Here is a 72,089-nt window from a genome sequence, read left to right as displayed (position 1 = left end):
AGACAAATGTTTAGGATTTGTAAAAAAGCAACCGGACAGACTCATATGAAATTTGCCATAGAAACAGAACAACTGCATGATAGGTAGTGATCAGCAAGAATGTTGGTCACGACCACGATAACCTCAAACGACTAGTATAGTTGAAAAATTCAACAAGTGGGACCACAGTGACGCTAAAATCTACCTTGATGAGCAAAAGGTCAAAATTTGAAGATGCTGCTCGTACAGTTCACGATTATGCCTTTACTCATAAAGTTTCATTTATCATTAAATCCTCTTCTCAGAATTTTGTGATATTAAAAGCCATCTCATTCTCATAAGAGCAATTCCAAATCTCACTCTGGCACAAGATTTAGAAATCAAATTTCTGATAAGCCTGATTAGAAATCCGTATTTCTTCCTATGTATACATAATTGCAATAAGAAATGGCATGTCATTTTTGATTGCTACAGATTGAAAGATAAGCAACAGAAAAAAGAAAGAGTTATTCAAAATATTCCTATTTCTAGGAGGTCATGGTCACGGTCATGTATTTAAATCAGTACATTTGTTGGGTCAAACAAACCCCAGTCTGAATTTGTTATGGAGTATTAAGAACCATTCGTGTCGACAGATTTTATATCACTTATGAATGATTCTGCCAATCCTACCCTTAAAGAAGTGCTAAGGGCCACAGGAGCTTCTCAGTCTTTTTTTTATCATGTACGTTGCTTTGTTCTGAGAAGTCTTGTAGTGAAGGTGTCCTTATTCAGGGAGTAGAGTCCGACTTTGAAAATATTCTTCTCCATTGTGTAAATTTGTCAACAATTCTAGTTTCAGGAACCATGCCAGTTGAAAGAGTGACGTCATTGCCAAGAGAGCAATGACTTAGCTGATGATAAAATTGTCGTTACTCCACTTGTAACTGGCAAGCTTTATTTGGATCAGAAAGCTGATCTTACTGTAAATGAAATCCCGGATTTATACCCACCTTGTGCCGTTACTAAAGCTATAGCAAGAAGAGCTCTTGACATCGATATTATCAGATAGTCATTAATTTAGCTGACATATATATTGGTCGGGATTTTGATGAGGTCGCAGTTGCTCCTCGTATTGATCATTCAAGATGTATTGATCACAGGTATCCACTTTTTACCACTCATTCTCTTTATTCTAAAAAGGGTGCCAAAAGAATATCACTTGTTATCAAACAGGAACAAGATCCTAAAATCTTATGACTATTTCAGAGGGCTATTAGCGACCTCGAAGCTACATAGGTACCATTTTGATATTTTCTTAAAAATGGGGTCCTTATGAGAAAATGGAGTACACCCTGATGTACTCGTTGGTGAACAATGGTCAGCGAGCTACCAAATTCTTGTTCCTAAATCGTATAGAAAGAAAGTTTTTAGCCTAGCTCATGAAACTACTTTGGCTGGTCATTTAGTGGTCAGTAAGGCTTATAAGATCTTGAACCATTTGTATTGGCCAAGAACTAAAACGGATGTTTGTATATAGTTTAGATCTTGTAAAAGATCAAGTCAGATGGTAGGAAAACCCAAATCCGAAGTTACCTAATGCTCATCTGCAACCTATTTCTGCATTTGATGAACCACTTGGCAGAAAAATGTAAGATTGTTGGTCTCTTATCTTAGACCATGTCAAAAATTAAATTTTAAGGCAGGACAGAAATACAAGGGAAAGGAGTTTTCAACCTGGTGATACAGTTATGGGTCTCATTCCCGTACTAAACGTCCTCTTCAGGCTAAATATCATAGTCCTTATAAAGTTAGAAAGAAAGCACGTCATTTAGAAAAAGAAATTCAGTATTTGCTGGAGATGGATTTCATTAGAACAGAGTAAAACTGACTGGAGTTCACCATATATACTTGTTCCGAACCTAGATAATGCTTTCCGCATGTGTATCGATTATGCAAAAGTGAACAGTATAACCAAAAACAGATTCAATTCCATTGCCAAAGAATCGATGACTGCATCGACAAAACTGGATCTGGAAATTCCAAATATGTCACCAAGCTCCAAATTGCAATCAGTTATTTAAAATGTCAGTTGATGTCAGTGACGTTTGGGTTGGCGGAGTACTGATTCAAGAAGATAAAAATGGTGTGGATCATCCAAGCCTCAGAGAAATGATTTCACAATCGAGGAGGATTGTTTGAGTTTGATATTGGCTTTGCAACACAGTTCAGCTCCTTCTCCGATTGTTGTTTTCAGTGATCACAACCCCTTTAGTTTCATTACCAAAATAAAAAACATATGTATGTATGTATGTATGTATGTATGTATGTATGTATGTATATATATATATATATATATATATATATATATATATATATATATATATATATATATATATATATATATATATATATATATATATCTGACAATAACCATTCATTGTAATATTTTGTACATTTACAGTCACTCTAAGCGCAATATTTTCTACATTAAAATTTAAAGCAACACCTTTTTGAACAGAGAAATTTCTGGCCTGTCTCTATTAATCTATTTTCATTGTTTTGCATTGTTAATTAACAGATTTAGGATATGATCAGCCTGAGTGTTTCTTTAATGCCAGAGATAATATTTATACTACATTTATCTTTATCCAAAAAAAGTTGATTAAAGAAATCTTAGTTATTTGACAAACCTAAAAGATCTGAGAAATTGACTCTACGTACAACCTTCACAACGAGCAGATTTCGTTTCGACAATTTTGATTGTTTTGAAAAATATATTTTTAGCTGCAACCGTCTAAATTTCCGACATTTTGAAGTTTGATTCGGCAACAAGAAAGACGGTGCCAAACATAGTTTGAAAGCTTAAACAGTTACAGCATTATTCATTGTTATTGCATTGTTAGTACTAATATTGACTCATATCATCCTCACACTAGTGTCCATATATCGTCCTCACACTTCTGTCCAGATATCAGCTTCAACATCCCCACACTAGTGTCTAGATATTATCTTTACTCTAGTGTCCAGATTTCATCCGCACACTAGTGCCTATATATCATACTCACACTGAGTAATTTGGTTTTCTCTTTGCCGGTTAGATTCTAACATATTATCTGTTTTAAATGTGTGTTTCTTGCTTGTCTTTGGTTGACATGCTACTCACGACAATTTTCCGACATGCGGTGGCTAAGATTTCCAAAGAATTTACTTTCCATATTTATGTGTGGGCTAAAGATTCATCATCATACGTAGTTGTGGTTACAGAAAAAACAGCAATGGTTAAGTTAAAATTAGCAGTTTGACTGTGAACGTCATTGTTTGGTCATACTAAGGCAATGTTACCATGGTATGCTTGGTTTCTAGTGCGTGTTAGATTGGTGGTAGTATTTTTGCAATATTGTTACTTCGCTTGAGTTTCTATGGACTGAGCATCTGTCACAAAAGTATTCCCATGCCTGAATTATTAGTCATTGTAGACAGTGTATCTGCGTCTGTGTCTGTGTCTATGTATGTGTTGTGTTTATGTGTGTCTGTTTAAGAGAGAGAGAGAGAGAGAGAGAGAGAGAGAGAGCAATACAACAGATCAGTGCCGAGCATGAAATATATGAGATTGATTGTTATTTACTTTCATCGTTTGTCGTGAAAATATATTTTTGATATTCAGATAATTCATTCTGCATCATTCAATGATTCTGTACAAGAGAAATATTAAATTAGTTTGAAAGCATATTGCATCGATCAGGATTCTGATGCAAAAGTGTTTGACATAATAAAGGATGAGCATAATTTATATCCTGTTGAATATTGTTCAACTGACCTCCATAACAGAGGACTGATATCCATAATGATATTAAATGTGATTCCCTGTTTCTTAACTAACTTCTTTCGCATTGTTATCAGCGTGACCATGTGCTTTCTTACTCTTATCAACGTGTCCATGTGCTTTCACGGGATATCAGGTTGGGCACGTATTTGTGACATCAAAACTCTCTCTTGTTATGTATATATTTTGTTCGGTAGAAATAGAACATATTGATTCTTCATTCGATATCAATGTATGGTCAATTTCACATTATCATGATATCGTGTGTGTGTGTGTCATTGTATTCCATGTATAGTCTACTGTTAAAATCTTGTTTGATGCTGATTATTCCTTTATTATGTTAAAGTTCCATAAATTTTGTATTGGTAAAGTATCTTTCATTCATCTATTGACAAAGCCTTTCGGTGGTCATTTATTCAACGTATTTATTAAGATATTAGTCGTATATTTAATTCAAAGTTAATGACCTGCTTTTTTAGACATAAGATATTCACGGACGACTTGCTTTTTGTAGACATAACATATTCACTGATGACTTGTTTTTTGTAGACAACATGTTCACTGACGACCTGCTTTTTGTATACATAACATATTAACTGACGAGATGCTTTTTGTAGAAATAATATATTCACTGAAGACTTGCTTTTTGTAGACATAACATATTCATTGACGACGTGCTTTTTGTAGACATAACATATTCATCGACAACGTGCTTTGTGTAGACATAACATATTCACTGACAACTTGCTTTTTGTAGACATAACATATTCACTGACGAAGTGCTTTTTGTAAACATAACATATTCACTGACGACATCCTTTTTGCAGACATAACATATTCTTTGACCATTCGAAAGATCAACCTTTCTCGGTGATGTACCAAAGATATTTTTTAAAATAATTTAGATATCAAATTATAAACTGTTATCTTGACAATAAATCATTTAAATTTGTTGTAATGTTTAGTGTTTCTAGTTCAGGACAACACAGTGTATCATCGTTAAAATGAAGAAGAAAAAAAATATTTATGATTGATGCTGATTGTTTCAAGGCTGAGTAGAGGATATAACTGCTGAGTGGTACCGACTTTTGGGCATAATGAAACCCGACATTGATCTCGACTGTCATCTCGGGGTGTAATAAACTGCCAAGGAAAAACTATTACCGTGCTTATTTTGGTGAAGTATATCGGAGTACTTGAAAAAGTCTTAGGCTGAACATTACTGTTTAGCCTACCTGGGCTTTCCGTTTATAGTTAGTGCATAATTTGGTTTAATTTTCTCACATTTATTGCGAATTATTTTGTCTGTAAGTGTAGATACCGCCCAATTAACACTATATTTTTGTTGATGTTGATTTAGCGCTTTAAGGCACAGCAACATAAGTAGGTTATTAGTGAAGGCAACTGAAGTAAAGTGCCTTGTCCAAGGATACAACATGGTAGCAGAACCTGGCAAATCCGATGGTAGGATTTGAATCCGCACCCTTTCGGTCGTGAGTCATGCACGGTAACCAATATGCCACGGTTTCTTCTTAATACTCTGTATTTTTCCCTTTTATCAACATTGTGAGTAATAGAGGGTATCCATGAAACATTTTAAATCATTAATCTTTCTTGATTTAGGGTTACATAGGCGTTCACCTCTGCATGCAGTTTCTTTTATTTTTCAAATTGACATTTAAACATAAAATATTTGTATGCGTTAAGAAGACCTAATTGTCAGTTTACTTCAAATTAATCAAACCAACATAACATTTATTTTTGCGTCTCTTTTCAGCAATGCATACATTTGGCAATGTTGTCACGGATATAAGTAAATATCCTTGAATTTCAACCACTAAAAAGACTAATCGATATTTTTTTATTTCAGTTTTATTTATATCTTGTTTGTTTTATAGCCGTGTCTTTTTATATCCAGGTCAGTATTACTACTGGGTTTTGTGTTTTTTTGTGGGTTTTTGTTGCAATAATACAATGCATGTTATTTAAGTTTCCAGTAGAATTTTTTCTGAAGCTCATTTTGCCCCTTAAATGAAGAATAACAGATAAAATAAATAATAATTATTCTATAGCATCTATGTACGCCCTTTTTAATAACAGGAAATAAAACACAGAAGAATTTCTCTTTGGATTGGCTGCAGTGGTGATGCGCGAGAAATTACGTAAGTAACTGGTACTTATTGTTCACATTTTCATTTTACTCAGACTTTAAAAACAATCCATTCTTGTGAAGAAAAAATAAACGGTATTATACGTGATTGATGTCGCTATGCAAACAAGGAAACAATCAAGGGAGCAAAAAAGAAACAAATAAATAAACCGTAAGAACTCTGGAGACATTTTTAAAAAATCTGTGTGCGGCCAATGTAACTGTATACATGTGGACCAGAGCACAACTGGAACCTTTGATTGTCGAGTCACTAATCGTTGTAGTTGATATCAAATCAATTGAAAAGCTTTCAATCCCAGATTTTGTAACTGATCCGAAGCGGCGATTTTAACGCTGTGAAAGGACTCGCATTGTAACTTAATTAACGATCTGTGTAGCGCTCGATGTCAGGGCCACGAGAACCTTTGGGGCTCCCGTGAACAATCCCTGGATGACATCGCCGAAACCATTTCCGAAACATGTCTCAAAACTGGTTTTCTTGCTTTGGCAAAACACGCACTAGTCTCACAGGTACATGAACGACCGTCGTTGTATATATTAAATGTTAGGTCAATCTCGACTATGTAGTTGCATAATCAGAATCCCCCAGCGGAGGTCAAACGATTACCGGTCCTGTTCCACAAGAGAAAAATATACGTGCTTGAGCTGATTATTGTTATATGGAAGACAACAGGCTGACGGCATCACAGTTAGTTTGATCTGCATTATCGATGTTTATTTTCACTATATCTGGATCGATATTATGTCAGGACTTTCTGGGTCCTGCACGCAGAATTCGTTGATCCCCGGGAATTTCATTAATATCTTCGGGCGAACCAAGAACCGTTTTCAACCACAATTCAGCGATATCAATGCGTACTGTGCAGATTCGATCGCGATCGAAGATCCTAGTGTAGGTTAATGCACGTGTATGCTGATTTTGGAATCGCGTTAGGTCACCAACGAAATTCTCCGTCGGATCTTATCAAAATGACTTTCCTAGTTGTATTTGCAAAGATACGTTGCATCGCAGCATTAATTTCACAAATCATTCATCATAGCAGTTGTACGCACGTTCATCATATACATCATCCATGTCTTCAACGAGTTCACACATTAACGCGCGAAAGACCAGTGTGTCAGTTAGAAGAAAAAAACCTGGCCTTAAATCAACGTGAAATTGAGTATTAGGGTAAAATACCGTGCATACCGTGCGTTTAGTGTTTCTCTCAGCAAGCGATCTACGACGAGATAGATACTAGTTCAGTTGCTTACCAAGACAAACAATTATCCACCCTAGGTAACGTTGTACGCAGGTACGACGAAAATGATCTAATCGTTCTAAGGCGAAACCAAGTTATTTCTTGCCTTATTCTGTGACAATGAGAAATCACATGCATATGAGTATTAATTAATAAATTATTTCTTTAAATTTTGTACCCATCTACCAATGTGTATATATCAAACCTAACCACACACACACACACACACACAGAGCTATGTATATACTAAACTTGTTTAGTTTTACTCTTTCTTGTTACCAATTGTAAAACCAGAGAGTCGTAACAATCATTATCATAGGTAGTTTTAATTTCATCAGTCATTTCTAATTGCTGCAACTCTTCTCTGGCTAATCAAATATCTCTTCTTTCTTTTCGGATAATTAATTTAATTGCATGACCCTCCTTTGGATTTTCATACATTCTTTGTATTGTGCTTATTATTGTTCTATTTTCAAAAACATTTGCTTTATATATGTGAAATATTTTTTTCAGACACCTGTGTTATTCAATTAAAATGAGTTACACTATATTTGCATATGGATCGCATCATGGCTCCAGTGAAATGCATCAGATTTTATATATAAATAGCATTAAAAATGTTAATTAAAGGAAATATTTAACAGTCATATAGATGGTCCACACACCATTCTAATAGTGGATAGAAATATGCATTTGTTGCCGCATAAGACTTTGATTGAAATCAGAGGTAAATTAGAAACCATCGCCACTCCACGTGCAATTATGGTATAAATGATGCGATGTCCTTAGTGAATAATGCAAGTGTCTCTTTCATACTTATCTAAATATGTACGATGATAATGCGATCGAGAAAATCTCCTCTAATTAGCCTCAAGCTTGTACTGTTACATCACAATTATTACGAATGCAATCAATATGCTCTGATTATTAAAAGCTTTAAAGAGTGGGGTTGAATTAATACCAGCAGCAACAGTTGCAGATGTTGCGACTGGTGGTGTAGTGGCTAACAATTCCTGTCACATATATATCAATGCAGGGAAGAGCAACTGTCATTATTTTTACCACTAGGAAGTACATTTGTTGTATGCCTCGATACAGAGACAATATTCTGTAGTGTTGAACCCGCCATAATGTTAGATCGGAATCCACTTGAACAATATATTATCAAGGTTGTGTAGTGGAACCTGCTGATGGTAAGTTAAGTTAAATTAGGGCGGTTTCGCTCATGGAAGTCTTATACCATTATTAAAATCAGCTGCAATATAACTATAGAAATAGTTATAGCTGCTGCCAAATGTTAACTATCAGATGAAAAAGTTACAGCAACATCTGGTTCCACAAGGGATCAAAAATTTATTAACATTATGTAAGTATACAATACGTATGACACGAAGACAAAAAGTGAATGAAAGTGAATAATTGTATTTGTTTTGTGCTAAGCAGTGAATTACTTGATTTTCTAATTAAAATAATATTGATATTTCACTGTAGTGAAAATATAACAATATTTTTTCACTACAGGAACTACTTTTTGGGGTCAGAAGATACTTACCTCCCTTTGATTTTATGTCAGTGAACTACATTTTCTTATGTAGTGGTTGTTTTCTTATTAATAACCCGTGTCTATTATCCTTGAAACTTGTAGTTTGTTATTCTGGAAATATCAGTTAATTTTTATCAATCTGATGTGGAATTAATTTTGTGCGCAGGTACACATAGCACAGCATAACATGTACGGCAAACAGCTGACATTACCGTAAGAAATCTGCTAATTCACTATGTCACAAACTTTAGGTAGCCAACGTATGTGAGCATAAAATAAAAAGAATATTTGCTTGAAACGAGTGAATAACGGATACATTTCATCTCGTGGGTGAAAAACTCTAGTATTTTTACTCGTGGATTGGCCACTCGTGAAAATACTGAGTTTTTCATCCACTCGATGAAATATATCCGTTATTCACTCGTTTAAAGCAAATATCCTCTATTTCTTCCAAGCTAGCATGGCTGAGCTGGTCGTTTTGCTTTTAGAATAAAACTGTTAATCTTGTAACTAATTTTAAAAACAGAAGAAAAAAATTATGGAAAAATTTAGAGGATGTTTTGGTAAAAATATGTTGCATAAAATGTTGCTTTAAAATAAAAGTATTATCATAAGTATTGCAGACTTTTATGTTGGAGATTGAAGTCACTGGATTTGTTGTTTTAATGATCAAAAGAATAATGATGTTGAATATTTTCAGAGTTACGAGTACCCTTTAGTGATATTATGAATATATATTTGTCAAGTAGTAAATAAGAGATTATCTTCAAGTCATCCCAAATAAAATAATTCTAATAGTATTTTGTGTGATCATTATTGTATTTATAATATCATACTCATATACCGTTGGGAATCGCAATAGGTCTTATTAGATTTTAAATAACAGCCAGTTAATATTTAATGTGCACTTGATAAAACAATATACAAGTATAATATAATATAATATATAATATAATATAATATAATATAATATAATATAATAATAATATAATATAATATAATGTAATGTAATGTAATGTAAGGTAAGGTAAGGTAAGGTAAGATAAGGTAAGGTAAGGTAAGGTAAGGTAACATAACATAACATAACATAACATAACATAACATAACATAATACAATATAATATAATATAATATAATATATGATATTATAATATATACTAATATATGATAATATAATATAATTATACAGTGAATAAAATCATATTGTTTAAAGATCAAACAAACAAACCAATACAAAACATTAGATAATTAGTCGCGCAAAAATAATAAAAAAATTATGAAGGGGATATTTTCACAATATTAGAAAAGCAGTACAAAATTATTGTCAGACCAATCATGAAAATTAAATATAAATTAAGAGTAAGAAAAATACAAAGAAACGGAATAAGACGACACATAACAGGCAACATTTTAATCAGTATCATGAAATTACATATAAAATAGATTAAGTATGGTCGGCTGATTTGCCTAACATTCAGTAATTTTGAAAATATAATAAAGTATTTAAATATTTATTAACCCCATTGATACATTCAGTAAATATACATAGACAATACCAGTAAAATCAGGAATTAGTATAACAAATACTTTCAAAGAAATTTTTAAAAGAATATAAAGAAAATCTGTCAAGCTTTAGGCTGATCAGGGAACAGAATTGTGTAATAAAACTTGTAAGAAATGGTTGGATGATATTAAATATATCACACGTTTAGGCAAAGTTGAAATTGTTGAAGGTATTAACAGAACCTTTAAAGGTATAAACTGGATGTGATGTGATGTTATTTGGATTTTTAACGTAGCTTTAACAATTTTTCAGTCATATCGCTACGATGTCTGCAATGTGGCAGTTTATAGTGATGTCTAGCACTGGGGCATCATGCCGCAGACATGTAGCATGATGTCCCACCCAGTCACATTATCCTGACACCGGGCCGACCAGTCCTAACACTAACCTCTTAATGCTGAGCGCCAAGCGAGGCAGCTGTTAGTTCCGTTTTTGTAAGTCTTTGGTATGACTCGGCCGGGGATCGAACCCACGACCTCCCGCATCCGAGGCGGACGCTCTAACCACTAGGCGACCGGAGCGGTCTGCATAAACTGGAAATATTTTACAGCAAACAATGCACATAAATATTTTTGAAAGAAAAAACAAGATTCAAGCACAGCCAATCATGCCTTTGTTTTAAAGTCACCATTACCCTTTTGATATTTGTTGGCATTTGTATATCATTTTCAATTCGAGTAACAGTTCTCAGATTACTTACATTGTGATCTTTGCATTCGCTGCTATTATGTACTCAACAGCTTTGCAAGATATCGTGGATTTAGAAGAAGAAAAAAAAACTTTCAGATTCAAAGATAGGAAATGCAGAGATGATGACTGTACGTTACATAAAAAACACAAGGCGTGTGAACCTAGAACTAAATAAAGCGATATCGCGGTTTCTTTACTCACAACTCAGAATGGTGGCAGGCCTGACCAACGAGAATATGCTAACTGATATATTAGATAGCTATTGATAACAGTGGCCAAAAAAAAAAAAACGTTCGTGTCGTAAAAGACTCTTTCCATGATTAACGTGTATGGTCAATATCAAATGAAGTAAGAATGCGAGCTTACATAAAGTGACGGAATAACTCCAAGACAGGGCACATATTTACAATATGTATGCTTTAGAGTCAAGTACAAACGGCACCAGCGATGAATCAAGTTAGAAAACCTTGAATAAAGCTTAACACATTGAGCCTACCATTGACTGGTGACCGACTGGTGCTTATGGCACATAATCAAATTAATCACTATTTATTGCCGAAACAATGGGAATAAATTAACACACCACGGCAGTAGTTTAGGCTAAGTAGGACATGTTGTGAATCCGGCACGTATCTTTTGAGCTGTCGCGGCTTTGTGAGAGGTAACGAACGGGAATGGAACTTACTTGACCTTGATATCTTACGAAGACACCCCAACCTCTGGAAGGGTCGAAATGACTTCCGTCTTACAAAGGGTGTTTCGTAGGAACCACAAGCATGAATTCCTAAACTCCTTTCTTTAAGATCAGAAAGATTTTAATGGTTTAAAGTTTACTGCTAAAAAGTTATGTTACGCCCTTTCCACTGTCTCTACTCTTTCAAAACTATTGTTTGTTTTTTTTTAAAAAAATATTATAAGCAAGATAACATATATTTCAATTTGAAAAGACATTTTGAGAATTTGAGTGAAACTAGGGACTGGTGCATAAACAAATTAGTATTTCGTCTCAGCTTAATGAATCATACAGCTCGCACACTTCTTGCGAGCAGAGTCGATTTCCTATCTTGATACTTTAGAACCCCTAATATTACTCAAAAATGATGCATTGTTCACGGCCAAAGTTCAGATGATGCAATAGTCCCTGTGTAAAGAAAGTCAGAGATGATTTATTACCACGGCGGTTTCGCATCTATGACAACCAGCGGAAAGATTACTGTCCTCACCCTCCTCGATTTGTCTCCTGCATTTGACACAATAGACCATGATATATCATTTCACCGTCTCCAGCAAGTATTTGGCATTCATGATACAGCCTTACTGTGGTTCAAGTCCTATCTCGTCAACAGGACACAAATTGTGTCCGCAAATGGAATACATTCCAGCCAGGTTGATCTATGTTGTGGTGTTACACAGGGGTCTGTTCTTGGACCCGTTCTCTTCGTTCTATACACTCAGCAGCTCTCAAGTGTCATAGATCATCATCCAATGTCTAACCAGTTATACGCTGATGACACCGAAATATATAAATCTAGTCACCCTATTGAAGCTGATGCTACCATCCAAGGTGTACAGAGATGTATTTATGATGTGAAATCATGGATGACATGTAACAAGCTGCAGATGAATGATGATAAAACTGAAGCCATTCTGATCACATCAAAAAGACATTCTCATTCACATCCTTTACCTCAAACAATAAATATCAGCAACACCAACATTAAATTCACACAGTCCGTGTTATAACTATGTGCTACTCTGGACAGTACTCTCACATTGCACCAACATGTCATGAACACATGCAAGGCTGCATATCTTAAGCTGAGACGCATCAGCTCCATTCGCAAATATCTTTCAGTCGATGCCACTAAAGCACTCGTGTGTTCACTGGTGCTTTCAAGACTGGACTATTGTAACTCATTTCTATCTGGTTTGTCTCAATATTTACTCCAGAAACTTCAAACACACAGCTGCTCGAATAATCCTTAGATTACCACGATCAGAGCACACCTCCCCCTGCTCTGTACCCTATACTGGCTATCCATTCGATCCAGAATCAAACACAAAATTTGTTCTCTGTGCTACATTTCACCGACAGACTATAGTCCAACATACTTATTTGACCTCACCCATGTGTACACACCAGCAAGATACTTACGCTCCTCTTCTGACAATCGTATACTCATTATTCCCACTACGAAAACGAAGTCATATGGAAAACGTTCTTTTGCATACCAGAGCCCAGCAACGTAGAACGAATTGCCTACTGAACTCAGACACAAAGACACAGTGATCTCATTCAAGACTGCTCTTAAAACTCACCTATTTCGACTGCAAGAACAAACTTAAAGACCTAATAATGTTTCCTACCTTAACTATTTTTCAGCATGTTTTATGTTTTCTAATTTCATGGTGTTTGCTTTTGTAATCATATCATTATATATGTTTTTTATGTTTTTATTTTATGTTTTAGGTGTTGTCTAACGTTGTAAAGCGCTTAGAGCTTCTAAAGATTAGGTGTTATTCAAAGTCCTCATTATTATTATTATTATTATTATTATTATTATTATTATTATTATTATATAAAGATTATAAGCTGCCTCTAACTGCAAATAGAGGTAGTCAGTATTATCGAGCTTTTTAAGTCTTTCTTTGCACAATAAGAGTTCATAGACAGCACAATCAGAATTTTATATAAGTAACAAGTTTCCACAGTGCAGAAATTAAACAACGCGGAACTTTCGAAAGCTTCAATACAATTTAGTTTTCCGAGACAAAACGGAACAATTTGTTATTTACTAAACGGTCTTTGCTCTGTAAGTTACTTATAAAATAAAACAAAAAAGAAAAAGAAAATAAACTACAGCGAGCTGATATTTGTTCAGAAAAGGTATTACCTGTCAAGTTGAAATAAAATACCACGTACCATTAGAATAGGCATACATTCGATCTTATAACCAGCTATAATCGGTAAACACATACATACACAAACACAAACCCAAGATTTTATATATATATAGCATTAAATATACCTAAAATTATGGTGGCGGTGTTCATAAATTTGCATAATTGTAATGATGCTATAAATAGCAATAATCAAGGAAAACACCAACGACAAAATGGATGTGACTAAAATTGACGCTAAAATTGTCCCAGAATTTAACGGAGACTAAACATATCCCTAAACATTAGGCTACATTAGTTTAGACAAAGATAAATAAACCTAGTAACTATTTATAGCCTTAACTTGTGTGACGATCCTATTTACAAACCATATTATCTATTTATAGCTACAACCTGTGGAAATTCCTTTAGAAAAACCCAAGTCTATATTAACAGTTTCAAAATTTCTAGCTTCAATGACATCACTGTACTGGACAGTAGGGGAATAATGGCAACAGTGTTGCAAGTGGCTGACCTGAATGCGCGCTAATGTAGGTAGGTAGGTGAAATGAATTTGATAGGGATAAAGGGAGATTGATAGGGATATGAAAGACCAATACACACACACGTACGCGCTCGCACACAAACACACACCACGTACGTGAACGCACACAACCCCAACAAAAATATACACACACTTTCACAAATATTCTTTATTGCCTGGACAAGGGGTGTTGTTATGGAAAAACGACACATGTACGCGCACGCACATAAACACAAAATACACACAAACACGAACACACACACACACATGTATGCGCACGCACACTAACACAAACAAAAATACACGCTCACTTTCACAAATATTCTTTAGTGCAGGGACAAGGGGTTTTGTTACGGAAACAAGACACACAAGCACGTGCATTAACACACAAAATACAAAAAAACAAAACAAACACCCAACGGTCCTGTTCAGGGCCACCCATATCTCTCGAAAAGTGACTACTCAATGTTTGCCAAAATCAAGTAAAACTCAAATCCCCTTTTTCCCCATGATGTAACGTGTGTGAGTGCGTGATTGTAGGTTCTTGTTATTATAAAAAACAAAACCATCAAACACTTACGTTTTTCTTTCTGGCATATTCTGTGTGAAAATTTACAGTCCAATTTCATAACACAACATTTTAAAAAGTTCATAGACTTCTTTGTCGTTTCACTCTCTCCATTTCTTTTAAATTTTCTTCACTCTCACAGGTTTTCCGTTCTTCCCCACTTTCTATTCGTCTTCTTTTCTTCTCTTTCTGGACGTGTCTGGATTCTTCCTTTTCGCATGATACCTCTTCTTCCTGTTCAGAACCCCTCTCTTCCTCCTGCTCCTGTTGTTTCGTAGGACAGTCTGAGGACCAATGTCCTTTCTCTTGACAATGATAACAGGTATCTTGATCTTTGTCTCTTTTGGCACCTGTCTTACTTTGACGTTGTGGACATTCTGAAGACCAATGCCCTTTCTTCTGACAGATATAGCAAGTATCTTGACTTTTATCTCGAAAGTAAGAGGAGTAGTCCGTGGGCTTTTCTGAAGAAAACCTTCGTATGACACCTCAAAAAGCTCTGATTAGAAGTTGGATCTGTGTTGGCTCTTACAACTTTCTGGTAGGATTGAGCGTGAAATGAATACTTTGACAGAAGACACTAACCCATGATCCCATGAAATAGGGAAGACACTCACCTTACATTGATATATAGGGGACCAAGGGAATGTAGTCATTTGATATTTTGCAATCAAGATGTAACAATCATATCATTTCGTGAAGAAAGAAAAAGAAAGTAAGAGGCAGAAACGTGACCTATCGCCGTGCACAGTAGCTGAAGTCGTGGCTCAAATCCATGTCAGCGATTTTGAAGATTACATGAGTGAGCCAGAATCCAGACCTAAAGAGTCTACGTCAAACCAAAGCCTACCACCATTAACACCTTAAAACTACTACTACATTCGAGAGACGGATAAACGCTCCACTAGAAAATTTAGAACTACGGTCTACACGTGCACGGTGAAATTAAAAGATTTCAAGTCAGACGTACCTCTGCAGAAAGCAGAGGGGTTCATCATCGATTTGTGGGGTTCTTTGCTAACCACACTGAAGCGGCAATGTCGAGCCGACTAAGACGATCGCTTGACACTTTTCATTTATCACGACAGCATGAAGCCCCTTGTTTGGATCGCGATTAGCAGGCCATCAGAATTCACACCTTCTAAATGCATCGATAAGATTCAGCACGTACAGCAGTCCAACGACATGTTTCACATCACCGATGGAATGCAACACTGTACGCGGCCATGTTTCTCTTCGCAAAGGGACCCAGTCGCAAAAAGACGTTATTGGTGGACGACCTTCGTAGCACAAAAAAGATCCTCGTCCGAATTAACAACCCTCAGGACCAGATATGTTTAGCCCAGGCTATCGTGATGGGACGAACGTATGCCGACAAGAACGCAACGGCAGAATGGAAAAGAGCCTGAGAAAACGTTTGACAGTCGGACCGAGCCAAACGACGAAGAGGAGAACTCTTGTCACAGCAGACACATCCTGTGGCATTCATGAATGCAAAACTTGCAAGACGTCTTAGCTCCAAGCTACACCTTGAAAGCACACCCTCAGGAAGTGCGCGAACCTCTGTTGTTTCGAGGCAAAACTTTCAAAGACGGAAAATACATTAACGTCTATCATTACGATGAACATTTTGATGCCATTACCACTAGCACCGGATTCCTGGGATACCGTTATTATTTGGAGAAATGTGATTTAGGGTATAACAATCAAGAGAAACACAATCATTGTGGATCGAAATGTGAAGGATGTTTGGCCTCTAAACCCTTTCTTGACACAGGACAAGAACGAGTGCATTGCCCTGCTTGTAAGCGAACTTTCGTCAGCCCTTTTTGTTACCATCAACATCATAAGACGCAAGATTCACAGCGGAAAAGTGCTTGTCAACTCCTGAGATTGTGTCCGACTTGTGGACAAGGCATCCAAACCAATAGCACCAAGGCTCACGTATATTTAGGAAAGAAAAGATGTCACATTTTTCACCAAATCGTGGACTTGGAACACCAATACTACATTCAAAAATACCAAACCCAACACGAGGAGGAAGAAGATGGCCACACAAAGAAAGGCAATTTCATCTTTTCCGATTTCGAATGCATGCAAGAGACCGTCATTCACATTCCTAATTTCTGCGTGGCTCATCGAGCATGCGAAAAGTGCATCCAAGAACCAGTCTTTTGTCATTGCCTCCATTGCAGCAAGATTCCTGAAGAACGTGAAAAAAAATCCTTCGAGGACCGAACACGTTGGCCGATTTTGCCCAATGGATCTTAGACCCTATCGAACGTTACGGAGATTGCTATGGCTATGCCACTGTGACGGCTTACAATTTCTCGGGATACCATGGACAATTTCTTCTCAAATACTATACAGAACAAAGCACCGAACGTACTAAAGTCACCTTGAACGGAGCCGAGCTCATTTCCATACAAGTGGGGCAAGTGCAGTGAAAATATTCGATGAGTTAGTTGGCCATACCTTGCAGACAAATGCTAAAATGTTTCGAATGACAGAAATGGCCAAAGGATATTTTCCGCACTTTTTCGATGCCGGAGCCAATCAACACGCCGTTCTGTCACATTTGCCTGATGATCACTACTACGACCCCGACAACATGCGCATCGAACAATATGAAGCTTTCCATGTTTGGTACCACACTCACGCTTTAAACCCCTTCGACTTTCAGGAAGAAATGTTGAAGTATTGTCGATCCGACGTGGAATTTTACAGCGATGCTGTAGGAAACTTTGAGAATTGTTCATGGAACACGTTGGGGTCTATCCTTTAAAGAAAGTCTGAACCATTGCCAAAGCGTGTTTCTTAGTTTGCCGCAAACGATTCATGCCCGAGAAGACCCTGGCTGTCATCCACCCTCAAACGACCAATTATATCAAACGTCAATACTCGTTCAAAGCCCTACTCTGGCTACATACTTGTGCGACAAGGATGACAAACACATCCAACACGCCCGAAAAGGAGGAAATGAAAAGACCATCGGAACGTATTCAGTGGATGGCTGGGACTTAGAAAACCCCAAGATTGTGTACGAGTTTAACTGTTGCTTATTGCACGGATGTCCGATCTGCTACTCTCAACGGTACACCAAAATCTGTTTTTACAACGTATCATGGAAGACTTGTATGAGACCAATTGTCAGCGACTCTTATAGTTAGAACAGCAAGGATACCAAGTCGTAGAAATGTGGGAACGCGAGTACGATCACCGTTTGAAAATCGATCCCGAATTTTAGCATATCGTAGAAAGTGACAAGTTGGTAGACCCTCTGAATTCGCGGGACGGTTTGTATGGACGACGGAAGAATGCCACCTCTTTGCTGTACCACGCCGACGAGGAGAAAAGAGAAAAAAAACAAATACTTGGACGTGTGTTCATTGCATCCTTAGATGTGCAAATATTTTGACTTTTCCGCAGGCAACCACAATTGCTGACGGAACACATCGACGTCGACAACATTCGACAATATGAAGGGTTGATCAAGTGTAAAGTCTTACCTCCCACATACTTGTACCATCCGGTTTTACGCCACAATTGCCAAGGAAAACTGATGTTTCCTTTGTGCCGTACTTGTGCTGAAACGTGCAACCAAGACCATCCTTGCAAGAACACACAGGAAGAACATGCCTTCATAGGAACGTGGGTCAGCGTGGAATTGTTTAAAGCTCTGAACCTTGGATACAAACTGTTAGAAGTGTACAAAAGGTACCACTTTCCTAAGGCAGAACAGTACCACAAGGGCGACGAGAATCAGAAAGGCATTTTCGCAGACTACGTGAATGCTTTTAAAAACTGAAACAAGAACCCAGTGGCCATACTATCTGGTGTCACGCTCCCGAAGACCGAAATAAATTCAAAGAGAGAAACTTGGAGCAGGATGGCATCACTTTAAACCACATCGAGATAAACGATGGACGACGATCGTTCGCCAAAGTGATGTTGAATTGCTGGGGGGGGGGGGGTGGCACAACGACCCTGTTTACCCAATACGGAGTATTTGACAGAACCTTTCCGCTACTTACATATGATTCGCCACAAAACCAAACACATGAAACAAGTGGACGCCCTTCGTGAAGACTTGATTCTGGTCAATTACGAAAAAGAACTGGAATTTTGCTAGTGGCGGTCCCAAAGATTAAGGCTACGAATACCAAGACCCACAAGGAGAAGTGCATACGAAGTGTAAAGTGAAAGGATTGACTCTCAATTATCGCACGAGTCAAGTGGTGAACTTTGGAGTATTGAAAGAAGCCTTGTAGTCTGGAGAGTATCCACATTTTTAAGTGACCATCTACGAGCCTCACAAGATTGTACGTTTAGTCATACGCCAAATTGTCAGTCAACCTCTGGAGAATCTGTATCGTGTACAAGGAGCGAGTGAGGCTTGTCAGCTACTTCACTTTACCTTAAGGACACGTTGATATTGGTCAGCATATAAAAAGTGAAAACGTCCAAAACTGATATTTCATTGTGACTACAATTGCCAAGCAAGAAAGATGAATCCTAACAAACAGACACAATTCAAGTTCGGTGAATCTCAAGTGGAGTGCGATTTTGTACCTTGTAATTGCAGGGATACCGTACGCTGTGACCTCAGCGATTCAGAAGGACATCATGGGAATTTTGCTATGACTGCTACTACTACACCTACCATGGAAAGCAATGCTGTGTTCGTCAAACCCGACGGTTGCAAAAGCGATGCCACTCCTTATCATGGACTCTTTTCTGGTTTTAATTGTCAATGTCAATGTCATCCATGCCTGAACAAACGACTGAGGGTTTCACCGTACCCTCATCGAAATGAACATATTTTCTCTGCGTTTGTATGAGTACTGCGACTTTGAAAGTCGATTCCAAACCTTCCAAGAAAAATGGCCTAAATATCTGGGAGGACCTACCATCAAATAATTAGCCAAAGCCGGATTTATCTATTTGGGCGAAGGTGATAGTCAAGTGTTTCACTAGTGGGAGCAGAACGATTCGGCTTACATGGAACATGCTCAAAGTCGCCGCACTCTCACTACCTACTTTTAGATGGGACTACCTCAGTAATCTCTTGATGGATACTTTACAAGGGTACATTCTTGGTTTGCCTGTGGAGTTGAGAGAACGTATTTACAGAGAGTTTGCCAAAATAAAAGTCAAACGCAAAGAACAATTACATATTTTACCTCATCGATATTGGAACCATTGGTACCTGAATGGTTTCAGAGGAATAAATCATTTCAAAGTGTTCCAATGGCCAGACATTGATGAATCATGAGAGATTCATACAGTTTTGTGTGTCACTCATTCTACTTACAAGATGTCCATAAGTACACTAAATTGCAACAAAAGAGTTACACGATTATCAACATCTTTTACATGAACAATTCTTGGCTCAAGAGGAAACTTCTGTGCGACGTGTAGTATCTGAGTTAGTGACTAAACACGTTTTGGTACGGTACTGAAATAAAACCGTTTCTGTTCAAACAATACATTTATTACCTTCAAGAAAAGACGGTATAAAAACTTGGTATCATGCAACGACCGTTATCAGTTGTGATACAACAATTACCGTGGAAGGAAGTCAATGACATTGATCAGACTGTGGAGGATTGCAAAAACTTATTACGAGAACTGCGTCCATTGAATTGGTGTCGACGTGTGATTTGTGTATTAGTGACATTTTCTGGGATTTCGTTTACCAGTCTATTCCTTGTGGACTCTTTACGATCTGTACCTACCACCAAAAACATGAAGGTGGTACTTTTAAATGTGCACGAGAGACTCGTTCTGTTAAATGCCTTGCGCTTTAATCTTGATACTTCTCTACCTTTACGGGGAAAAAAGATTCGTCAACGTTTAGTCACTGAAGATGTTTTCGACGATGTGTGTATAGCTTGTGACTTAACACCCTCGCTAGTAAGATTTACATGAATGGCAAAGTTTTGGTTTCGAGTCTTGGACAAAAGAAATGGCAAACTATGCCCAAGATTTGTAATCATAAATTCAAGCGTTTCAGTGACAAAAGTAACTTTTAAACCTGTGTTAACCGCAGTGCCAGAAGAACCCGACACCTAGAAAAACAACTACATTCAGGACAGGACTATCATTGACATCGACTTCCCTGAAAAGTCATTCCGGGAGGACACCTGTGTGACTGTGCCAAGTGGTGTAGAGACTAAGAATATTACCCAGTGTCCTTTGGACACTTCTCCTTCGTCACAAAATTTGTTCTACAGTGACTTGTTTATATTCCATTTGATCGTTTTGATGTATATTTTATCGATGTACTTAACCATTTGGCTTTTATGTAGTTTCGTCTTTCGTGCTTAATTTTAAAACATGCTTGAAATAAACGTGTTCTGAAAGAGTATAAAACTCTTGTCTTGTCTGTGTTCGTTTAAAAAATTACACCCCCTTCACTATGACTACCTCTGCTGTCTCTGATACCTCTTCCTCCACTTTTAAAGTCATCGACGAAAAGTTAGGTCTTGCTAGTTGGGAGGCCTTTTATTTTCGTAATCAATTTAACATGTTAATTGCTGAACCGAGCTTTCTGGCAAAATCGAATTTGATAAACGTTTGATCGAATATAAAAATCATTTGATATTCCGTCCACCTCAACGTATATCGTGGTGTTACAAAGAGTGGCAATCGGCGTATAGTCTCCTGCGAGAACGTCAAGGAGATTCCATCATGTTTGTGGAAGGTATTCCTGACGAAGACGACGGGATCGTGCCTGACCCCAGTCAAACTCATCTGGTATTTTTCGATGTTACGAGAAGACGAAGAAGAAATTAAAGTGTGTTTTACGCTCAAAGAGCATCATCGTAATGCCAGTGGCGTTTACATCACCCAAAATTGTTTAAACAAAGTAAAGCCCATCGCACAATCAGTCTCAATGCTCATTACGTGGTGTTATTTGAAAGTACTCGAGATAAATCGCAAATGTAAGTGTTAGCCAAACAGTTAGGAACTCCTTTGCTGACTCGTGCGTATGACTTTGTCACTTAAACCCCTCACGCCTATTTACTCGTGGATTTAAAACCCACTAGCCCCGATTATTTTGATTTCGTACCCATCTGTTTCGCCACTGGTGCCATGACGGAGGGCCTGTCGTGTATACGTCACTGTCGACTTAAAAAAATCTATAAAAACCTCGGACACGTTTGGCCTATCTCACACATTGTCAACATGGCGTCCATTCAGTCTCATCTTCCAGTCAAAGTGATTCGTGCCTTCTAAGGAATCTGTCGCGACAAAATCCACAAATACGTGCTCGTGTCTTAGAAGTCAGTCTAAGAGAAGTCTTACGATGGTTTACGGTGACAGCACGTCAATTACTGCAAGGCATTATTTACGTCCAGCATCAAACCAAACGCTCTTTTGAGAGAAACAGAGTAGCCTTGACGCAACTAGCAGATCTACGCATCTTCACGCAAACCAAAAAGCAAATCAGTTTGAATCCTGGAGGTAGAGGTTCTCTAGGAGGTGTCATCATTCGCTTCCTCTTAAAATGGGATCCCGATGTCCCAAAAGTCCTATCAAAGACAAAACTCAATCCTGACCAAAATATGCCCAGAAGAAAAAGAGCAGTGGTGTCAAGACCAGGTCACATCCCCAAAAAAGAAAAGTCCCCAGAAAAGACCACAGAAAGCAGCTTCTATCCGCAAGAGAGGCACCGAGGCAAGGACGCAACCTTATGTCCCCAAGCCCTGACCTGCACGAACGGTGACCGCTTCTCCAGTATCCTCAGGTCTTCCACTTCTCCGTTGCTTGTGATGCCAGCCAAACCCAATTTGACACGCGTCTTTCCTAATTTGATGCAAAAATGGAAACCCGTATCACCAGGAACTTCTACAGCGGTGACACCCTCCGCCTCTTTAGCTGCAGTGGTAAAACAAAATACCCATCCATCAAAAGAAAAATATGTTGGTGCAACGTGGAGGATTTGTACACCTGTTGTTTGCACCCTTGGTGAAATGAGTATTGGGAACAATGATTACAGGAATCGTGACGGGAGCAACATCACAAGGGATAGGTAAAATATATAAAAGATGAAGAAGATAAAATGGGCCTCTGTGGTCAAAAGATCTCAGATTTGGCCTCTGGAATTTGATCAAAGGGCGAACACTGAATTTTGTGCCTTACAAACGATGGATGGAATTCCATCGTTGGCAAGAACAACGTACTCTGCATTTACCTCCAAATCCTCATTTGACTGAGATGTACCAGTTGCAACAAAAAATGCAATCGTTCATGGATCTCAGAGATTTATACGTTTCTGAAAAATCACAACGGTACGGTCAAGTGCTGAAACTACTTCAACTCTTTCACCAGAAAGCTTTAGACGAAACAGCTCAAGCGGCTTTGAAAGATTTAAGACCTTGATGAAAAGTTCATCACTACCACCACCACCCACCGCCAGTGACCAAGAAAGACGTAGCCCCACAGATGCCTGAGGAAGAAGAGGCACTACAAGTCTTTCAAACACCGTCAGCGGCTTCCATCCTTAGTAAGATTTCAGCGTCCTTTTTGACCCCATCGCCCACACACCAACGAGAAGAACTCAAAAGCTTGGGTTTAAAAGATGATGTCCGCTCTTCCTTCGACAGTGAAAAAGAGAGAAGAGAAACGAGAGGTGAAAAAAGAAATCAAGACAAAAGCCATCCGATTACAACCACCAACACTACCCTCGACTTCTACTCCCGTGGCACGTCGGACACGTAAAGCCGTTTCCAAACCACCACCTCACCCCATCCGGAGTAGCATCAGTGAATAGTGGGTGATTTATATAAACAAAAGTACTGATTGAGAATTTATTAGTCAGCATTTACTACGATCCAGCCCATCTTGCGGGATACGGAGTAGTTCAGAAATTGTATCGTGCTGCCTAAACCCGTCTGTCCGTTTACCTCAAGTGCAACGATAGTGACAAGAACAAACCACGTACATCTTACAAAAACCCATTCGACGAAAATATTACAAAAATCGCACCTGAGTGGAGGGCATCGATCACCAAAGGAAAGCCGATTTAGTTGATGTCTCTCATTTTGGCCATATACAATCGTGGCTACAAATATTCGTTTTGTGTCCTCGACTTCTTTTCCAAATTTGCATGGGTCGTGGCATTGATTTCCAAATCGAGCAGTGAGTTAGTGCGAGCCCTCAGACTTTTGTTGAACAAAATGATCGTCACTCTCTTCAATGACAAACCGACAAAGGCACATAATTTCTGAACCAAGCTTTCCAAAAAATTTAAAGAAACGAGACATTCATTTTTTTCACCATCGAGAATCCAGAACCCAAAGACAGCATCGTGGAACGTTTTCAACGAACCTTGAAAGAACGCACGTGGAAATATTTTACGCATCAACACACTCTCAGGTATATCGACGTCTTACCGCACCTGGTGAAAGCGTACAACCAATCAAACCATCGGAGCATCGGATGTGCCTCCCCCCCCCCCAAGAAGTGACTCCCGATAAAGAAGTTACCGTCTTTGAGTGCCTGTTTGATACGTCCCCGACTTTGAATGTCTCCAATAAAGGTGAGTGTTGACGACGGGAGATTGGCTGCCCATCGGCAAAACCAAACGCACTTTTGACAAAGGTCACTTAACCTAACTGGACCTCAGAATTGTTTCGTGTCACTGGACGAGTGCGTGGTCGTCATACTGCCACCTATAAATTAGAAGACATGAACGGAGAAGTGTTAAAAAACACTTTATAATTACCCGACTTGCAACGAGTGACCAAAAAATAAGACGAATTGTGCGACATTAAAAGCATTGTCGATCAAAGAACCCGTAAAGTGGGAAAACGACGTGTCAAGAAGTAAAAATACGTTGGAAAGGATATCTTCCCAGTTTTGATTCTTGGATCGACGCTCCCAAGTCATCCATTATAAAAGGAAATGACCATCATAACCTTCAACACAGCCTCAACCACCACAGTGACCACTCCTCCTGCGTTCTTCTCTAAAAGATTTGCAAAAGCAACCCTTGTGGGTGTGGTGTAAAGAACGTGTGTCTAAACGGCAAACCGTCTTTTGCTGCCAAATCTGTGTGATGTATTGTGTCATCGGTGCTGCCATTGCCAAACTGAGTTTGCAACAAGGAGACAATCAACTGTGGGGCATTTTACTGAGCAGTTGCATCCGTTACCTTCACCTCAATCCTTCCCTGAAATACTATAACGGTCATCTTATAGACACTCCTCTGCCCTCCAGTGACCCCTCAGACAGCAGAACTCTGTGAATAACCAATTTTACTTAACATTACCCAGGGACAGTTCCTTGGATGTGTTTCCCCATAATATTTTGTGCTGTTTCACGGCCAAATTACCTCAGGCATCCAACTGTATCGCGAAGCCCATTGGGAAGTGACTTTGGTCGAAATGATTCACACTACACAAATCAAAAACATTACTGAAAATCGAAACACTTTTGAGGTCGAAGTTTTGAACGACAAAGTGCTACAATACTTTAACAAAAACGAAACTGTTGATGCCTCAATGAAACGATCACTGTCCCCCGATACTCCACGGTACATCTCCAAAGGGAAAGTTACGATGAAACTCCATTTTCTAAAACGATTCCTAACGACTTGTAAGTCATGTATGCTGCTTATCGAGGAGTCGCTCGACAATGAGGACATGGTTTAGGAGATATGTTGAAATCAGCTTTTCGTTTGGTGGCCACCGTTTTGAAACCGATGGTGACAGGAGGATTGCACGCCTTGAAAGATGCCGCTTTGAAGCAAGGCAAAGATGTTCTCCAAAATGTCATCATCGTCAAACAACAACCCAAAGAAGTCTTTTTAAGAGCATGCAAAAATGTCTTGCTTCAAACTAGAAAATATATTTTGGGCCAACGAGAAACTCCTATAAATGCACTGGGCATTGCCCAGTCAGGAAATTTTGCTTCCCTGAAGCCACGGAAAGGACAAGGCAGCAAGAGACGACGAAGACACAATTCCAGAGGACTTCACACATCCAGAGCAAGAAAGACCAAGAAAAGAAGAACCGTCAGAGAATTAGACGTTTTTGATTATTAGAGAGAAGAAAAGGATGCACCGTGAGTCTTGCGAAAGTTCAAGTCGGAACTGGATCTATTTGTTATGCCACCCACTATGATGACGATGCAAGAATCTCAATGGGTAGAATTTCATCCCATCTCCTCTTTGACGACCTCAGCTCCCATCGAATTTGAAATCAAATGACATCCCGAAGATTACATCGATCTGAATAGCAGTTACTTGTACCTGAAAGTCAAAGTGATCGAAAATGATGACACCGCTCCGGAGCCGATGGTAGAGTAGCTCCAGTTAACAATTACATGCATTCCTTGTTCAGTGAAGTGGATTTGTACTTGAATAACAAACTAGTCGTCAGTAGCATGAATACCTAGCCTTACCGAGCATACCTGGAAAATCTCTTGACGTACGGAAAATATGCCAATAATACTCATCAGGATGCTTGCTTCGTATGGAAACCTGACACAGCAGGCGAGGACAATTTTAAAGACATAGTCTAAACAGCAGCTGACGATCCTCACAATGTGGGCTTTAACGACCGTCGAAAGAAAATCCTGCAAGGACGTAGTTTAGAACTGATGGATTGTTTGCATTTGGACATGTGGCTGTAAGAAAGCTATTTGCTAAACGGGGTGGATATCCGCTTGAGACTAAATCTCTGCAGTGCCATTTTTCATTTGATGACCCATGCCAACAAGTATAAAACAATCATCCAAGAAGTTAGAATCTACGTGCGACGCGTGGAAGTGTTACCTAAAGTTGGAAACGACATCATTCATACTTTGAGCAGAACGACCGCCAAGTATCCGATAAGACGCGTGGAAGGAAAACCGTTGCTGCTGAACTCCGATCCAAACCGAAGATCATCTGTTCAAAGGAGAGCTACCCAAACGTTTAATTATTGGTATCTTCAGCAACGAAGCCCTCAACGGAGCCGTCACTGCCAATCCTTTCCAGTTTAATCCCCACAAAGTGTCCAAGTTCGAAGTCAGCCGCGATGGCGAGTCCTTGTGTACCAGACCCTTCGAACCTAACTTTGCCGAGAAGAATTACTTGAGATCGTAGTTATCCCTGTACCAAGCCACGAGACAGTTAGGGACCAACAGCAGCTACGGCATTTCTTACTAAGATTATTCAGTAGGCTACGTTTTGTGGGCCTTTGATTTCTCTCCAGACTAAGGAAGCGACGATGGACATTTCCACCCTATAAAATCTGGACATCTGCGTGTTGAACTTCGGTTTGCAGAAGCTCTAGCCGAGACGGTTAACGTCATCTTGTGTGCCTAAATTGACAACACTCTAGAAATCAACGTAGTGTACATCATTGGCAAAATGACTTTCGTTAGTGGAAGTCTAACTTGACTTCACAACATTGTCAACCTTATCAAACACTGGTTATTTGAAACAAAATTTTTGTTGATGTTATACTATGTGATGATGGTTTGTTGGTTGAATAAAAATGTTACCAAACATTATTGTTGGCGATTTTGTTTTTAAAACATTTTGTATCACTATATATGCTCTTTGACTTCTCTCTGTCCCTCACCATGAGAAGAACTATAGCGTTCCTACCAAAAATCGTATGGATGTTTTCTATCACGTCCGCGCTACAGGGTGGTGGTCTCCAGTCTGACTATCCAGTGTTAATGCGTCAACCTGTGAAGACGTCTTCTAAACTAGCAATGCTGAAACACATGTGTGTGTTTGTGTATGTTATTTTTGTTTTTGCATGTGTGCGTGTGCGTACGTGTGTGTGTTTGTGTGTATTTTTGTTTGTGTTTGTGTGCGTGTGCGAACGTGTGTGCGTGTGTGCTTGTGTGTCTCTTTTTCATAACAAAAATCCTTGTCCCTGAATATTTGTGAAAGTGTGTGTATTTTTGATTGTGTTTATGTGCGTGCTCGTACGTGTGTGCCACATTTTTCCATAACAAAAACCCCTTGTCCCTGCACTAAAGAATATTTGTGAAAGTGTGTGTATTTTTGTCTGTGTTTGTGTGCGTGCTCGTAATTGTGTGTGTGTTTGTGCGTTTGTATTTTTTGTGGTTGTGTGCATGCGCATACGTGTTTGTCTGCAGTTTTTTCCATAACAAAAACCCTTGTCCCCGCACTAAAGAATATTTGTGAAAGTGTGTGTATTTTGTTTGTGTGCGTGCACCTACGTGTGTGAGAGTATTTTTTGTTTGTGTGCGTGCGCGTAGGTGTGTATATTGGTCTTTTATGTTCCTATCAAACTCCCTTTATCCGTATTAAATTTATTTCACCTACCTACCTGCAGTAGCGTGAATTCAGGTCAGTCATTTGCAACATTGTTGCCATTATTCCCCTAGTGTCCAATACAGTGACGTCATTGGAGCTATACATTTTGAGACTACAAATATAGACTTGGGTTTTTCCAAAGACATCTCCACATGTTGTAGCCATAAATAAATAAAAAGGTTTTTAAAAAGGATCGTCACACAAGTTGAGGCTATAAATAGTTACTACGCTTGTCTATTTTAGTCTAAACCAGTCTAACCTAATGTTCAGAGATATGCTTAGTCTCCGTTAAATTTTGTGACAATTTCGTAATTTTAGCGTTACTTTGTCACATCCATTTTGGCTTTGATCTTTTACTTGATTATGGCTATTTATAGCATCATTTCAATTATGCAAATTTATGAACACTGCCAACATAATTTCAGGTCTAGGTAGTGCTTTATATGTAAATCTTAGGTTTGTATATGTATCTGTATGTGTATGTCTATGTTGTGTTTGTCCCTATCTAGAGTGGCGCGTATTCAGGTCAGCCACACTGTTACTTAGTAACCGACCGATTGAGGTCAGCCACTTGCAACATTGTTGCCATTGTTTTCCCAGTGTCCAGTACAGTGACGTCACCTCTCTCCAATTCATATTGACCCTAGTGCCTTATGGCGTTCTACGAACGTTCTGTTATGAGTTGGGGTGGGGTGCTCCCAATATTTATTTGAATTACTATGGAATTCCCACCCTGGCTCGTTTTTGTAGTGAAATTAGTGATAGAGAGAGATACAGCTCCGAGCCCCCAGTCAGCAATACCGACAATTAAATTATTAAGAACACAAAGGTGAAATTCAAAAGAATAACAATTTAAACGATATTAATTTCTCAACCAATCTTCTTCCTCTCGACCATGTAACAACCTATTTCATCACGTGATTATAGTGTGAGATGGCTTTCCCCAGTACTTGGTTTCTACTCATCTGTGCTCTACTTTGCCAATTCCTTTCCTCCTTCCGGCGTTCTCCGTACTGCAATTCTTCCTATCCTCTTCCCCTTTTGTCTCCTTTTCTCCTCCCCCTTCTCTCTCTCTTTCTCTAGCAACTAGGCTTGTTCACTGCCTACTGCCTTGTTCTATCCTGTCTCTCTGAGACTCGGGACTTGACTACCCGGTAGTTCTGTCCCCAAAAGCTTCCTGCGAAAAACACAAGGACGTTAGCATGTTTCGTTAGCCATCTCGCTCACACTAAATCAACAATCAATCATCAGATAGAGGCTATCTACATCTTCGGTCACGCATTCGTGCACATCGAAAACCACACACGTTCTTATAAAAACAACGTTGCAATAAAGAGCGGTATCCTACTTATCATACAGACATCACTAAATTGCGTCACATCAGTATATTCTTAATCTCATTATTCTGAACAATATCACAACAATCAGACGCATTTCTGTACATTACACTCCCACAAGTGTACACAAATATTCAAATATCCATATTATTTAAATTTACACACTGCAACCATTTCCAAAGTTACAATTTAATTCAACAATTGCAAAATCTAGAACATCACATAAATAAATACACTAGTTTACCACGAAGTAACCAGATAGCGAATTACAATATTAATTCTGACTACGAGTTAGCAATCTACATAATCATAGCTCATTTCTCAAGTACGCATGTAAATTAAACAATACAAAAGTAATTATACGTACTAACAATTCTAGTAAGTAAATATACATACTGCACATAATTACAATTACAATGCCGCAACATTCTGCAACAATCGAGCAAATAACTCACTGACCTTTACGAAGCTTTCTGTCCTTGAATGTACCAAAGTTTTTTCCCGCCAATTCACGAGTGGCTTCCTCGGAGTTATTGCTACAACTTCTCAGCACGATGCTTCACAATGGCTAATTCGTTCCCAGCCCAAATTACTGTTAACTTCTGGTTCGAATTGATGGCCCCACCCTTCCTCAGTTCCGATTGGATATCAATTCTACCCCAGTCGGTCTAGTTTAACAGATGAGCCTCAGGCCATCTGTCAAAGCGGGGAGATTTACAACAGCATCGAGGGTCCTTTGTTCTTAGAACAAAGCTTCCAACGTCTACATGTTAGTTTTGACACCTAACGATGTGGGCTCTTGTAAAACATGAATCGCTACGATAGACGCAGGTCTACATACACATGGCGCTAACCCATTCCTTTGTTCCTGACTCACGTAATCGCGGGCAGGCAAACGTGACATGCCTAGACAGTCCCAATCCATTGTCGCTATACATTCCCTGTTAAATTCCCATTGACTCAAGAGTATCCTACCCATGTTAAATTCATATAGAACAAACAGCCACTTTTATCATAGAAGTACCATTGACTCTAAAGTATACACATGCCCCCCTGTTCATGATGCCCCACTGCTAGACATTACTATAAAGTGCCACAATGCAGACACCGTAGAGATAGATATGACTGAAAATTTGTTAAAGCTACGTTGAAAATCACACACACTCGTCACTTGATGAATTCTGTTTACACTTTGCAAGTTAGTAACGTTTTCTATGCTGCAGCCCCTAGACATAATTTGCATCAACTTAAGGTTACCGGCAAACTTACGAGCGATTCTTCACGTTTCTCCACACTGCTATATTCAAAAGTGAATGCAGCGATACTAAATGAATCTTCAATTTACAGAAGGGGCGGCAGAATATAATGGTGAATGAGCCTCTACTTTAGGTGGTATATTTCATGAAAATGCATATAAAATCAATACAGAATTAGTGATCTTGAATAGTACACTTTAAAGCTGCAAACATAATTGATATAACATGGCATATTGACTCTGTATGATTACTCTGGAATAGGAACATGGCTTATTGACTCTGTATGATTACTCTGGAATAGGAACATGGCTTATTGACTCTGTGTGATTACTCTGGAATAGGAACATGGCTTATTGACTCTGTATGATTACTCTGGAATAGGAACATGGCTTATTGACTCTGTATGATTGCTCTGGAATAGGACCAATTCAAAACCAGTTAATCAAAATTGAAGAATCAAGGATGAGATCATGAAAGACTGAGCAAAATTTAGAGGAAGTAATTTTCTTGTTGTTGGATCATTAAATACCGTGGAGGTTCCTTGGTCACCTTCATGATGCATATAAATAAGATGTGCAAAAATATTTACTAACGGCAGATGCATTTGGATAGTAACTTGTAGTTTATCAAAACTTCCAGTTTTTGCATTCGGAACGCCACTTCGGCCATGTTCGACAATTCATTATAGTCACTAAACATGCTGATATCCAAGGCCATCAGTGACGTCCATTCATGTGCTTTCTGTTCCTCTTCCATCGTTGGCTTTGGGCTCGTCTGTAACCACGATACTGATCTAATGCATAATCCAAGCGTAATTCTGAAACATGGCACGCATCGCTTTATTCCCCATTATCGCATTCGTGCCGTTCCGGAAATGGGACAGCGCGAAATCAGGCCTTCTGTTTAATATGTCCTTGTCTCAAGTTCACGGAACTTCCTATGATATATTGCTACTAAAGACAGCCATGCCCAATCTGGTGAGTTTACCCCCAGTGTCTACATTGTTCATCAGGATGGCGCTGCTAAAATGCTGCCTGATCCATTGGTCACCAAAGCTCCACCACAGTTCGGCTTTCTGAAATTAGCAACAGAAAATATAAATAATATTTTTTTATTAAAATAAAAACAATACTACAAAATGATAGACTTTTAATCTGCCATTAGACCTCAGAATTTGTTCCATAAATTGGTATTGTCGCTTTTATAACATAGAAAAATGTTAATAAGAAACATATGGAGTTAGAGAACGTTGTACGGCACATAGATCGCATTGTGTTTAAATGCACCTTATTTCTATAATTCCTACATACGCAATTATCAGTTGGTAGTGTTTCTCAGCATGGTCTAGATAGGTGACGAAATACTGAGATGGAGTTAGAGAACAGTTCGCTTGATGTGTTGAATGTGGCTTGTTTCATAAATTAAGACATCTTTACAGTTGTTAAATTAGTTGATTGTGTACCTATTAGCATTTAGGATGGTGGCAACGACTGCTTTGGTAGCATATTGATATTGAGTCAGAATAGATCTCACTATCTCGGCCATATTTCTTGTGGCTTGATTCTTTGAATGTGCTTCATTTAATGAATTAACATATTTCGAAATTCAATAGATTAGTTACAAATATCATAGCTCTGTTTATTATAAATTTTTATTAAATTATCATCTGTACATATACTGTTTTACAGTTTATTTCATTGGGTGTTTGCATGCTAAAATGTGCATCATCAGGCATTGAGGTAGCTAAAAAATGGCCATCATCCATTGTCAACATTAGACTTGTTGGCATGGACGGAAGCGGCGATACACGGTATATATTACACTATTCGCTTTGCTGGGCTGAGTTGTCATTTCGACAGGTGCAGATGAAAAAGCCACGTGATTTTATTTAACACTAGGTGAGGGGTGATGTCTTGTACACAGGGTTTCATAATTATCGTGTTTCACGTAAGAAATTACACAGATGAAAAACAAGTAGATGGTATTAAAATAGCAGAGAATTTGTATCATATATTTTATAAAGATGGTGTAGGTGAAATGATACACTTCCCACATACAAACAAAAAAATGTATTAAAATGTCGTTCAAAATAATTTTATTGCCCAAGTCTCACTGAAAAAGAAGGAAAATTTATTGAAGATAAAAAGCGGCAGAATTATTTAAGAGGAATATTAAAAACAATGTATACGTTTATACGTAAACATGTAGTGGTAATGTACTCATTTTAAATTGAATTGTTTAATAACAAAATAGCGCTTATACTTTTCTGTACGAAAGGAAGTTGAAAATGTAAATTTAAAAGAGACATTAATAGCTGATGGCTTTTTTTATATTAATGCCTGCGTACATATGAGAGTATCAACATATCTTGATGGATCAAGATGGCCGCTATCGCTTAACCGGCTTGAAGTAGCTGTTCCGATTTTTGTGTCGTTTTCATGATATTTGTGCTTGTTGTCTGTCTTCGTCTACGTTATTGTGTTCATTATGTACTGGCTGTTCAGTTCGTATGTGTTTCTTTATCTCCTTGTTTTGGAAACGAGAACAATTAAACTTTTTCTCAGCTGTCTTGCTCCACTGCTACAACTTCACCTGTTTTTAAACAAACCGCCATCACGTGATACTCGCCAGTCAACCCGTTTATGCTATGATGAACCCTCATTAATTGCTTTAAATGACCACTCCTTGGCTCTCCACACAACATTGTGCTCTAGACTAAACAAACTGGGACTACATTCATCATTACCTAAATGTAAACAGAAGCGAAAAAAGAAACGTTGTTTCAAAGCTGGCCGGCGTAGAACAGGAAGAAGAATTCCAGTTATCTCCCTTATGCCCTTTCCGGCTCAACAATTTAAAAATTCCACCGTTAATTTAGATAACCTAATTCAAATCCCTATTAATTCGTCAACCTTTGCGTCAACTATCAAAGAGATACCTCTGCGTATTGCATTATTCAATGCCCAATCAGTAGGACCACCGGAAAAGCGAACAGAAATAGTTAATTTTATCAACGACCAGAATATTGACGTCTTTTTCCTGACACAAACATGGCTAAAAACATCAGGCGATGAGCCCAAGTGTGTGGATCTAACACCCACTGGTTACTCCATGAAGTCGTTCCCCCGTAACTCTCGCGGAGGTGGAATTGCTGTCATCACAGCGAACTCCACGATAAACGTCTTAACCACACCACAACATTCAATTTCGACCACACATTGTTTGAACTAGTCCAAACCACACTCACACTAGAGCAAAGGTCAGTCCATTTTTTCTGCCTATACCGCCCTCCTCCTAGTAGAAAAAACAATCTGACTGAATCTCTCTTTTTGGAGCAGTTTCCGAGTCTCCTGGAGTATGGAAATTCGATAGGTGGCAACCTGATTATTCTTGGAGATTTCAACTTTCACTTTGACTGTCCCGGAAACCCAAACACATCAAAACTCCTAGATTCCATTAATGTTTTCAACCTCAAACAGTCAGTTAACCAACCCACCCATAAACATGATCACATTTTAGACTGGATTATTCATAGAATAGACCTATGATAACATTCTACGGTCCTCCCTGGTATCCCATGAACTTGCATTAGATTACCTCTGCATTATATGCCATCTTGACGTGTCAGTCCCTAACGATCCACCTTTATCTGCTACTAAGAGAAACCTCCGTATAATAAATAGAACCAAACTAATGCATGACATTCAAGCAAACCTAACAACTTGCTTACCTCCTACAGCAGAACAACTCGATAACTGCCTGAGTTCATTGCTCGACAAACATGCCCCAGCTACCAAGTGCAGAGTATCAATTCAAAAGTGTTCTTCATGGTATAGCAGTGTTAGGGACCAGCTTCGCACTGCTAAAAGAGACCGCCGAAAAGCTGAGAAGCTTTGGCTTTCCACCAGACTCACTATTCATAAGCAAATCTATGAAGCCGCTAAGAAGAATGTCACAAATATAGTCCATGCAGCGAAATCAGCCCACTACACTACTAAGATCATGGAAAGTTCCAGCTGCAAAGAGCTCTTCGAGATTACTAACAAGCTAATGTCAAGGAACAAATCTACACCACTTCCAACTACCTCCTCTCCAGTTGACCTTCTGGACATGTTTGCAGATTTCTTCCGTGACAAAGTACAAACCATTAGAGATAAGCTTGACACCACAATTTCAATTGACTCGTCGTCACCATACAGTTTGGATACATAATTTGAGCGGCAACCATTCGCAGCGTTTGAACCTCTGTCTGTGGATTTCGTACGTACAATCCTGATGAAGAGTGTACCAAAGTCATGTGAACTTGATCCAATTCCAACATCACTGCTGCTTGAGTGCTTAGATCCAGTATTGCCTTCACTAACTGATGTTATTAATACCTCTCTCTCTCATCAGGGGAATTGACATCATTTTTCAAAACTGCCATTGTAAAGCCTCTGCTGATAAAACCAACACTAGATCATAACGATTTAAAGAACTACCACCCACTTTCTAATCTCCCATTCATATAAAAATCTTAGAAAAGGTTGTTCTATCCCAGCTTGTATCTCATCTGAATTCAAACAGTCTTTTTAGCAATGTACAATCTGCATATCACCCTTGCCACAGTACTGAAACTACTCTTCTAAAAGTAGTTAATGACATTCTCTCTGCTTTGGATAGCGGAAAGATTACAGTCCTCACCCTCCTTGATTTGATTGCAGCATTTGACACAATAGACCATGATATATTACTTCACCGTCTCCAGCATGTATTTGGCATTCCTGATACAGCCTTACTGTGATTCAAGTCATACTTGGTCAACAGGACACAAATTGTATCTGCAAATGGAATACACTACAGCCCAGTTGATCTATGTTGTGGTGTTCCACAGGGTCTGTTCTTGGACTTGTTCTCTTCATTCTATACACTCAGCCGCTCTCAAGTGTCATAGATCATCATCCAGTGTCTCACCAATTCTACGCTGATGACACCCAAATATACAAATCTAGCCACTCGACTGAAGTTAATGCTACCATCCAAGATGTAGAGAGGTGCATTTCTGATGTGAAATCATGGATGACCTGTAACAAGCTGCAGATGAATGATGATAAAACTGAGGCCATTCTGATTACAACACAAAGGTTTTATCATTCACATCCTTTACCTTAAACAATAAATATCAGCAACACCAACATTAAATTCACACAATCAGTACGAAACCTAGGTGTTACTCTGGACAGTACTCTCACATTGCACCAACATGTCATGAACATATGCAAGGCTGCATATCTTCAGCTGAGACGCATAGCTCCATTCGCAAATATATTTCAGTTGATGCCACTAAAACACTTGTGTGTTCATTAGTACTTTCAAGACTGGACTACTGTAACTCAATTCTGTCTGGTTCATCTCAATATCTACTCCAGAAACTTCAAAAAGTTCAAAACACAGCTGCTCGGATCATACTTAGAGTACCACGATCAGAGCACACCTCCCCGCTGCTCTGTACCCTATACTGGCTATCCATTCGATCCAGAATCAAACACAAAATTTTTTCTCTGTGTTACAGTTCACTGACGGACTCTAGTCCAACATATCTTTCCGACCTCACCCATGTGTACATACCAGCAAGATACTTACGCTCCTCTTCTGACAATCGTATAATCATTATTCCCACTATGAAAACGTAGTCATATGGAAAACGTTCTTTTACATACCAAGGCCCAGCAACGTGGAATGAATTACCCACTGAACTTAGACACAAAGATACAGTAATCCCATTCAAGAGTGCTCTCAAAACTTACTTATTTCGACTGCAAGAACAAACTTAAAGACCTAATAATGTTTCCTACCTTAAATATTCTCAGCATGTTTTTTATGTTTTCTGATTTCATGGTGTTTGTTTTTGTAATCATATCATTATATATGTTTTTTTATCTTATAGGTATTGTCTAATGTTGTAAAGTGCTTAGAGCTTCTAAAGATTAGGCGCTGTACAAAGTCCTCATTATTATTATTATTATTATTATTATATTGACACACGTATGTCCGTACGTACGCTCATATGTATGTATGACAGATTTACATTTTTTTGCATCTTTTGAAGAGATCATATTCAGTTATTTTCATTATTACATCATAGCTAGAAACATTAAAATAACATTAATGAATACACAATAGACATAATGTGTAATTAATACAATTAAAGTAATTGTCATTAGACATCAGCCTTAAAATTGAATTGCCTGCTTCAAATTCATTACAATTACAGTGATTGTCATTAGACCTTAGTGTTGGAATTATATTTCATGCCTCAATTTCATTACAATTGTGGTCATTGTCATCAGACCTCAGCGTTACAATGATAGTTCCTGCCTCAATTACATTACAGTTACAGTCATTGTCATCCGACCCCAGCTTTAGAATTATATTTCCTGCCTCAATTTCATTACAATTACAGTGAATGTCAATAAACCTCAGCTTTAGAATTATATTTCCTGCCTCAATTTAATTAACATGAATCTGTATCTCATTTTTAAAACAAGCTTTTTATATGAACACCCAACAATGTAAGTAAAGCTAAATAGCACAAATAAAATGAATTTAGTGCAGTATAACATAAGAATGTATGTGTTTATGCACGTATGAATGTAATATATCTGCCCATCTGTTATACTTCAAATAATTTATAGTGTATAAATGAATGATTAGTCGGGGTTATTTTTGTCCATCAGTCAGTCTGTTTGTGTATGGGTCTGTCTGCTGAAACAGCTTATAAACCCAACCCACCGCAAAAATTAGGTATGTTGTTACGTCTGGATGAATGAGTTCTATCGCACTTTTCACTGGACCAGAAATATAAATATATGTACGTTTCATGATAAGAATGTCAGTGAGAATATTTTTATGTTATGATCCACTTGATGCGTTACATTCATTGTTATATTGAACTATTTGTACTTAATCGTCGTGTTTTTCCTTCATACCAATTTACGTAAACATGTGTGTATTTAAAAAAGTAGAAGAAAATATTAAATAAACCGCATACATTCGTCTTATCACACTCTTTACTCTCAACCAGCCATTCATTTCCTCGACTGAAACATAAAACTAGTAAAGTAATTCATGTTTGATATGCGTTTATTGATTCATGTTTGGGGCCATTTAAAGATTTTCAAGACACGGATATGTTTTAACTGAGTAACTATTTCGTGACCAAGAGAATAATACAAAATAAAAATAACTAATCAAATAATCATAAAACAAAACATCACTTGATGAAATTGCTATTTATCGTCATTGTAGCTCTCTCTCTCTCTCTCTCTCTCTCTCTCACACACACACACTTTTGAGTATTACCCTTTCCGATTTCGAAACTCAATCATATTATATTGCATGCGAATGATCGCCTTCTGTGAAACCAAATATGTTCAACTAAAATTAATTCCAGCCCATGAAATATATTTTGATGTGGTCTCAGTACTGAAGTCTTTAAATTACCTGCAAGCAAGAAAGAGATTCTTAAAAAAATTGATGTGTGTGTGTGTGTGTGTGTGTATGTGTGTGTGTGTGTGTGCGTGTGCGTGTGTGTGTGTGTATGTGTGTGAGGCTTGCAGCTTTTACAAGTAAAACAGATTTAATGTTACGTATTATGTTAAACCCATATTTTACAATTTAAGAGTGTACACTCACCATTTTCTATTTCCACATATTACCAGTTGGACAGAGTAAATCTTTTTCATAACACGTATATACAAACTTTCACTACGATGTTTATTTTGATAAAACTTGAACAACGAGCAAATCGATGTTAACGCGTATATGAAACTTTCACTACGATGTTTATTTTGATAAAACTTGAACAACGAGCAAATCGATGTTAACGCGTATATGCAAACTTTCACTACGATGTTTATTTTGATAAAACTTGAACAACGAACAAATCGATGTTAACGCGTATATGCAAATTTTCACTACGATGTTTATTTTGATAAAACTTGAACAACGAGCAAATCGATGTTAACGCGTATATGCAAACTTTCACTACGATGTTTATTTTGATAAAACTTGAACAACGAGCAAATCGATGTTAACGCGTATATGCAAACTTTCACTACGATGTTTATTTTGATAAAACTTGAACAACGAGCAAATCGACGTTAACGCGTATATGCAAACTTTCACTACGATGTTTATTTTGATAAAACTTGAACAACGAGCAAATCGATGTTAACGCGTATATGCAAACTTTCACTGTGCATCAATGTTTATTTTCTTATTTCTGAAGAGTTACTTGGTTGTGTTGGTTAACAGCCGAGAACGACATAAATGTAAAAGAATATACTCATAATCTCTGAAAGAGACCATTGTTTTAAATTAAAATTGTTTTCTAAACCTTTTATGGTCAAATTAAGATTTAAAATTAGGACACTAATTGCAACAAATTATGTTCAGAAAGATATATGTGGTGTTACGTACTATTCAAGTTTAAAGAGAATTTACATCCCTTAGTTAGTATGGTGTAAATTAGCATAATCTCACAGTAGTTTGTTTCATTTTTGTATTTTATTTTACTCAAAGTGCGTCAAATCTTGAAAATACGTATGTAACTAAATTTAATTTGTAACAATAATGGTAAATAAAGAGGCCACGTTGATTTCCGGAGTGAAATGCAACCTAAGTAACCGTATCTTAACCTTGGTGACAACTTCCTGTGCTCCTCGTGTTGGCATGGCATGTCTAATGGCCAAAATTATTCAAGATTTTAAGCTACGAAAGAAATTACACGCGTTTTCCAACTACAATATATATAAAAATTATGACAATACTGCCTTAAACGTTGGCGTATATTCACTACGATTGAAAATTGTATCTACAGTATACCTTCTCCTTAAATATTGAAAGGCCTACAAATCATCACCTTCAGCGTTAGATGCGCCTTACGGAAAGTTCTCCGATTTATCAATTTCAGTGTAAGACACGTCTTACGGAAAACTGACAAATCAGAACAAAAATAGGAAAAAGACAGCGACGAATCCAAGTTTACAATAAATGGACTATATGAAACGTTTCTTGACTGTATTGTAAATCATTATGCAATATCTATTTTTAAAAAACTCACTGATAAAACGAGTAAAGGGCAGGAATATGGGAGTATATTAATATGTTTCAGACACAAGATAAGAATCGATTTTAAAATATCCACTGTTGAATTAATCTGGATGAAATTAAGTTTCCTCGGTAGTGTATCTATCTATATGTGTTTTGCTTATTGACCTTCAACCCCAGATTATGGTTGTAATATTATATTCGGAACCACTGGTTTCTAATTATCCCAAATTTGAACACTCCCATAAAAGTTACAAGAATAATACTGTCAATACAACGAGACAGTTATACTAATGAAGCGCAGACAGGTTACAGGTTGTTTGTGCGGGTAAAATACTTTAATTCTGTTAATATTCTAAGTGGGTTTTCTTTATTGATGTTATTAGGGTCTCAGCTTTTGGTAAATTTTATCAATAAATTGCCTTTATATTCAGTGTACTCTACAACTGATCGCTGACAATTCTACATCTCATGCATCTGGTAAATCCACAGACGCCAGTTCAGTCTGTCTCAGCAATGTACATGTTCGGTGTACATGTAAACAAAAACAAAATGCCTTACAACACGAACGAGACAGTGCCTATCCATTGGACTTATTTCTCATTGTAAATGGTATATACATGTCTATAGAAGGAAAAAAAAAAACCATACCTCTTGATGTCTACAATTATCAACACTACAGCTGAAAGTCACATATTGATCACATCTCGTGGTTGTTAAAAATTACCATCCTAATGTGACTATGTACTGGAATTGCATCCCCCCCCCTCTCTCTCTCTCTCTCTCTCTCTCAACCGCTGCAGTGGCCTAGTGGTTAGAGCGTCCGCCTCGATTGCAGGAATTCGTGGGTTCGATCCCCGACCGAGTCATACTAAAGACTTACAAAAATGTTACTAATAGCTGCCTCGCTTGGCGCTCAGCATTAAGAGGTTAGTGTTAGGACTGGTCGGCCTGATGTCAGGATAATGTGACTGCTTTGGACATCATGCTACATGTTTGCGTCATGAAACCCCAGTGCTAGACAACACTATAAAAGGTCACACTGCAGACATCGTAGCGATATGACTAAAACAAATTGTTAAAGCTACGTTAAAAATCCAAATCACACACACACACACACACACACACACGATCGATCGATATTTAGATAGATAGATAAATGTGGGGGTGCGTGTGTGTATGTGAGAGAGAGAGAGAGAGAGTGCGCGCGCGCGCAATAAACTGAGAACAAACAGTGCAAAACTAGTTTCTCACTAGCCTCAACTCTCTCGACTTGGCGTCTTTTTCAAAGGAAAACAACACAGAAACAAGACAAAATAATTTTAAAAAAAGCGTTCAAATTTTAAATAAATTACATAATTCTACTGGAGAAAAGCTTTGAAAATGTTATATGTTTCCACTAGTTGGTTCAACTTGACTGATGATGTTTTATAACTATTTATATCGACCTACAAAAATGAAAGAGCGAAATCTGCAGCTCTTTCCAATGTAAATTGGTGTAACCGTCAATTATATCCCGGATATTTCATTATTTAAAAAGTAATCATAGGTGAATGAATAATGAGCAAAATAATAAAAAATAAAAATTAAGTAAATGTAAATGTGCTGGCTGTAAAATAATGGTGATTTTATTTGCGCATGGTTGACTTTGTGATTTTGTTTGCCTCTGAAAAAGACCAATTAAATGTATCCGGTATTAGCGTAGGAAAAGAAAATATCCTGTATCTAATTAAAAACAAACGTTTTCAACTTCATAATCCTGATTTCCTTTTTTTATGGTCTGAGAAGTTTGCAAAATGATATATTACGTCTGAAATACAATGGAAGAGCTCACGGTTACAATAGACAATGATATGTATATGTTAGTTTATTGAATTCTAACGATATTCAAAACTTATACAAAGCAAAGCACTGTAAAACTGAATAGCTCTTTTAAAAACATTTTGTGCATTTCCCACTCCAGACTGTAACATTCTTAATTTAATAAGATCATGTTCGGTCCTAACTGAAACTTGTAACCACAATTCTAAGTATGTCATGAAAATGTTGTAGTCCATCAATTTGAAACGATCGTCGCTACTATAAAATAAAGCTATGTCTTTTAACAAGCATTCTACCCAAATTGTTTTCCACTGGTGGTAGTATCTTATTTTTGTCTTTTTATGAGACTGCACGAGGAAACTACTTGGGTGGCATAGTCCAGTTTCGTAAATTGGCCCCTGGAAAATTTCTTAACTTAAGCCTATGGTGTAAGTTTTTCAGCTATTATTGTTTACTTTTATTGATATGGATATATTTGTGAACTAAGTGTTTCGGGCTTGTGTTGTTCTTGAAATTGATGTCAGGCATGTACACCTTCCATAGTTGCTCTGCAGTATGTTGATAGTGAAATACCAATAGTCGGCTAGAAGAAGAGCTAGCCTCCCATAGCAGTAGACACGTGGGTTCAAGGCAAGTAGAATATCTCAAAAACGGCTTGGATGACAACTATTCTGAATTGCATCAAACTATTTAGTAGACAATGTTTTTAAAAAAAATTCATCCAGGAAAAGGGCTTGCGTTTGCACTGTGCGCACCACATGCTGTCAAAAATGGCCTTTGGGTGTGAAAAATGCAGGTATAAAATAAGGGTTGGGGTGCATAAACTTCTGCTAAGAACTGCCATTGACTTCTCTGATCAAGTGAATAATATTCTTATGCTTTGTTTTAACATATGTATCTAAAACTATGGACCTTTTTGACCTCACTTGTGTATTTGATTTTTTATGATTTTTTATACTATGTCGCTGATTGCGGCATTAAATTTGTACATAAAAACTGGCCCCTGCCCCCTTGGTACAATCAATGTGTCTGGACTTAGCTTTGGCGTTGATTGACTTTGACACCGGTATCTTTTAAGGTTGTTAAGTTTAGTGTTGCTTGGTGTGTATGTGACACAGTGATGTGGTTCACTCAGGCATTTAACTCCTCATGGCATCTTATCGTGCCTGTGAGGTGTTACGTATTTACTGTATGGTGCCATTTTATTATACCTTCAGCAAATAAAATAATTAAAGACTGTGCTAGGTACACACTATTAATTGTGCTGAAATGTCTCGCACCGAAGGGTCACGTTTTGCAAAATGTGTAAACAATAAATATACCAACACGTCATTTTATTCACTGTAGAAACTGTTTAACACACAAGCATAAAGACTCTAAGGCAGTTCATATTCCTCTAAAGAGCAGTTACACTTTTTGCACTTTTCTGCTTAGTGAACAATGGTAAAATGGCGTTTCTCAAGACATGATATATCTGTGATGATCCATTTGATTTGCACCGTTACTGTGTGCCTATTTTGCAAATAATAATAATAATAATAATAATATAAATTCCTTTATTTTAAGATGATAACATATTTAGCATTAAAATTAATCTTCCATATGTTCTTCATACATGTATACAAACACCATATCTATATGCATACACATCTGTTAAAACTTGTAATCCTACTTAAAATTGGTTAAGAATAAATGCAAAATAATAGGGGATTTTATCATTGATTTAAAATAATAAAAAGAGGAAATTATGTGAAACAATTAAAATCGAAATATAAGTCTGGATACATCAGCTGATGTGAACTAAAAGGTAGTCGTTATACAAGGATTTGAATTTACAGTAAGAAGTTCAATTTCTAATTTCAATAGCAATAGTATTCCATAATTTTGGACTCGATGCAGCAAGAGATTAAGCCATAACGGGAGAACAAATAAAAATATATTGCTGGCCTTTTGGTGACGTAAGATTCATAGGCAGGTACATCGTGCTACCTTTCCTGCAATGCAAAACGTTGACGAAACGAAAACTAATTTATTATCAAAAACAGTTCAGACGATGGTGTGATAATATCAATTTTCAGAATTATTCGGGAGCACTTATTTATAATTTTGCAATCTTTACAGTTTGCCCGGTATGGCAGGTTCCCCATATGATGCACACATAATCTAATATTTGGAAAATTCCAATTTTTATAAATTGACTGCGTTTTCTACGCTTTGATTAGATGTAAACAGACACGTGATACTGATCAGGAATTTTTTACATATCGATAAATTCTGCGGACTACTTTTTGTTCCCTGTTACCTGATCATTTGATGTAAAGTTTTATCTATATCAACGCCTTGCACCCTAATAATAATAACAAAAAGCTCCCACCCACCCACTCCTGTGATTTCCGATCAAAAATTACAAGCCACAGCTTAAAATCGACCATTAGAAGTTAAAACAACGTAATTACACAGACCTTCCTGCATTCCAACACTCGCCCCTTTTGCCGAAGAAGGCAGTTATCAGGTTTTAGAAGCCAATCTTCGGAAATTATTGCATTTCACCTCGACAACATGTTACAGCAGCGGTTATTAAAGGTCAGGGTCATATGTCAACCAAGGGATGTCACTAAAAATGGACACAATTTTGCTTTTGAAAGATCAAAATGCGTAGAAAGTAACAAAGACGTTGTTATAGCAACACGTGCCACACGCAAGCATACTTTTCAACAAAAGAGAGAAGAAATATTCCTAGTTTAACCTCAATAACCATTTTTTATGTATTAAAATAATGATCATAACAGTATATCAATGGCATGACCCGCTATGACATTATACCCACATCACAGTATAAAGAATCGATCGATGAATCTTGGCTAGCGAAGATAAGGATATGTATTCTATCGCAGTTAAGAGGCTAATGAAAGAAAACTTCGATGTACATGCAAGTGAATGTTTCGTTGGTTAAATCTGCTGATCTGATGTTAGAAAGGAAGTAAATTGGAATTATAAGGATTAAATGATCATGGTTGGGTATTTATCGATGTGTAAATTTTACCTAATCACTCACAAAGTTTACATGAAGTCCTTCGGACTTTATTTACTTTGTGAGTGATTAGGTAAATTTTACACATCGATAAATACCCAACCATGACCATTTAATCCTATAATAAAGATACTCGGCAGTTTTTAAGAGTATACAGAGGCAAGTTCAAGGTCACTGAGCATAAGTTTCAGTGTAGGAGTTGTCAACAGTTTCTGTATAGCGTCAATTATCATAAAAGATGTTATTGTTTGATCGATTTACGTGTATTCTAATTTGCGTACACCACTTTTGAAGAGGCTGAATATCGACCTGACGCTGATAATCGATAGCCGACGTTGAGTTCCATCAATAACAGATGCATAGCTCCTCGAATGGTGATAGTTATGATATCGACAATGGATGTAGAACTGATCGAATGGTAAGATAGTCGTCTTATCGCCAATGGATGTTTTGGTGATAACAGTAACGACCGTCCTTAAAACATATGAGCCCCTGTATGTAATTGTATGTACGATGTGTGTATCTTTATGTATGTACGGTGTATGTATGTAATTCTATGTATAGTGTGTGCATGTAATTGTGTGTACGGTGTATGTATGTAAATGTATGTACGGTGTGTGTACGTAATTGCATGTATGGTGTGAGTATATAACTGTGTGTACTTTATGAGTATCTAATTATACGTACGATGTGTCTTTGAGCAAATATATCTCTTTAATGGCGTGTGTGTGTGTGTGTGTGTGTGTTTCTCAAATGCTCAGAACGTAATTGTGTACCCACAAAACACATGTTTGGGGAAAAAAAGAATGTTAAAAGGTACCTAAGTATTAAAAAAATATAAATCAACACCTGAAATGTAATGTCCCTGTCGCCTAAAAGACATGGGTGATGATATTGCGAAAACGTAGCTAATTAGATTCCAGAATATGTTATACAGTTCTCACAACCGTATGTTGAATCATACTGACATCGCATGCCAAGGCTTGTGCTTGATGTACACTTTTTTATCACTAATTATCCTAAAATGTGAAAAAATACACATGTAAAAGCTATTTATACAAAATATTTATTTTTTATCTAGTATAAAAAAATTGCACCGCTGTATTGTGTTCGAGGAGCTCCAAGTTATGTGTCACTCAAGCAAATTGATGAGCTCATGAATTAGGCGTTCTGCATTTGACGTGTAACATTAAAGAAGAGATGACTTCAAAGGATTTCTAACTTGACACTACATTAATTTTCATGTACTTTATATGACATAGTCTTCTACATTACGGAGTAACGAACGAGCCAACAACAAGTGCACATTCCCTACAAAATTTAAAACAGGCACAATGTACCTAGAGCCTAAAATTTATAATGTAGGCGCTAACGTATTACATTATAAAACACTAGTTTTTTTATAGTTTTTTTTTTAAACAAACGACTTGACAAGACACGCACAAGAGTTTCAGGCGTAAACAGTTGACGGTCGCTAAGTTTGACCTTTCATAAAAGTACTAGCGTTCAGTAGCGTTCAATGAGTCATGCCGAGGCTCAGGAAAACAATATTTAGTCTACTTCGGTTTCTTCTGCTCAGCGGTCAACACGAAATAATAATGTCTCTGAGAGTTACCAGATAATAATAGTACCATGTGTTCCTTTCAACAGAGATATTACAAAAGGAAGAATCATACCCGTTTTGTGTTGGGAAACATTTCCTGGAGCACAAGTGATGAAAACAGCTAACTTTAAAAAATACAATAATTTATTTTCCTGGAAAAATTCTGTAAAAATGAAAAAATATGAACTTGCGATTTTATAGAATAAAATCCAAAAATAATCCAATAATAGTCCAAGAATAAAATTTTAGTAGTCCTAATAACAAAATGTTCTACTAATTTCACGTTCGAATCCCGAAGAAGAATCCAAGATGGAAGACTATGACGTATGCTGCAATCTGTAGTGTTGAAGTCTACAGGTCCTTGTAGAAACAAGATTTATCACTCCGGTTTCTGATAGCTGAATACATTTTTATAAAAACAAACTGTTCTTGTTCCACAATATTACATGAACACGCGTGATTTCCAGAAAAATAACAGAATTAATCCTTTTGAATCTTAGTAATTTGAAATAACTCCAAACCAAGTAATTTGAAATAACTCCAAACAGCACAACATACAACAAACAGTTTAACAGCCCAGTTCTACTGAGATTAATTATCCAAAGCATCGGTTATATCGGCTTTCTAAAACGTAGACAGGGTCACGTGATCATCTTCTGGACGTTTATATATGCATGTACTTGTTACAGATCACGATTACCCAGTGTGACCCTGACGAAAACCAATCATTTTTACTCTTAGAAATAAAAAAATAAAAAAATAGTTTATATCTTAAAAGACAAAGTCCCATCATGAACTTATAAACAACCAATCATTTTAAAATAAAATAGAACTTGTTTAAGAAGTTGCTACAATTTCTGAAACAAGGTCAGGATTTAGATCAACAGCTGGTGTTTATAAGCTAACAGTCAAGGTCAAACTATTTTATAAAACATGTATCATCTCTGGTGAATAAATTTACATTACAATATCATGTAATGAATTTTTTTAAAACTGACAAACAATTAAATTGAAATAAATATAGATTAAATCAGATATAATTAAATCAAATATACATAACAGTATGCATACGATACTTCTTGATAAAGTCAATGGGAAATGTTATTAACCTAGATCGTTCAAATCACATTGGATAACACTTGAAACACTGGAGCACGTTGACAAGATCTGAATGATATGCAATATGTATAGATCACATGTCAACTTCCTCCCTCTCCAATCCTTCCCCTTGTGCGGAACCTCTGCAGGGATTTTGTATCATCGTTGCCTGTAGGTAATAGTAAAAACTTATTATGAGCTTTAATGTATGGATCTATTGATGAATACGTACTAGATTTATTATTTAAAGAGGATTATAACCGTTGTGTTGATACAAGATAGCGCCCTCTAGATATACTTAAATTAAAAAAATAGTGAAAATCAATGCACTTGTCTCTCTCGTATTTTGTATTTTGGAGAATGTCTTTTTTATACTCATCTGTTCAGCTGGCACGTCATCTGATAACCACTACTCAGAGACATTTAAACAGATTCTGTGGAGTATGTCTATCAGCCTGCATTTGCTTCAGAGCGTGTTTTAGGTCTCCTATAATGGCATGTACATTTGCTGATACAAAATTGAAGCCTTCTCCTCGAGTGACATGGTTTGATTATCCATGTAACGGTGCACCTCTTCTGAGCTGGTGAAGGTCCACCTATGTCTTTTAGTTTCTGAAAGTTCTTGATTATTTCTTCTCAGTACTCTGGATCAGCATCTGCTTTGCATCCAAACCCATCTGAATGAGTTCCTTTGCATTCTTTTCCACTCTGATACTCTAAACGGAAGTGCACCATTTTTTCTCAAGTTGTTTGGATTTTTCGCTAGCTCTTGATGATGTATATATTTGATTGTCCGTATTTATCCGCTGTACTGTGTATAATGACATTACCTTTAAAACGTAGACCACACATCGCACTGGTAAATTTGAAAAAGTTACAATGCAATTTTTGATGGTCTAGACAAACTATCAGAAACTCCGACATGATCGTAAGAAGCATATATGGACACGCCATCAAAAACATTTAAGAAACATTCATTTTTTAATTATTTTTTTTTCTTCTCCGAATCATAATCTGGAAAAGATAACCACAAACAAAATACGCTGTCGAACGAGACAATCAGAAATAGAAATTTTAACAAACAAGATATACTGTCTAACGAGACAATCAGAAATTGAAATTTTAACAAACAAAATACGCTGTCTAACAAGACAATCAGAAATTGAAATTTTAACAAACAAAATACGCTGTCTAACAAGACAATCAGAAATTGAAATTTTAACAAACGCTGTCTAACGAGACAATCAGAAATATAAATTTTAACAAACATTTTTTGAGTCATCTTTCTGATGTATTTCCTCTTGTCTAGGTGATCGGGACAAAACTTAATCGATGTTCTCCTCAATTAAATGTAACCATAGTAACATCCAATACATTTTCTGGTTGCCATAATAATATTACATTTAGTAATATGAGTATATATTTTCAGCTCCAAAGCAAAATTGGAAAATTATATGAAAGTTAAGGTCTCAATAGCTTCCTTCTGAACCAGTTAAATGGCGAATTTTCGCTAAAAGTTTGGTATTATCGGCTTAAAAAGTGTCAAATGATGCGAGCGTGATTTGAGCATTTTGTCACAAATGGATTAAAATATAAGCCATCTCACATCAAAGGATAACTTTGAAACAATGATAATTGATAATAATAAAATGACAATAACAAAAACAGATGTGGTTCGCGAGTATTTCAGTGCATCATAAAACATCCTGTAATTTATACTCAGTCATCGTTAACGCATGTAACTAAATTTGTACTCAGTTATTGTTTATATTGTAGTTAAGTATAATTTGGATGTAAGTAATGAATGTCATGGAGATATTATGTGACAAATATCTGACACAGATTCGTCGTGAAACCATAAAATGAGCAATCAAATAAAGAAACGATTGAATATTAAGATATTTTAGATACCTTTTTACTAAAATTAGAGCTAAAATGTAGCCTTTGCTGGTGTGTGTGTGTGTGTGTGTGTGTGTGATTTGGATTTTTAACGTAGCTTAAACAACTTTAGTCATATCGCTATGATGTCGGCAGTGTGGCAGTTTATGGTGATGTCTAGCACTGGGACATCATGCCGCAGATATGTAGCACCATGTCCCACCCAGTCACATTATCCTGAAACCAGGCCGACCAATCCTAACACTAACCCCTTCATGTTGAGCGCCTAGCTAGGCAACTGTTAGGACCATATTTATGTCTTAGGTATTACTCGCCTGGGGTTCAAACCCGCAACCTCTTAGGCCACCGGAGCGATATGCCTTTGCTGATAAAGGTTAGTAGAAAATTCCAAAATTATCCGTCACGTGTTCATCTTGACGCACTGTGTCAGGTTCTATATGTTAATAACTGATACAAATGATTGGAATGTTGATGGTTGATCTTATATGTTTAAAAAAAAATTCTTGTAGCAGTGATACAAAACATATTTATACAAATTTCGAAATACAGATCGGTGGTTACTATGTTGTTAGTACATTACTATGTATATTTAATTTCTAATTGTTAGGTGTTTTTCTCCATGATTATTTGTTATGCATAACTGTATTTAGGATAATACATAGTTAATATTTTTCTATAATTGGATGTTCAATATTAGGTTCAGCAGCAGGGAAGGTGAACAGACCAATTATGGAGCAAGTCTTGTTTGAAAATACGAAAAAAAAATGAAAATACAAGGTCAATAACCGATCACGATTGTCTCTAATTGGGTTTGCTAATTTTGTTACTTCATCTTTGTGGCTTGTGGTTTCAAATTTCTATGTGTTTTTGTTTACCCACCCAGACACTCATTTTTGGTCGCACCTTTTCGTTCTGTTGTGTAGTTTGTGAGTAATTAAATATTTAATAACATAAAAATTATAATGTGTGATTGTATATCAACTATGAAATCTTACACAGCTAGATTAGCTCGAGAACGATTAGAGACAACTAATAAATATCTACCGGTCCGTGATTCTGTCAAACAAAAACAACAAGCTCGCCAGGATTCTCATGTTGAATTTGCAGAAGGCACAGAACAGGTATTTAAACCAATTGTCGAACCAACTAAAATTGTTACAGCAAGCAACAGAGGTGGCTCAAAACGCTCTTGAGACATTACCTGTTGATATTGTTGGTCGTATTCAAGCAGCTGAACACACACACACACACACACACACAGCAATCTCCTCATCCACAACCTGAAGTTCAACCACAACCTCTGCCTAGAATTAACATCACATATAAATTCACACCTGAAAGTATTGCCGTTATCAAGGACAAAGACAAAGTACTTAATATAGAGATAAGTATATAAAATCCGAATATGTTAAAACTCTGAAATATACCGATTGGATTAGGGATGCATATCGCATAGCTAATGATATTTCGCAAATCAGATCTAAGGAAGATATTAACGATTCTGGCATCTTTAACCAGAAAGAAAGTAAGGAATAAGAAACGAAGCAGCAACTTGAAAAAAGCAAAAGCAGAGAGGAACTCAGCTTCAAGAGCATGGAAGAAAAAAGCGGATAAAACAACAAGTAAGGAACAAGGAGCAAGGAAGTGGTCTTGTTACTTCATGCCCAAATAACGTCCTTCCAGAGGTTGAACGATCAGAAATTCTGACTGGCGGAAGAAGAGTCGGTAATAATTCCCCAGAAATTAGTAATGAAGCAGCTGATGTTTGCCAACGGTTATTTACAAGCGGTATCATGGACATCAATGTTGATCGGTCCCATATACATGAAATCGTTGATGATTACCACAGTGATTGAGGATATGTAATTTGATCAGTGACAGGAAAATAAGATAATCAAACATAATGCTCAACGTTGACTTGTAATGGTCAGGGTGATAAATTTGCGATTACCAACATATAAGGTTACCTATGGAGATAGACTCGGTGATGTTGTTCAGGATCTATTCAGAAGGATAGCCCCAAAAGTAATATCGATTGCAAAACAATTATCAATGGAAGCTATTGACGTTGTTCGTGATAAATGTATTCGTGCAGTTGGTGATGTTGCTAGTAATGCAGTATCAGCAATCAAGGATAGACTAGCTTGATTAATACGACGAAAACAACTGCAAGTAAAATTACCCAGCACTGAAGTTATGCCGTCAAATGTCAGTAAAATAATCACTCAAGCTGCAAACAAGAAATAGCAGAGTTGGCAGGTATACCCCTGTCAGAAAAAGAAATAAATTTAACTGTTAGTCCGATAGCAGGAAGTGGCCTTCGTGTTAGACGATAACACTTATAATAATATGTTCAAACGTATATCTGATCAAACATTTGACATGGATGCACCAGTTCTTAAAGATGAATCTGTCCGCGATTATCAATATTATTTTGATGACGCACTAGAGCCTAATCAGCGTGGACGAACTGAACTTTAAGTTCAGGATACAACCAGATATTTCTTACCCGTTGAAGCATTTATTGAAGTAGAAGGTGAAATTCTGTAAACAGAAAATACTGAATATGGAGCTGATGTTAGAATTGGTTTCGTTAATAATCGTGTTATGGCGTTATTTAACACCGCTACATACATGATTAACGGGAAAAAAACATTGAAATATGCCAGAACGAAGTCGATGTTGCCACGACGATATTGGGTCCAGCAAGATATTCCAACGATTATTTCAGATCAGCTGGTCCGTCAATGATATTTGCCAAAGACATTTCTGACCACCCTAATAACATAGTATATTATAAGACAACCAAGAAACGCCGCTGACGCTGGTGTATGGCCGTTGTTAATCCAGAATTTAATTTAGAATTTGCAACGCGTCGATCAATGCTGAAAGATGGAAGCAGAAAATTTTCATGTGCAATTCCACTGTCTCACGTCTATGGATTTTACAGAAATGTTAGAAACGTTATTTTTGGAGCCAAACATACAGTTGTGCCTTTAAGAAAGGCTACAGACGTTGATACCATATGGCGTCCTATCGGTAATGCTGCTAAAGTAATGCTGACAATACTTTCGTTATGGATGCCAACAATGATACCACCACTCACTGAAGAACAACGGTTGCTCTTCTTTATCATGCTTGACGGTGACAACAGATAGTGTTCCAAGTAACACTAATGGTTTATTCACACTGCAGATAGCATCCCAACAAGGTGTTTCTGCACCGCGATATATATTTGTTGCTTTCTAAGATGCTGCACGAGTAAACTCACAAACACACAGTATGATGATATTTGACAAACTTGGTATAACTGAAGTTTCACTGAGAATAAATCAAGAACCATCCGAACATATATTATTGAATTTTGAGAATAATCATGTAGCACGTGAGTATCATCGTTTGATTTCATTCATGGGACAAATATCACAACTAGATTTTACAACGCTTTATTGCTTTTTGCTGAAACACCTGGATTTATTTAGACAATCTGTCGTTGATATACACTTTCGAGTTCGTGTAGCAAGAGGAGCTATAGCTAATTACAGAGCAATTGCTGTTATACTCTCAGACAAAACAATGTTACTTGAAGGTGTTGGTGGACGAATGAGAGTTAGTGATGCCCCAGTGGAAAACATGTAAATAAATAGCTCATCATATTATAATGTCATATCATCTTGTTAGTGTCAGTCTGACTCCTGGTCAGATTAAAAAACTACTTTAATATCTAAAGAGAACTGTGGAATAAAAATATCACTAAAAAAAGTAAATATCGCAGGTGGTCTATATGAATTATCACCGACAGAACGTCAACTAAATTACTTTAATAAAGCAAAGGAAACAAAAAACCGGCGTTAAACTAAATATTTCTGCGGGTGCCATTAAAGAAGCAGTCAAGACGGGTGGTATATTTCCACTTATTGCAGCTATACAAGCGTTGATAGCCGCCGAAACCCTAGCTGTTGCAAAAGCAGTTGCACTTGTGTTGTTGGAACTGCTGCTGGAATGGGACTAAAAAAAAGAAATTGGAATGAGACTTATGCACGCAGAAAATAGTTTTTTAAAGATCGCGACTGATAAAACATGGAAGACTTTTAAGAGCGCCAAACGTGCCGCAGCCCGGCCGTCTAAGATTGTCAGGCCCACGATATGGCCCTTATTCAATATAGTCCTTTTGTTTGCAGTTTGATGACAATTTCTATTAAGATGACAGAGTACTGGGGATCTAATACTTAGAATTTTCTGGAAATGAACTTTCGACCCTCATCCTGGTTCACTAAATTATGTATTAGGTTTTATATTAAGGTTACTTATTCCTACTTTAACATCTGAAGCGTAGTCAGTCTTATTGTTGTGCTTTTAATTTGAGAGGACTTATATATTTAAACTATTCATTGGAATTACGATGGGCTCATTAATACTTCTCGGACTAAATAACTACTTTTGGGATTATTGTGAATTCATTCAAGGACATGTTGAATTATATCACTTTGATACAATAAGACTGTTGTCAAATTAGCACATTCGAGACTAATGGCACTTCAGCACATCAAATATCGGACAGTATTCGGAACACCACTGGAATTCATTCGGAACTCTATAATCCGGACTTGATATAGAACTTTTAGGCCTATTTGTAGTTTGATTCACATTACTCTGAGTTCTTTTTAAATTTTCACTTCGCCTTCTTGGGAAATAAATTCTTTGTTGAATTGTACACATCTTGTCTGGTTTTGCTCTTTTCGGTTACTTAGTTTGAATGCCATGTGGAGTGGTCGTGCGTCCTGGATTCGTCTTCCGTCATCCGTTCTTAAACAATAGCTTTTCTTCTTGCCTTACAAATTTCCTATTTAAGTGAATCTTCTCAAATCAACACTCACTTCCATCAAATTTCACCTCTTTAGTACATATTATGGATAATAACTGTCCTTCAAAGATACATCTTTGAAAGGACCTCGCAAAACCACTTAACAATTTTATTTCGTTGACAAACTGTATTATAATCCGAGCTTCCGCTGTTGTAGAAATCGTTCTCCTCATTGGCTATTTATTTTCATGTCCACGCCACAGCGTGATACACATATCATGCGCGTAGGAAAAATAACATTTACAAGAGTTTTATATGGCTTGTATTTTATTCCATCATAGTTTCAGATAGTCATCGTTAATCCGTCATTTTTCGTCAAATTGACATTTTTGGTCAGTTACACAAACCGAACATTTTTTGAAGCTACCTTAAAAATCCCAATCACGCGCGCACGCACACACACACACACACACACACACACACACATTTCACGAGAACTATTGTACTATATCCATATTTAGCCTCTATTAATTAGAAGATATTAAAGGAAAGGAATCGATGATAAATATGTTAAAAAGAGAAGTCCATTTTAATGAAACAAATGTTTTTTTTATTTTTTTTTTTTTTTTTATTTTTTTTTTTTTATTAACCCCGTAATAGGTTGACCAATGGGTCGGGGAACCATCCCAGGGTCACCTTACAATCAAACATTTCTGGTTATCAGATAATCTAGGGATAATAAATATAATCTACAGAGAAAGTAAAAAAGAAAACACACACACACACACGCATATACACATGCATATGGCACACAATCTAGGTGACATGGCCTTTGTGATGTTACAATATTTTGTTCCTGTTTACCATCAAGTCAGAGACAAGTTAAATGTTCATTGTTGAGGTCCATTTTTGAAGAAATTGGTCCTCTTTTTTATTTACCTTAGCAGTGTATTTTTCAATGTTCTTATGCATTGCAACTATTTGCTTAATAGCAAAAATAGAAGGATTTTTCATATTGAATCTGCAAGTATAAATATAATATTTTGCCAAAATAAGCAGAAAATTACCCAAACTGTCCAGTTGTTCACTTCTTAAAAATGTTTCTTTTTTGGACAGATGTACAATATTTGGGCAAAAAGGTGCAAAAACTTCAATAAAACGGTACCAAAACTGTGCAGTAATACTGCAGTCATAAAAGAGATGCTCAATACTTTCAGTTTCACTCTTACAGAAAGTACATTTGTTGTCATCAAATATGTTAATTCTTTTAAGAAAATCATTAGTAGCGATTATTCTGTGGATTAATTTAAAGTTAAAAGAGATCAACTTGGTATCCTTGGTACAGCATTTTGCCCGGCTATACATATCAGACCACTCCTCACTACTTATATTTTTATTAAATACTTGCATCGAAGTTTCTTGCTTCGCAGTGTGTTGCCTTTTAGTTTCCTGTAAAAGATCTTTGTAAACAAAATTGAGTGAATCTTGTTTTCGCAAGTTCGTTATTTTATCCTCCTGCTTATCAAAATCATTATGTACTAGGTGGTTTTTTATGGCATCTTTCCATGCTTTAGGAATTCTGGATATTAAGGAGAAGTATTTCAAGAAATCATCGCTTCCAGTTTTTTGTTTTATTATCTCAAAAGGTGTTAAATTACCGTGATCATCTACTAGATCGTTCAGAATTTCAAAACCAGCTTCTGTCCAGGATTTGTATTGACAAATCATTTTAGGTGGGACAAAATTTAAAATACTCATGGATAGATACTCGTTAGGACTTTGCGGTTCTTCTTTCCATTTAGATACTGCCAAAATTACATCTCTCCAAAAACTGTTTTTAATGAACTTACTAAATTCTTCTAATTTCCTTCTCCCTAAGTTCCAAATATCCTTTTTATTTCTGAGTATAGTTGTATTGACTAAGTTCTGCCAAGTTCCATCTTCCTTTTCCAGCAATCTTTTAACCCATCTTATCTTAATATACCTAATGAATGAAAATATGTGTATCATATTTAGTCCTCCCTCGTTTTCTGGGGAAACTAGTATATCACGTTTTATTCTCTCTACTTTTCCACCCCATACAAATTTAAATAACGTGCGATTTAGTTCTGCTTCAACTTTTGCTGATGGGTTAGGAAGTGCTGAAAAAAGATGTATGAATATGGGCAGAACAAAAGTCTTTACAACAATTACTTTACCAACTATTGACAGATATCTTTGACTCCAGCTTGCCAGTATTCGTTTTGCCTTTGTTAGTTTCTTCATATAATTAATTTCCACCATCTGTTGTAAATCTGGAGAAAATTCTATGCCAAGGAGTGTAAAGTTAGAAGAGGACCAAATTAGGCCCATTTCGGGACATATTTTTTCATTAGAAAATTTCCTGTTTCCAATCCAAATAGCTTTTGTTTTTGTTATGTTACATCTAAGTCCCGATAATAGAGAGAAACCTTGCAAGATATTCATAGTTGCTTCAAGAGAAAAACTAGATCCATCAAGAAGAATAAAAGCATCATCGGCATACTGACCCAATTTATATTCACTGGCGTCAAAGATTACTCCCCGTACATCCACGTTTTGCTTTAAAGTTATAGCTAAAATCTCAACCCCAATGATAAACAAATAAGGTGCAAGGGGATCTCCTTGACGACATCCTCTTTCAAGTCTAAAAAAAGATGACATATGTCCATTGTTTATAACACAACTATCAGAGTCATTACAAAACAGTTTAAACCACTTACAAACGGAATCACCAAAATTAAAAGATTGTAGAGCTTCTTCCACAAAGATCCAGTTAATTGAGTCAAAGGCTTTTTCGAAATCTATTAACAATAATAAACCATATCTGTTTTCATTCTAAAGTTGGTCCATGATATCATATAATGGTCTGGTGTTTTCTCCAATGAATCAACCCTTCATATATCCTTTCTGAGTATCGCTGATTATTGATGGAAGAACCTTTTTAATCCTAGCTGCAATTGCTCCCGAAGCAATCTTATAATCAGTATTTAAAAGTGATATAGGTCTCCAGTTTTTAAAATATCTTCTGTCTTTTTCCTCCTTTGGTAGACATGTGATGACTCCTTGAGTCTGAAAATCTGAACGTTTTCCTACAGTATATCCGTAATTTATTGATCTACATATAAATCCCCCCAGAGACTTCCAAAAGAATTTATAGAACTCTACAGTGAATCCATCCGAGCCAGGAGTTTTTCCATTTTCCATCCGTTTTAGAGACATTCAGAATTCATTAATTGTAAGCAGACCCTCGCATGATTCTCTTTCCTCTCGACTAAGTTTAATATTGTGATTAAAAAATCTATTTCGAGTTTCTTGAGTAGCCTCGTCATCAAGCTGAGCAATTCTACTTTTGAACAATTCCATATTAAACTGTTTTTGTGCTTCTAAAATATCTATTTGGTCAGATATATTTGTCCCATCATCTAAAATAATTTCCTTTATTGTCTTATTAACATAGTTTCTTTTTTCAAGATTTAAAAAGTACTTTGTGCTTTTTTGCCCAAATTCATACCATCTAGCTTTAGATCTTAATATAACACCTTCCATGTATTTTTTCCTAGATTCCTCTAATTCTGCTTTTTTTTCTCTCTAAATTTTCCAGAATTTCCCCATTTATGTTATTCGACAGTCCCCTCTGAATTTCTATTATTTCCTGCTCAATTTTCTTTAATTTTTCCCGTTTCTCTTTTGATTTCCTAATAGAATAACATATAGTTTCAGATCTTATTTTCATTTTCAAAATTTCAAAGAACATTTGGTCGTTACAGGAAAGAGAAACATGGAAAGAGTCATCTTTATTTCCCCCTACATAATATTCATTTACAGTGTCAGTTATACACTTTTTGACCAAATCAGTATACTCAATGTTCCTCAACAGTTGGGTATTATATTTCCAATATCCTTTTCCCCTTGGAAACGTTGAAAACGCCACACTCAAAACAATAGCTGAATGATCAGTCTTGTACCCTGGTAAGATACATGCATCAGCTGTATTCATATGAATGTCATCCGATACAAGAAAGTAATCTAGCCTACTTTGTTTCAAGGGAGATTTTTGCCTCCAGGTATACATCTTTAAGTCTTGGTTGGAATTTCGCCAGGGATCAATTAATTCCAATTCGTTTTTCAGGTCTTGAATCTCTGCCCTAGGCTGTTGGTGTTTGTCATGTAAAATATTATAAGTATCCAAATCTAAGTCTTGAACAGTATTCCAGTCTCCGCACATTATAATTGATGAGTTCTCAAAAAATAAAGTCTCCTCCTTTAACTTTCTAAAAAAAGCTAGGATTATCATCATTATAACCATACAAATTCACGAGGGTTATTCTGTTGGCATTAATTGTTAATATCTAAAATAATAAATGTTTGCTTGCAGTCTAAATCGCACCCATATTATTTTTTCGGTGTTAAAAAATTTGTGATTGTATCCATTGAATTGAAAATAATTAAAATGGCTAATACTTGTGAACACCTCCACCACCATAAACATGACTGATACTAATAATAATGATAAATATTATTCCTAGAATGCAAGGGAGACTACGCTGGACCACAAACCACTATTAAGTGTAGTATGTAAAGAGTTACTATTTTCTCACAAATCCACGGGTCAGTTGCCTCAGTGTGCGCTTGGAAAAAAATATATAGTTCCCATTTCCGCTGAATGCATAATCGAATATCTTGAAAAAAGACAAGGAAAAGTAGCTTCCTTTTCTCTGCTCATGTTTAGTATGCGAAATTCCAACTGGGTAATTTCTCCCTTAATCAAGGAGAAAAGATAACTTTATTTAGCGTTAGATTAGGAAATTATAGATGTAAAATAGCTTGCTGGGTGTATTGTTTGACAACACTTGAGTTTGATACAGAAAAAAATAGCTTTTTTACACTGGAATGCAAAACTCTTAATGCAGACAGAAATATCGAGCCTTTAATATTTCCAAGTGTTTTCATAAGTGAATTAAGTAGTAGATAAGTTGTACCTTCAGACAAACAGTTAAAACAAATAATACTAAAGGAATTTTAAAAACCACGTCATCGATTAATTATGCTACTAAGCACGACTATCGACCGACTTAAATGAGTTTCCAAGTTTGGACATTTATGAAGGTCTACAAACATATCTTAGTTCTTAATTTCAGTACATTATGAATAGTAGCACAAAATTAGTAATTCTTTTCAAATCCGTCATCATCACAATTTTCACTAAAAAAATCACCCTTATAAGCACACACAAATACGCAAAAATCTCACATTAAAACACACATAAAAGATAATCAGAATTAGATAAAGTTTTTTTAAGCGTTATTGATAACCTTCATAACGGTAATGAACTATTTAGATAATGTATGATCAGTATTTAGTTTTGAATTACACATCATAATTGCCTGTACTTATGCTATACGTGCTATGGTGAAGTCCGCTCACCAACTTTTCAATTTACAAGTTAGTATAACTAGACTCCTCTTCCTGACGTTGTTTTTCCAAAACAGCACAGTTTCGTCACTCAGTTTCCTCGGCAAGACTCTTCCTTGATGAGGTTTTTATTGTCTGACATGATTCTTGGGTAACTCCCTTATCTTGTGGTTCTGCTAATTTTTTGTGTTTAGAAGTATCTAATCTTGAGAGAACGGCGGAGGTGTAAGCGGTTAACTTTTCAGGAAGACTCGCTATTGCTACTTCCTCGCTTTGTCGGCGCTTGTTCTTTGAATCGAGAAGCCGAGGGGATGGAAAGGGCATACAAGACGAGAGCTTGAGTTTCGCCATGAGATTTATTGTATTCTCGGATAATGTTGACGAGACAAAACATGCGCTCTTTTCCAGCTTTGTCCTCTTTATGCATAGCCGAAGTATCATAACGCTGAACGACGTTGGCCATGATCTCACGTGCATTTTAAGAGTGAAGTAATCATTCGTCATGGACTGGATGGGTCTGATAAAGTCTTGGATGATGGGAAGATCGCGTTTGACAAATTGTTTGAGTTATTGTGGACTGGGTTTTTCCGATCGTTCCCTAAACCTAACTTTTTCAGTGAGTTCATAAGCTGTTTTCCTTGGCCGTCTCATACTTGCGCATTTTCACTTCTCTTCCTACAATGACTTTCTCTTGTTCTCGGTCTTCCGCTTCCAATTCTCTTTTCATCTCCCATAAATCTTCTCTCGTGCTTTTTTCTTCTTGCTTGAATTACCGCAGTTTAGTCTCTCTCTTTTGGTCTTTTCTTTGAGTTTTGCATCGGCTTGGGCTATGGTTGCGAGGACACCTGCTTCGGGATCCGCCCTGACTAACTCCTTTATAAAGTCTTGCTGTTGCTGCTGAGTGGTTTTGAGCGTGTCCAGTAACTGATCTTGTTTGACATCGTACGTCGTTATGGCCTCATTGAGTTTGGTCAGAATGGGCTTGAAAAATTCTTCAGCCACATCGCATTGAAATAAATGTTGGCCTACTTTGTCTTCGACCACGCGTTGACGTAAAACCGCCCGTTGGTCGACAAACATCTTTAGATCAGCCTCGGGCTGACGACGCAAGATGACTTTTTCGAACGACATGGTATATTAATCAGGCAGGTAAAATTCGTCAAAACCTTTTCGATACCATTCTGGTATATTGTCCGCATCGTGATGAACGTTTATAAGATCGTGTTTGCGGCATAGTAGTCATTGAATTGGGAGACAGAGATGCCACGACAGTGGTCTCTCGCGATTGATTTTCCAGTCTTGAAAACAGCACGAAGCATCCCGTATATCGTCGGATGTACATGGGTACGTCGTAGTACGACTGAATGAGATAGAGACTATTACAATGCTTGTGTCGCGTCAGCGAAGAATACTCATAGATCTTGTTCATGGTCTCTCGATCAACTTCAATTTCGCCAAACACGATGAACTTGTGTAGGTCTGAATCCAGTTCTTCCACAGGCTGAATCTCATATGGATCGGCTATGGCGAAGACGTTAGAAAAGGAATCTCCAAACTCGTGCAGCGTGTAGTATTTGTCCTGTTGAGTATTAAGCGCCCGATCGTGTTCAGCATGTTATTGGCGAATATATTTATGTGGAGATTGGTTTTAGCCCGAAAAATCAGACCCACAATCATGTAATAGCAGTCTGGAATTTAAACAGGATGTGGATGCTCTGGGGTGTTTTCCTTCGTGTCGATTCATTTTCTATATAAGTCATGTCGTACACCACCTTTGGAACCCTGATTGGATCGAGAATCTCAGCCAATCAAGATGATAAAGTCAGTCGCTCTTGGGATATTATGGCAGATCATCTCAACATAAGCTGTCACAGTCTCACCAGTCTCAAAGATGTGAGTTATGGTCTCACGTGAATCTCCTCGCGCAGACCCAATTATCGCTGACGGGTGGAAATATGAAGGGAAATCTCAGCATGGGTGTCATGAGCTTGTACGGACTTCCTTCAGCAGTGGTGGGGTCTTCTCAGCCCGTGAGAGCCTCCGACCATGAGGTGTTGTAATGAAATGGACCTTTTCCGTAGCAAGTCAAGCAATGAGCGATTTGCTGATGTCCTCTTCGACGTCTGAAACCACGGGTCAGAATAAACGACGTGTGAATACGACAGCGACCATGGTCTATCATTTTTGGAACTTACGATTGCTCTATTTGGTTCGACATAAATGTGAGTGGTAATTACACCCAATTACCGTTCAAACCGTAGAAGGATTTCGTATCAACTACTCCAGTTTCTACGATCTGATGGATATCAGTGATAGTCAAATTATTCTCTACCGAAAGACCACAATAAAAAAAAAAACAGAAACTGTACAGACTTCCTACCACGTGTCACACCAGCGATAACACTCAAGCGATCTCGTATGTTCAGCTCAATACGTTGGGAAGCACTAAGTTACCCACGACGGGTGGAATTATGACGGGAGCCATCACCAAGTCGGGAAACAGCATCAATGGTCTTCCCACGACTAGGAATCGAGCGTTTATACCTCTGCTAGTTATGAAAACATAAAGAGTTATGCAGTGAACAAAAGTGGAGATACGATGACGGCCAACGTGTTTTTGGCGGTGGGAGCACGATTGATGATCACCAACTATCCTCCTGTCCTCGAAACCGATGCCAGACCCAAACAGGACCTGGATAAACGACGTACAAAATAACAATGGTCACATTAACCTGTTACCCGCTGTGACGGGAAATCGTTGTGGATTTTCAGTCTCTGCATCCTCCGAATACGATGCCTCTAACATTGCTTATCTTCTGTTTTCTAAGCATCTTGTCGCGAATAATACGCTAATGAGTGGGCGACGGCAGCAGTCACTTCTAATTTTTGGAGGCAAGTGCAAGTTCCCGCGCCCCTCTCAATCTGAAAATATCAGCTGCGTGGACTTGTGACAGGAACACAGCGCTTAAAGACCTGGATAATCGAGGGCATTAAATCCGATGCCACGACTGAGGTGCCGTATAACGGAACGACAACTTTTGGAACGCGGTGTTAAAAGTAACCACGACCATTATCGATGCCAAGTAAAATGCTTTTAAATTCGTGGGACTGACGGCAGAGTCTACCAATCCTGGCTTGAGTTACTTTCAAATCTATGCTTTGGATGATCTCATTTAGATCATCTGCGATCTTATATAGAGCATGACAGAAAGCGTGCGCATCGCTACTGAGCTGTACCAATTGCTGTTCGACAATACGTACAGACATGACGGGTAGTGCGCGAACGACGACGACCACATGTGGTCAAGCAGACCACGGGAATACAAGATGTGCCGAACGAAAAAAGAAAACTGGGTAAATTGTCGTTTAAATCGAGAGTCAGCGCGTTTAGTCAAAACCATCGAAGGTCTCCTCCAGGACATCATTCACGAATTTTATCCAGGTCTCGTGGATCTCATCATGAAAATGGGGTACGTCAAAAGGAGACGATTTGGACGATACCAAAAGGATGAGGACCACAAAAAGGATCATGAGTGAATGGACAAAGAGGTCTCCCGAAAACGCTTTCGCGAGGATCGAGCCCTGCGTCGCGCTATAAACAAACGTAAGTTTTTCCAACAGGTAGGACTAGAATGAGAAGATGTGGACATGATTTTGGCAGTGATAGCACTCGACGAACGCTCTGGTGGTGATGTCAGCAGCCATGATACCGCAGAAACTGATCTGAATATTCTTAATGCCATAGAAGCTTTATTTTACCTAACCATGTACGGAGACTACGGACAGGTAGATCCTAATCTGACTGCGTCGGCGTACCAGTACCTGGAGAGTTTTGAACCGGAAGGACTCGTGAGTAAACTGATTGGTGTTCTTAAGGAGGGTGACGCTATACCATAATAATATTCTGCTAATACTCCAAGGGCCTCTCAGCAGATGCTCAAAAAGATTATTGATTGAAAAGGATACGCAGAAAAGTACAGATCTATTTTGTTTCGTACCTTTCTTCATGGTATTATGATTAATGAGTTGCCAGTCTATGAAAAAGTAAACAGAAACGAGGAAAAAATAGCTCTCGCTTTTTATCGTCTTTACAATTATGACCGTCAAGGATTTTACAGTCGCCAAAGTGAACGTTTCTTATAAATACTTAGCGCATGTGAAACTGTAAGCCACTACTGAAATGTTATCAGATCTTGTGAAATTAAACCAGATGACGAAAATAAAAAATAGATTTACTGATCATGGCACCTTCTCTGATAGATTGTTCCTATTCGTTTCAAATAAGAACAATAAAGGTGGATCAAACGCATATCAAATTCTTAAAGGATCACCTATCACAACTTGAACTTCTAATGCAGAGTTATAGTCGACGCAGAATGATCCTCGGCTTTAACCACATCGACGAGAAAGTACCTGCAGAGCAGCGTCGCGAGCTAGAATGATATTATTGATATTATCATCGACAATTCTATCTGTATTAACACGCGTACCGACGTTACAATCGCATTCTGAGAGTCATTTCGATGATTCCTCTCGTCGTGACGGCCACGGGAGTGATTTCTACGGGAGAGATGGCTAATCCGATGATGTTGATTTTGTCCGGAGCTGGACTAGTCTTGCAGACCCGGATGAAACGCCTCGAGCAAATTTTGGAGGCTAAACAAAATAGCACCAAACAACCACGATGTCCTATCAGAAAATGCTCAATAAAATTCGATCGTACTTGCGCTGAGCTGCCTCCGACATGTCGTTTCTGATTTTCGAAATGAGAACTATGGACGATCTCATCATAGACATTGTAGGCAATCAGTGCTTAGCCGATTCGAAAAGGTGTATGACCAGAAATGTAGAGCGAATGTCTGACGAAGAGGTCTTTGTGACCGATGTTATTTTACATCACCCCCAAAAGCGTTCCACGAAGCCATCACAACGGTCCTACGAAGTCACATTCATGTGAATATCGAACAGACACTGCTGAAAGTACGAGGAGCAGCTCGTGGACAGGCCTTACTTATGCGAGAGCAACGGATGTAGTTATCCCAGGATATCGTAGTGAACATCTGATCAGGAAGCACTACATGCGATGCCTGAATGAACAAACGCTGAAAAAGAGCTTAAAATTATCTTAGTATAGAAGACCATGGAGGACGTAGAGAGGACTAAGGGAGTGTTGGACCATACGCGATATCTGACGTATGTCATCGTGGAAAATCGGAAAGATCTCGAGGAGGCTATCGTCAATGCGTTCCATCTAAGCATCGATATCAGCGTGGATCTCACGCACGCCAAAGTCGTGGGCATATGACACGATCTCGTATTGCTCTACGACGGTGGCACGCTCAACATCTCCTGCGAAAAAGAACTCCTTTTCAAGCACTGTATCTCCTGCATTCATCGAGTAGAACTCCTCAAGCTGTTTTACAGAACAGTAGAATAACACAAAAGTGAGTGAGAACATGTTTATTATTATTATTATTATTATTATTATTATTATTATTATTTTATTTTTTTGCTATCTGTCTGGTCTTATCTCTAAATTGCACAGACGATTATCCTAGGTATCTCCATGAGATGAAAGACGGAATATCGTATGTAAACTACTCCCCGATGAGCTTCAGACACAAGACGATAACGGAACATTGTACCCCTCACTCCATGGACAAACCCGTGAACAATAGAATAATCCGTCGTGCTAAACTTCACCGCCTGTCTGATTTTCGTGCATACGCTACGCATCTCTCCTTCCGCGTTAGCCTCGTTACGACTAAACACAGGATGCACTTTTCACGGCGTCATGCTTAATATTAGCCAGAAACTCGCTGAATGGTTTTGGGGTTTCTGGGTATTTCTCGCTTTTTCGTAATGATATTTAATAACCTGGATGTTTCATCTCCGTTAGTGCTGACACACTTGGAGCTGAATTCGAATTCCTTCCTGACACACCAAGCACGGTTTTATATCTGGACTTCCATGCTTGATCAGAGCATAATGCTGTGCAAAGTACACTCTCGTACAGGGCTTTCTGAACTTTTCCGTACTACCCTGAGGTAACCACGCACACCTCTGTGTTCACGCAGAGGCATTGCGCTATATAATATAAATAGATAATATAGATTTAAAAAAAAAACAATTATCCAGCAATTAAAGAAATGACAAAATGAACAAGCAATAAAATACATGAAATAGGGGATTATATTATATAGCATCCGTATCATCGCAAGAATAGACTAAAATCTTGTACTTGGAATCTGATCCAGGAAGTGAGTTTATCCTTCTGCATGATCTTGCTCGTCAAATCAGGAGCATCGCTCAGTCGGTACATTATACTGCAATACCCTATCCCAAATCGAATGTCGCTCTGCATGAGCTCATCGAACGAGTCTGAAGAGGACTCAAGGCGATGTCCAGAAAAGTATCTTATCCGTCGTAAGCTCGTTGACGAGTACAATGCGATTGCAGGACGAGAAATCCTCACTGCGCAGCAGTATATCAAGCAACTGCGAGACATATATAAAGAACTCACAGGAAAAACCGCTCAGACTGATATCGAGACAAAACTACCAGAAAATCGATCCACAAGCCCTTCGAAGATAATGCGATCATATTACGCGTCGACAAAGCATATAGAGGGGTTGACAATGATTCATTTACGGTCATTCCCATATTATTCAGAGCGGAGTCGACCCATCACTTCTGCAACCCATTCTACACCAGACCGTCCAAGCAGGAATGCGCACCCACGTAGCCATCAAACTGGGTGTCGCTCTCAACGTTCATCTGGTCAAGGAACACAAAAGCATCGACGTATGGATCAGAGCCAGATCCATCATCGACTATCGTAGTGATGCTTTCAATCACATCGTTTATATCTCCTGGTCGTTTATCCAACGTCACCTCAAAGATTATCAGGAGTCACGATCGGCATGGATCTTTGTCGGAGTCAATTCTATCTCGTTTCTAATTTTTAAATTCACACCATTAAGCGGAAGTAAGTACGTACCATTTTCCAAATCCATCATGGATGCCAAAGCCAGCATCAATGTCAAAAACATCGACGACGACCTCCTCGTGTGGGCTATCCTTCCATGCTACATCCTGCATAAGTCCCTTATGTTACGTGTTTACGCTCGAATAAACAGTAACACAAGAAAGAGTGAAAACAAAAAGCTTTGAGAAATGTTTTTAAAAAAATTATTTCCCTAAAAAATACTGTAAAAATGAAAAAATACGAACTTACGGTTTTAAGAATCAAATCCCAAAATATTCCAAGAATAATCCACGAATAAAATATTAGAAGTCCTAATAATAAAAAATGTTCTGATGATTTCAAGTTCAAGTCCCGACGAACAATTCAAGAACAATTGCATCAGTTGCTTTTTATTAACAGGCACAGGGAATTCAGAGATAGCCTTGACTTCAGCGTTTATATGTTTAACTTGTTCATGTACAACGCTATGTCCTAAAAAAGTTACACTACCACTGCAGAACTCACTTTTAGATCAATTAATTAATCAAACATGCATCTGTGAGTCTGTCAAAGAATTTCAGAATTGTTGCTAAATGTTCTTTCCATGTGTCGTTGTAGATGATGACATCATCGATGTAAGCTTTACAATTGTGCATACCAGGTAATCATATTCATGACAGGTAGAAATGTACTTGGCTACCCTTTCATCCCAAACGGCATTACTTTATATTGGTAAAGTCCATCTGGAGTCACGAATGCCTTTCCTTTGCTCTTTCCGTTAGTGGATTTTGCCAAAATCCTTTCAGAAAATCAAATTTGGTGACATACTTGGCATTCCCGATCTTATCAATACAGTCATGGATTCTTGGTAATGGGAATGTACATGTTTTTGTCACACTATTCACATTCCTATAATCAGTGCCCTTACGGAAAGTTTTATCCGGTTTTGGAACAAGTATGCATGGTGAACTCCAGTCACTTTTACTGGGATCTATACAATCATTCTCCAGCAATTATTGAATTTCTTTTTTTCAAGTATTCCTGTTTGAGAGGGTTCTTCTGTACGGGTGTTGTTTCACATGTTTAGAATTTACATTTTCAATGTCATGGAAAATGTTTTTGTTCTTGTACGAACATCTGGAAATAAGTGTTCATATTCAAATAATAGCTGGTTAAGTTCATTTCTTCCTTGTTCTTGCAAATGTAAATGTTTCTGGTCCAAATCTGTCATAATTTCTGAATTCCGAAGATTTGTCACTCCAATATCAGTATTATCCGATGGTATTCCTTCAGTTAAATCTTCAATGAGTGAGACAGGTACAACTAAATTAATTGCTCGTCAAGATAAGACTTAATGTCACTATGGATACAGTTTTTGAACTCTTCAAAGTTGTTTGAGACTTTCATAATCTTGTTCAACTTTCTTGGCTAAGCACCATCTATCATATAACTGCTCTTTTTCTCTAGCAAATTCGACATGAGTTTGTCCAGCTTCTTAGTTTCTAAATTTTTGCTGATAAGCTTCAGGGACTAATTCATAACCCCTTAAGATGCATTCTTTGACCGTATCATAGTCACCACTTTATTGAACTGACAGTGAACCGTAAATATCACTAGCTTTACCAGTGAGTACACATTGTAATAATGAGTCTATTACTCCCTTGGTCATTTCAAAGTTTCAGCAACTTTTTCAAAATAAGGAAAATGTTTGTCTACTTCTTTTTCTCTGAAAATTGACACTAATCTAAAATTCGTTGCAAGATCAAAACTTAAATTTGTATTTGAATTATGAGTGTGCTTTTCACTTGCCAATTCCATTTCTTTCATTCTAAATTGATATTCCCTCTCTTCCTTCTCTCTTTGCATTTGCATCACTCTCTTTCTCTCTTTCTTCCTTTCGCATTTGTTCGTTTTGTAAATGCATTGTCTTTCTCTTTTTCTTTCGCTTGTAAATGCATTTGTTTTTCTTTCTCTCTTTCCTCTCTCTCTCTCTCTCTCTCCTCTTTCTCAAAACCTAACTTTAGTTGTTCTTTTTGTAATAACATTTGTTCTTTTTCTTTCTCCAATTTCATTTGTTCTTTTTTTTCCAGCTGCAACTGTATTTGCATTTGTGTTTCTTCTTTATCTTTCTGAAGTTCCAGCTTCCTCAATTCTAATTCCATCTTGTATTTTAATTCTAATTCCTCTACTTTTATGTCAGAGTCTGATACAGACTTACTGATGGAAATCAACGCACTTTTATCCACAACATTCTTTTCTACTGAATACTGAACCAAAATGACGATCACGGCTCCAAGTACAAACCGTAGTTTGATACCCTACAAATCACTGGCATCACCTTTCCAGTCTCGGTCAAAGACGTAATTAAACTGGAAGCCCTCCACGAGGGACTCTCTCGACGTGCTTGGACTCGATGACAAGAAAGCTGGGAATAAGCAGTTCGTCATCTATCTCATGCTGATCTCCCCCATAGTCTCACAACGCAGCATCAAATTGCTGTATTATCAAACATGTTGTTGTGTACATGAAAGTCGTCAGCCAGTTATGTCGATCTTAGTACAGGCAGCATACAAATCATGGTCATTTCTGATATCGCTGCTTGCAATGCTTTCCTCAACCGCAGAGACTGCACGATCACGTATCGTCGGGATACTGTCAAGAACTACAAACCATACATATGCCACACGAGGAAACACTACAGTTCGAACATCTCTACAAAAAATAGGCGCAGACGTTTTATATCGTCCTTGACTCGGAAGCCATTCTGGAAACAGTACAAGGACCTTCTCCTGATCCTAATCATTATTTTACTCAAGTAGAACACAAACACATTTCCTGCGCGATTGGCTATAAAACCTGCTGTTCCGTCTATGAATATTTGCCCTCACCCTATCAGCAGCATCGCGGTGAGGATTGCATCCCCTGGTTCCTTAAGCAACTCGTCGAGGAATGAAAACGCATCCAAGTCCAACGCAAAATCCAGCCAAGATGATTTCAATCACATCCTGACAACACAAAGCAATGCAGCGATGTCACATCTGCTAAGATACTTTCAACCTCATGATAAAAAAGTCAGCGATCATATCACTGGAAGTTATCAACAAGTCGCTCATGATCACTGTAATCTACGCTTCAAAGATCCAGACTTCCTTCCAGTCATCGCTCATAATCTGCGAGAATACGATGTACATTTAATCGTAGCAGCCTTCAGTCGTCCACGTGTCAAACATCTTCTATCCGAACTCAAATCAAATGCATCACCCATTAATTTTGAAAAATATATGTCTTTCTCAATTGGACCTTTCCGATTCATCGATCCTTTTCAGTTTATGTCGACGACGCTGTAACAATTTGCCCAACACTGTCCTCAATTTTCTCACATGGAAAAAAAATTTGACCAACAAGGGACAAAAAAGAGTTTATCCTTACGAATACATCTATGCATGGTCAAGATTCAACTTCACTTCGTTGCCACCTCAAGAAGCCTTTTATTCTCATCTCCATCGCTACCACATCACCGATGAGGAATATCAGTAGGCGTGCAGAATATGGAAAGAGTTGGACTGCCACACTCTAGTTGATTATTACGACCTGTACCTTAAAACAAACGTGCTCCTTCTCACAGACGTGTTCAAACATTTCAGAAGCACGATACTCAACCATTACAAACTCGATCCGCTCTGGTATTTTTTCTTACCATGAGTCTCCTGGGACGTTTTCCTCAAACAATCCGGAAGGACCCTAGAACTCTTCACCCATCCAGATATGTTCATGTTCACCGAGCAGATGGTTCGATGAGGCATCTCTGTCATCAGCAAAAAACATGACGTCACCAGCCATAAATACATGAAACACTACGATCCCAACCAACCCGCTACCCACATCCTCTACCTCTACGAAAACAACCTATATGAATGGGTAATGTCACAGCCCCTTCCCGTGTGAGGATTCCACTGGATTATCGGAGAACAGACTACTGGGGTTATTTCGTCGAAGTCGATCTGGAAAGTACCCCTCACATCTCCACATCTCCACGACGTTCATAACGAGTATCACTTCTGCGCTGAATCCATTGTCACCCACTCAATGCTCTCTCCACAGCAACTCCAGCAGAAATATTAATTCGGACTAGGAGATGCCAAGATATAAAAAATACGCATGCTCAATCTCTCCCACAAAACCTAATACAAACTGGATCATCGACTGACCAAACAAGCTCTCCAGCACTCACTTGTTATTAAACACGTTCATCAAGCTCTCAAGTTTAAACAATGACCATGGATGAAACCAGACATTGACTTCAACACGACATTACGAGCCAGTGCTCACACCGTCTTCGACAAAGACTTCTTTACACTCATGAACATTAGCGTCTTCGGAAAAAATTAAAAACATTCGACATCGCAAGAGAATGGAAATCGTCGATGACGTTCGACGACGAGATAAACTCGTAGCCAACGACGCCTTTCTTCACATGAAAATCTTTGATGAAGAACTCATCGCCATCGAGTCTAGGAAAACCCATTTCAAGCTGGAAATTTACGTCGGAGCAGGTGCTCTCGAGCTCTCCAAAATGCTGTACTCGAGTTTCATTACGACTTCATCAAAAGACGCTAGGGAGACAAAGCCACGCTACTCATGACCGATGTTGAATGAAGTCAATAAGGTATTGTTTATGCATGCTTACGAATTAGGAAGTGGCAAAAACATATAAATAAATATCACAAAAAGAAATTTAGTAAATGTTATCAAAGTTAACTAAAAGTAACTACCTGAATGTTCATAAAAGTAGCTAACCTAATGTAACTAAACATAACTATTGAATGTAACCAAAAGAAACAAACGAAATGTCACTGAACAGAAATTAATTGAATGCCAAAAAAGGAAACTAAATGAATGTCGCCAAACGTATGTAGATATAACTAACTGATTATTACTAAAGGTAACTAGCTAAGTGTAACTAAATATTCAATGCAAATCATGCAAATCATTTTCCGAAAGAAAAACAATTTGACAGTATTTTTATGGCCTGTGTTTATCAAGGGTTTACCTCAAACAAGGAAGCAAAACTGAAGTACTTTATTAGTCCGATCAACCGTCTGAGCTTTCAGACAGCTATAAGTCTGATCCAGATAAAGGTTTTTGGTCGAATCACCGTTTTAAGTCATCCTGCCCATGTCGTCTTTCGAGTTTTCAAACGTTTTAAATCTCGCCTGGTTCCTTACACAAGCAGAAGAAAAACAGAAAGAGAATCTGCATCTTGAGATGAGAAAGACTGTATAAGCAAGCTTTACAAAAACTGACAAAATAATAATTCTGAAAGAAGCATATAAGCTGTTGTGAAACGAACTAGCACTGGAGAGAGAAACAAATTCGCTTAGAAATTTGGGAAGTGTTTGTCCAAATTCTTGCATGATACACCTTTTATGGGTTATGAAACAAATTACATGGTTGATATATGCAGTTAAATAATATAGA

The sequence above is a fragment of the Sinohyriopsis cumingii genome, chromosome 13, assembly GCF_028554795.1.
Source record: "Sinohyriopsis cumingii isolate HCF-2022 chromosome 13, ASM2855479v2, whole genome shotgun sequence".
Classification (NCBI taxonomy): Eukaryota; Metazoa; Mollusca; class Bivalvia; order Unionida; family Unionidae; genus Sinohyriopsis; species Sinohyriopsis cumingii.
This window is presented reverse-complemented; position numbering follows the sequence as displayed.